Source organism: Gavia stellata, chromosome 2, assembly GCF_030936135.1.
Source record: "Gavia stellata isolate bGavSte3 chromosome 2, bGavSte3.hap2, whole genome shotgun sequence".
Lineage (NCBI taxonomy): Eukaryota > Metazoa > Chordata > Aves > Gaviiformes > Gaviidae > Gavia > Gavia stellata.
In genome coordinates this window covers 83,562,548-83,634,636 of record NC_082595.1, presented here as the reverse complement: position 1 = coordinate 83,634,636, position 72,089 = coordinate 83,562,548, and the positions used below count along the sequence as shown (strand labels likewise).

Here is a 72,089-nt window from a genome sequence, read left to right as displayed (position 1 = left end):
ACCATAGCTATGATACTGATCTGAACAGGACAGTGCCGCTTCAGCGTTGTCACACACTTCATTGGCTGGTACTAATAGGAGGCGACACTATTTAGTTTGCCTTCTTCAGTTCCCCAGTAAATCTGTGTGTCACAAGGTAGGGCATGCAAACCCTGAACTTACCTCTAACATTCCAATTCAACTCTACAACTTTGAATTCGTCCTGATGAAAGCATGTAAAGGCAATGGGGGCATAGTAGACCTGCAAAACCATGAAGGGGTTCCCTTATACTGCAAGTACAATAAGCTTGATAGACAAGATTTTCTACAGTAACACACACACCCCTATCCCAGGGAAGGGCTACCCTACTCTCCTCTCCACCATTTGGTATGGCAGGATTCTCACTTCTCCCTTCCTTCTAACAGGCAGTTCCTTGTAGGATGCTATGGAGGACGGGTACCTGGCAGGAGCTACATAGCCTTGATGCTCCTGTGTGCTGCCTTGGGTCTCCCCATGTGGAGTGTCTCTGCACCATGTCTTTATCCAGTCAGGATTAATTTGGCTAGTGGGCAGGCTTTTTTTCTAGGCAGACGCTTGGTGGCTGTTTCCCATTTTAATCTAATCAGCCAGACAATTTTATAATATCCAATCACTTTGTGTTGTTGATACAAGTTCTTGACTTTCTTATTTTGTTCCTATTTTCCCTGTTTCCCTGTTCCTATTTTCCCTTGGTCATTTCTATTTCACTTGTCTACTTGCCCTCAAAACTCCCTTCTGGACTTCCTTAATTGAAACCTAGTTTTCTTCACTGGAAAAAATTAAGAAGTACTATTCAATGGCACTTGAAGTTTACATTCCTGTCTCCATTGTCTTTCAGCACTACCAAGTATTTATGCTACTTTAAACTTGGGTCTCAGTAAGTTCTATTAAATAGTAAGCCCTTCCCCCTTGGAAATGTAAAAGGAGAAAATTGGGAGGTTCTGAGCCAAGTTCAGGAAGGGAATTAGAGAGAATTATCATATATTCTCTGTTTGAAGCAGTAGGATGTTTTTGAAGGAAATGCCCTAATTGTCTCATTTAGAGACACAGAGTAATTTAGATTGGACAAAACATTAGGAGGTGACCTAGTCCAACTCCATGCTCAAAGCAGGGCTAACTTCACAATTCGATCAAGTTATTCAGGAGCCTGTCTAGTCAAGTTTTGAGTATCTCCAAGGATGGAGATAACTCAGCTCCTCCAGACATCTGTTCTAGGGTTTGACTGCCCTTCCAGTGAATACTCTTCCCTTGGTAGCTAGTCAGAATTTTCCTGGATGCCATTTGCCTGTTTCTCCCATTTTTTCACTGTGACCTCCAAGAGAGTCTGTCTCTTCCTCTCTACAGCCTCCTGCTAGGTAGCTGAGACAGCAGTAAAATTCCCTCCTCAGGCTCATCTTAAGGGTCAAGAAACACAGATCTCTCAGTATGCCATATGCTTCAAGCCTCTAATCATCTCAGTGACCCTCCACTGGGGTTCACTCCAGTTTGTCAATATATTTTTCTTGTATTGGGGAGCTTAAAGCTGGACACAGTACTCCAGGTGTGGTCTATAATCACTTCCCTTGACCTGCTGCCTGCTCTCTTTCTGATGCAATCTTCCTATTCAATTTGTCCACCAGGTCCTTTCTGCAAAGCTGCTTTCTTTTTCTTTTTTTAGCCTGTACTGGTCCATGTGCTATTACATCCCAGATGCAGGACTTAACAACATAAATGACATCTGACACTCTCCCTTCATCCATTGAAGTAATCATCTCATCATACGCTGTCAGATTGGTCAGACATAACTTGTCCTTAGTAAATTCACGTTGCCTTGTACACAATCCCTTCTTTTTCATGTGCTTAGAAATGGCTTCCAGGAGGATTTGCTCCATAACCTTCCTGGGAAAGGAAGTGGATCCTCTTTCTTGCCTTTCTTGAAGGTGTGCATGAAGTTTTCCTTCCTCCAGTCATCAGAAACCTCCCCAATCACCATGACCTTTCGAAGATGAAAGCAGTCTTACAACAACTTCAGCCAGCTTCAGCAGTACCCTTGCATGCGTCCAGTTGGCCTAATTGCTCCTAAACTCCATCTTTCTCTAGTGTGCCTCAGTGTTGAATAAGAAGACAAAGGCTACAGAGTTTATGGAAATAAGGATGTAGAATGAGAATACTTCACATGGAAGAAATTCCAAAGGGCTTTATATTTTCTAGTTGGAGAGACTGGAAAATGTCAACTTCCAAATTCGGAAAGAACTGACTCTTCACATTTCAAATTCAGAGGCAAGAGGTGCTGATCTCTTTTCCCTGGTATCCCATGATAGCACGCATGGGAATGGTTCAAAGCTGCATCAGGGGAGGTTTAGACTGGACATTAGGAAGCATTTCTTTACTGAGAGGATGGTCAAACACTGGAACAGCCTTCCTAGAGAGGTGGTGGATGCCCCCAGCCTGTCAGTGTTTAAGAGACATTTGAACAATGCCCTTAACAACATGCTTTAACTTTTGGTCAGCCCTGAAGTGGTCAGGCAGTTGGACTAGATGATCATTGTAGGTCCCTTCCAACTGAACTATTCCATTCCATTCCATTCCATTCCATTCCATTCTATTCTAATTTGTGTACCATGACAAAATCAGAGGCAGGCACCCAGGAGCACATTTGTTTGCATCTATTGTAGCTAAGGCTGGGATTGAACCATGCAACTGCAGTTGTCTCCCTGTGTACCCAACCTCTCTCCCTGAGGAGCGCTGGGAACAGAGGCCTGTCTGTGTCGGCAGGATGCTGAAGCTAGGAACAGATTTACTGCAGAGCTGAGTGGTGCACAGCCAGCATCCCTACGAGCACTCCCACATCATATAACGTTTGCGATGCATAGCTATGTAGGTTCCCACTCATTCAGACTGCAAACATAGTACTCCATAGCTGAAGATTAGCAAGTTCAGTATCTATACCTAAGAATGGGGAAAAAATGAGTGGGGCAGCTTTGGGCCTGTGATAATAATTACAAATTCTAAGGGGAAAAAGGTGGATTAAAATGCAGAATGGATTTTCCAGAGGTCATTATGCCACATGAGAAATTATTACTTAAACTGGAGAAGGTGATTTAGTAGAACGGTTTTAAGGTAGAGAAAGCGGGAGACGATTACAGATAATAATGGAAGGCTGTAGAGAGGTTGAGTGGAATTTCTCAACAACTGATTTGGGAATTGCACTGTTTTGTATATGTATATATAATAATAAATATATAATACATAACACGTAAGCAGATATATAATATATAAAATATATGTAGATAAAATTAGTTAATAGTATTAGATAAAGTCTGGAATATGATCAAGAATTGTGCTGACTGAGGAAGATCAGAATGGCATGCATAGTCCTTGTTATGTTTGTCCAAGACAGATGAATTCAAATTAAAGCGTGTGTGCTTAGTAAGATTTCTTCTCCAACAGCCTGGAGGACTTCTAGCAATACCAAATTTAAACTTTCAATCTTTTAAGGTCTTTCATTTGATTTTGCTTTCCAGAGTGATGTATCTTATATCCTTCATTCATAAACAAATTTATTTTATTGCTTTTTTTTTAGTCTTTATTTACATTTTTCTTTATTTAGAATCATGTGATTAAGAAACAATTTCCTTATTTCTGTACAGTGGTCACCTTAAGGTCTCTTGGTTCTGTGCTCTGATATTCAACAGATCAGCCCTACAATTCAGCAGTCTCAGCAAAAAGGCATATTGCCAGTCTCTATTTCTAGCACCAGTAGTTTTGTGCTAGCTATCATAGTTTGTTTTCCTCTAGCACTCCAAAACTTCATTGAAAGATTTTTTTTGTAGTTTACACAAATCTCTGCAAATAAGTGCAACTCCGTCTTGTTTTCTGGGAGAAAATGTCTTTTTTCAGTCTTGAATCTGTGTATTCCATTGGATAATTCTTAATAAATAGCTTGTAGCTTCTGCATGTTTCATATCTCTACTAAAATCTACCCTTACTCATACAATCAAAGGCTAAACATCCTTTATCTTCAGAACCTCGCCTTTGTTCATCAAGCTGTATTGTTAATTTTAAAAGCCACAGTCCCTTTCACCTGTGGAACTGAATGGTTTTCTGCTGCTTTCCAGCATAGGACATGCAACTGCTGTTTGATCCAATGACTGGCAGCTGCTAACGAGTCTTTATGTGGGGAAAGAGAATTATCTTATTTTAAACTTGGTGGAAAGTGGGTAAAGTGGAACATGTTACAGTTCCTGTACTAACTAAAGCAAGGAAACGTGGGTAATGAAAGGAAAAGTAGTGTCAAAATCAGATATTCTTAATAAAAAGATGTGCATTTTCACTATGGGACTAGAAAATTTTAGATTATTGGCTGTTATTGTTCTGCATTTGAAAAAGTCAAAGAATTCTTATTACAACAAGAAATAGAAAAGATCTGAAGAACTAACAGTTTTAAATTTTGCTAAGGATACTAGCTCACAATAATTTACATCTAATAGGCTTCAAATGAACTAACTATGGAGCTTCCTGAACTACTGATATGGGCAAATCCTGGATATTGTGAACGGGCAGTCTGCTGTTCACCCTGGGAAAAATCATGGCAAATGTGCTATGAAAGGCAGTTATCTAATTATTAACAGGTGCAAATGTAATATTTATGACTTTTCAGAAAACGGACAGCAGAAAAAATTAAGCTTCTTCAGTGCTGTAAATTCGGCAGATAAATGCAACTGCTGCTGTAGTATATATACTTCAATTTCTTTCAGAAGTCTAATTCTGCTTTGTACGACATTCTAAGGAGTTACGCAATTTACAAAATAAATGCAGCACTTGGGGTTTAAAATCATTTAAATCAAGTATCTTGAGAAAATTCAAATAGACATACCCAGCCAAAAAAAAGATGTTCCTGTGAGACTTTGCTTGAATAGTTATTGGCCCAGTGCCATAACATAGCTTTTGACAGTGGCAAATAGTACCCTGCAGCACGGGAGAAAACCTGTTAGTCTGCTACCATATCCAATAACTTCTTTATCCAGTTAAGTGTATGGAGCAATCTAACTCATTTCTACATTTCGACAACTGGAGAACTAGTAATTAACACTCAAAAGCAAGCCATGTTTAAGACCAGTACGATATCTGACTGTGTATAGCATATTTTCAAAAGTACTGTTCAGAAAAAAACATGGAAGGGCAGGGGAGCGCTGTAAAGAAAATCATTCAGGAACCTCTTGGAAAGAGTTGTGGCTGAAGAGGCTTGGAACTATAAGCAAAGAAACTGCCTTATGCTGCTGCTGCTTTCTCTTGTGTTCAGGGCACTAGTAGACTGTTTCCTGAAAATAAATAGGTTGCTTTCCAATAGAAACAACTTGCAAGATTTGGACTATTACCAAGTAGCTCATGTGCAAAGGGATGACATGATAAAAACATTGTTAGGGAAGATAGCAGATGGTGCAGTTGTAATTGTGTATAGCTGATCTGTCATTGTATACAAAGATCTCTGTAATACCTATTAAATTGCCCATTGTGGTGTTTTCTTTTTCTTTTTTTTTGTTCTAAATGTTAAATTGAACCACAATATAGGTGCTACAGGTGGGCAAGTTCACTATGTATGTGACGGACAATTGTGATAATAAAGGGACTGGCACAAGCGTGGGTCATGGCAACAGAGAAGTATACAAACGCTCTTAAACTGAGATGGGTTGCTGGAGTTATGTGACTTTTGAAAGTGTAAAGAAAGAACTGAATAGGGCAATGAACAATGATCAGATTACTAGCAGTGTTTTGTCTGGTGCTTGTGTCAAAAGTAATGACATCAAAAGGGTTGAATGCCGGGAAATTTGTGCAATGCAGTGGGATGCAAATGTGTTTGACTGAATTTAACTTCAGACAGTAATTTCATCTCTTAGTATAATCTCGACAATGTATCACAAGTTTAGCGCCTTGTTAAAAGACTGTGCCTGAAAAGCCTTTGAAGGAATTAGTGCAGTCAACCCAGTAGCTCAGTTCTGTGCCATTGTAAGAAGGCAGTATTTTTTTAAAGATGCTTGCTTTGGAAAGGAGAGAGAATTTCTGAAACTGGGAAAGCACAGGAAGAAAATTGGAAAAAAAACCTTGTGGTGATCTGCATAAAGGTGATTTAAGAAGGACAGCGAAAAAAAAGTTTGAGTGGATTAAAAGCTGTGTTCTGCTTGTGTTGTTGCAACTACCCTGTGTAGTGGCTGAAAACATCACTGTGTTACTCTGCGTTCAGTTTAAAGCCTCCTTTCTTACCATGATAGCAAGAGAATATTTAATGTATTCCAGCCTTTATGGCACCACAGAGGGCCCTAGAGAACACGCATCTCAAAGACTCAAAACAGAACTGAAAAAAAGGAACAAAAGTAAGAACAATCCATTTTAACTTCCTCACCTTTTTGTTAATTCTTTTTGTCCTGACATCATACAATGTTTGCATTTCATTACAGAACATAAGGAGTATGTAAAGTCAGTGTTAATACACAGTCACTCAGAAGATTTGATTTCTTAGAATTTGATTGTTAATGTCCAAAATTTGTTTCTCTTTTGGGGGTGTATTTAATTTGAAATTTGGCATATGCAATAGAACCCCAGTACTGCACTTAATACTAGCCATCCAGCTGAAAGAAGAATAACATATGTTGCATTTAACTAAAGCTATAACACAAACTAGAGAGTCCTTTTCTTAGGTAACATTATGTAGACACTAAATTACTTCACATTCTGATGACTTGATAAACTCGTATCATAAAAGCCCCTTCGGTGGGGATTTGTGTAAATGTGTACTACAGGTACCTATAGTGCACATGGAGAAATTACCAGAAAAAAAAAGAGAAGGCCGAGGAGAAAATGCACATGCCAAGAGGCAGCACGACACACGTCTCCCCAGGACTGACAGACTCTGGAGACTGTTCCTTTTCAACCCGTAGGAACTGATGAACCTGGCACGTCGAGAGCTGAAGGAATCCGCCCAAGGCCGCCGGCGCACAGGAAGGACTGACAACAAGCAGGTTGTGTAACACGGACGGCACCGAGGAGGGTGGCAGCTGCTATTTGCAGACAAAGGCCACAGAATTACAAACGCACCCGTCGGAGCGCTGCGGGCCGGCCATCCTCAGCTGGGGCAGCGGCCGGCGCCCGCTGTCCCCTGTGCCATGGGGTTAAGGGGAAGAGCTGCCGGCCTTCCCGGCCGCCCGCCACCGACCCGCAGGCCGAATCCTGTCAGGCGCACGGCCCGGCCCGCGCAGCTGCGGCCGCTGGGGCCGCCACCCAGGTGCTTCTCGCTGTTTCAGCCGCCAAACCCCGCGAGGGTGCCCGGGACCCGCCCCGGCTGAGCCATGGAGGCCGGCTCCCCTGACAGCGCCTTGGCGGGGCCTGGCGCGGCAGGGGCCCGTAAGCGCAGTTATGTCCCGGGGCGGCAGGTCTCGCTGGGAAGAAGCCGCAGGCGCCGCAGGCACCGCGAAACACCCCGCTGCCCCCCGCAACGCCGGGGACGCAAACCCGGACGCCCTGGGCCCAGCGCCTGCGCAGGCCAGCGGCGCGCCCGCCCCCCCCGTAAACAGCGCCGTCACGTGAGCGGCCGGGCCCGGCGCGGTGCCGCTCGCCTGACGCCGCGGGGGCGCGCTTACGGGGCAGCGGGCACGCGGCCGGCACCGCGAGCCGAGCCAGGCCAGGCCAGGCCGGGCGGGACCACTGGGCCGGGGGAGGGGAAGCCCGCGCGCATCCCTGCTCCCACAGCCCGCGGGGCTGCGCGCGCCGCCCTCTCCCTTCGGCGCGGCCGCCGCGTCCTTCCTCCGCGGCTCCGGGGCAGCGCTGGGCGGCGGAGCAGGGTGAGTTACCGCTGCCGGGCCGCGGCAGGTCAAGGGGGAACGGGCATGGGGGGGGCGAAGGAGCACGCCGCGTTGCGCGGCCTCGCCCGGCCTTCGCCGGGGTGCGGTGGGCGGGCAGGGCTGGGCTGGCGCGGCGGCGGCGGGGCCGCGGCCTGCCTTGGCCTGGCCTGGCGGTGGGGCCCAACGCAGCGGGTCGGTCCGGGTGGGACGCGGCCTGCTTCCGCCGTGGCGCCGCCGGCACGGGCTGGGCGCGGAGACGGCGCCGCTGGCGGCCCTTGTACAGGGACGGCCCGTGGTCTGGCTGCGGGCCCGGGGGGAGCTCCCCGGCCGAGCCTCGGCTGCTCCGCTCCGCCCGGGCGCGGCCCCGCGGCGCCGGCGCTGACCTTGCGGAGGCTGAGCCCCGCGGGCCCCGGGCCGGCCGGGTCCCGGGCAGCTCGCGCTGCCACCTGACATGGCGCTCTGGCTCCGGCCTCGCTGCCTGCGGCGGCCTCTCCCGTCCCCGCCCGCCCCGGCGTCCGTGCGGGACCCTGCCGCAGGCTTCCTGCGCGGAGCCCTGCCGCTGCTGGCTTTCCAGCACCGCCTTCTCTGCCCCGCGTTTGCTAGGTCTTGCCCCTTCATGTCAGTGCTTGGCCCTTCCCACCTCTTGAGCCGCCGATGCCTTTTTGCCCCATACAAATCTGAGGAACAAACACCAATTTAGACCCTGCTGTTCTTCCTGCTATTGGTCTGACCTGTTCCGGGCTCCTCCTCCTGTCTCTCAAACTTAGCATCATCAACAATTTCTGTGTTTAACTCTTGTGTATAGCATCCACTGTAGGAAGTGTAGGAGAGAATGTGGTCATCGGTGGTACCTGGGGGATCGGTGGCCTGGTGGTATTTCCAGATCCTGTTCTTGGATGAGATGCTCTTTCTGAGGCAACGTGTCCATGCATCTTGCTTGCTACTGGAATGCAAATAATTAATATCTGTAAGGCTTTGGAAGAGCCATCGCTCATGTGATTGCGAGTGTGCTTTCTACATGGTCTGCACAATGGAGACCTGTTACAGCCTTGAGGGGAGGGATTGGAAAATGAGCACTTTGTGCAGAATAGGTTGAGTTTGTAGAAATAGCCTGCAGAATGAAGCATAAAAGTGAGGAAGGGAAGATAGGAACATGGGATGACAAGAGCTGTACCATACAATTTGTAGTTGTGGTGTTGTCTTTTATGTGGCTGTTAATTCATTATATCATTTCTATACATTTGCTTTTATAAAAATGGATGCTAACGTCATTAAAGAGTGGAAATATTGTAGGATTAAATGTAAGGATGGTAAACATACGGCATCGCTTTGACATCACTAATTCATGGTTTGTTTAGCTTAATAAATTAAGGTTTGGGACACACTCTAAGGGAGATCTTGAAAACCTGGATTTTATATTTCTTGGAATAATTTAACTTTGAGTGGTCTTTTCACTTAGTGTGTAGCCCACAGTGAAACTGCTACTCAGCTGTCTTTTTGCTTTACCAAGTAGCTTCTGCTTTTAATTTCTGTAGTTAGCTTTAAAGATTATACATATAAATACGGAGTTCTGAACACCTGGATTTTTTTCAGCTGTCATTGCCTGTTACTCAGTCATTCAGTTTTTATGTGCATTCTACATTTGCAAACCCTCAGGAATTTCAAGCAGCTGAAAGGGCACCTCACTACAAAGCACGTTGGCTAGATCTAATTCAATATAATTAACTGAATTAATTCAACACAGTGGTAATGTGTTTCTAAGAAAGTGAAAGCTCTAAAAAGTCTGTAATAATTATTGGCCATACTTCTGTGATCTTCTCTTTTTAGAAGGTTTAGTGCTACCTCATGGAGTAAATACTACTCACGTTGTGCAAAGAGCTGAGCTGATGTGTGCTGTATGAAATTTTTTTAGCTGTTTTTTTAATGGAAGTTTGCATTTTTGGAAAATTAATTTTCCCCGGTCAACTTAAATATTGTTAAATCCAAGTCTTAAAAATACTAAGAGGGGATAAATTATTTGTAGGAAGTTACAAACTTTCATTGTTTTATTATATCATTCTGGCATATTATGTCAGAAACTTTTTTTTATATCAAGGGAATATTTTTGAAAGGTAATATTATGAAGTAGCAGTGACAAAGTCCGTTGAATTGGGATATTAGTGTTGATTATATAGCAGCAAAAAGTGAAAAATACAGACAGCTTGTGACATCCGCTTGAGTGGTGTCAGTATAGCTACATGATGGATGATATATTTCTGTGGAAAACTTCCCGAGGCTTAGCCATTAAGCTTCTAACTATTTGTGAAAAATCTAATTTTAATGTGTGTTTCCAAATGAATCATTATCAGAGACACACTGACAAATTCACAAGGCATTACAAATGAAATTGTTCTGTCTGGGGTGGGGTGACTGACAAATAATCGGTGTAACCTGTTACACAGCTTAACATTTATACGATGTTCAAGCTGAACATATTTGAAACAATTCTTGAGGAACTTGAGGGTGGAAAAGAGTTGAAGAGCGTAGCAATAGTGATGGAAAAATAATCTGTCCTTTTCAGGGAAATGTTTATTGGTTAGTGAGCTTACAAATTCTAGAGCTATATGCAGTGATGGGGAGATTAATAAAATTATGTGTAATCGTTGATTATGCTTAATTTTTGTGGGATTCAAGAGTATTCATTGATGGGACAGTCCAGCAAAGGAAAACAGTCTACAAAACACATTTGAAAGATTTCACGATGTAAAGACTTTTTTTGTGATGGAACACTACTTCTAGTGCGGTACTTTGTGCTTCTTCTGGCTGTAAAGTGAGGATGAGGAATGTATTTTTTTTGAGGAGAGGTTACTCTGTTCAAAAGGTAACTGTTAAGTTGATTTTCTGTGATACAAAATTTGATCTTGTATGATTAAGAAAAGGTTTTTCTGTACTTTTTCTGCATTTCTTTGTTTTGTAATTAAATCCTTTGTATGAAATTTACTTTTTCTTCCTGTTCACTGAAATGAGGTACAGTTCTGGCTGGTGAATGTAATTCTTTTGGATAGTGAAGATTTAATAAAGAAAATATCTCTAAGTGTCTTCCCTTCTTTCACATACTGTGATAGGACGTAGTAAGGGATCTGCTGTGTCAGTGATGGGAGCAGCATATACCTTCAGATTATAAATAGGTTTTGGGATATGGTCATTATTTGATTTGTCAGACTATTGAGATTTCAGTAGCAGGGTGATAATATTTGGGTCAGTTTGTGTCTGAAGAATTTTAGGGTGAGGGGAACACAAAAATAATATAGAAGAGCTGGTTAAGATTGAATGAAATGCTCAGATTTACATTTCTTATTCTTTGCTCTGTGGCAGGGCTTTGGTTCTGGTGCCACTAAAAGCTAGTTCTTTAATTTTAAATGAGGTAATAAAAGATAGTAAATAGGGGATTTAAATAAGGGAATAGGTGGCATATGGATACTTACGGGTTGATGTTTCTGGCATACAGCTTCGTCAGTGTACCTGGGCCTCCTTTACAACAATATTGATATTTCAAATAAACCTGTTGAGTACATGTTGCTGTTAGGCAGGTCTTTGACAGTGTCCTGTTTGACTGGAGATGGGTGAATGGGAAAGATCAAATTTGACTGTGCTCAAAGGCCAAAGCTCAGCAAACTATATTCCATCCAAGTGTTGTATCTTTTCTTTGAGGAAAGGACACTGAAATTTTCTTTAACAGTTCTGAACACGTTTTTGTGGCTATATTGCAATTCATATGCTCATAAATCAAATTGCTCGTCCTGTCAAAAACATTTTGTCAGTTAATTTAGTTCTTGAAGACTGCCCTAGATGATGGGATTTGAGCCAATTTGAACCAGAGTAGAAAGCACGTTGGTGTGGGCGTTGTAAAGTTGAGGTTTTCTTACCGACTCTGCCACTGATGCACTGTCTGGTATTGATTTCTTTTTTTTTATCCCATGATGTGTTTAGACTGTGTGCTCTGTTGGCCAAAATCTCTTGCTACAGAAGACCTGGGTCTTGGTTCCGGCTTTTGGTGCTGTAATATCCATAAATGTTGTACCAATGAATGCAGGTTCTAATGCTGAAAACATGGACACATGGCAACCTAGCATTGATTTTCAGTTAGGTGCTTGTGACCTTAAACTTTAAGGTTTTGTATACGAGGAAGGGGGAAGATGGTAGTAAAACTTGCCTATGCTCAGCATCAGCGCTTTGAAGCGACATGGATTAGTAGATGGCTTGTAAGCGTCAAGGTATCAGTGAGCACATGGGGTGGTCTGACATCACAGCTCTGGTGAACGAAGATAGACATTTGATACCTTGAACGCTCTTTTTAGGTACAGTAATTACCAAAAGACTCAGGCAAGGGATTTTTTTTTTTTAACTGCCTTTGTTGTTTGCTAATTTCATGTCAACTAAGGTGCAGTTTCCCTCTTTTGCTGAAAAGTTTTTGTCAGTTATTGTTACTTATTATTTGATTCCTCTGTGATAGTGCTGAGTCAGCTTTACCTATTTGTTTTGACGTCTAAGGTGCTATTCATCCAAATAGCTCTGTTCCTTTTGTATACTTTTCTGGCCAGCGTTTATTACTACTACTTGAAGAAATACTTATTATATGGATTTTTTTAATGGAGTCTATTACTGTTGTTATGACTAGTTCTTGCTCTCGGTCATTTGGCATGCGTAAGCTGAAGGAACGTGTTTAGAGGACAACAGACCAAGTCTGTTGTATTTTGAGTGTTGCAATGTTTCCAACATTAGTCCAGTCAATAACTAGATTTACAAAAGTTTTTAAAAACACTAGCCAGATTCAGTGAATTGGAAGCAACAGACTCTATTCAGAAGGGTACATAAATGAAATGGAAGAAATTGTAAGGTTGCTATGCTGTCTTCAGCAGCTTCAGACTCACTGATTCAGGTAGTTCAATAAAGTAGACAATATCTTCGATATCTAGGATTTTGAGTATCCTAAATATGCAGTGTGAACTTTCTTGCTTTCTTTGGTTAGGTTCCTTCAGATTTTTTTTTTCTCCCTTGTTCCCAATATAGGCAATTTTTTAAAAATTTCTTCGTAGAAATATTTTATTTTTCTGAAGTCCTACTTCTGAGGACCAGATTCCATTGAAATTGACAATCATTAAAAATACACGAGCTTCTATTTTATATTCTTAAGTTTAAAATATAATCTAATATATGAAAATCAAGTTTAAAATGTGAACTAATATATGAAAGTCACTCCTGAGAGGCGAGGAGAGAAAGTTAATTACGGTGAGTGCTATTTAAAAGTGTGAAACCTAACTTTTGCTTAGTAGAATAAATGGTGTAGGAATACTATTAAAACTGAATAAAATGTATGTAAAGGAAAATAATAAAATACCAAGACAAATATATCTAATGAAAATCCAAATATGTAGTTGGAAAATTGAACACTTGAACATACCTGGTGTTTAAGGGAGACTTAATATAGAATGCAGTCGAAAACAGAGTATGCTTGGGCTGTATATCGGCTACGGAACACTGAGGATTTGTAATGGTATATATACAATTTGGCTGGTATATATACAATTTGTGATCACCTCTGCTTGAGGTGGATTTTAGATAAGATGGTAGAGACATGCTGACGCAGGTGGATATTGCTGCTAAACTGTTTTGCTCTGTTCTGATAAGAAAATAATACAACAACTGAAGTAATTTTTTGCCTCTTTTACAGACAAACTAAACAATGAGAAATCTTAAAGATGTACAGTATCTCTTGTCCAGATATTAGTCTTTTCTCCTCTCTAAGATTAGTTTGAAAGGATATCCTTGTTTGAGATCTCAATTTCTTTCCTTAGCACATGATCATTCTGGCTGTTTATCTTTTAATTCTGGAAGGTCATTTAGAGCTGCTAGAGATGTAATGAAAAAAGTAGTAAGTGGGGACAAGATAAAAATCTGCCATATCAGATCCGACAGCATGTTTACTTCATACCAGTATTTGTTGGGATTTGAGGCGATATTATGACATACCTAAAATTTAAACTAATCCAACAACTGAAGAAGTGAGTTTTATAAGCTGGAAGACTCAGACTGAAAAAGAAAATGATGTTGAGAGCATGAAGATATTTTATGGTAAACATAATGTGGGAGAAATTCTGGAAGTCATGTTTAACTGACATGCTTTTTGTCTTTAAAAGGATTGTTTTTAGTGTTGGATCACTTAATAATGAAACATTTTGGTTGGTGGGTTACTTCTATGAGTACCTATTGTTGCAGTGGGCAGGCTGATTGAAACAAATCAGTCTCAAAAGTATAAGAGAAAAGTACTTTATTTAAGGAATTGAGGAAAATGCTCTCTATGCCTTTAGCTTTTCTTGATGGTCAGATCTCATTGCACCCACACTCCTGCATCTTGCTATGCTGTGTGCTATGGCAGTTTGAGTACATGCCCTGATGCTCCAGGAGCCAGCAGGTGGGAGAAGTTTCATGTCTGTCCACACTGAAGCTGGCTGGGACTTCCTCCTCTGTCATTTGTTTCTCTGCCTCATTCATGAACGCTCCTCTTCTCACTGGTTCTCCATACATGAGACTTTTCATATTCTGTTGCCTCTGATTAACTACCCAGTGGCAAAACACTTTTGAATTATTGCGCGACGGGAGTACACTTGGTATGTGCACTTTTGCTGTGAGTGATGCCAAGCCACTGGCATTTAGGGTTCAAGTGGAGGACACAGCTGTGTTCGAGGGGAACAATACATTCCTCCTTGGAGCTGTTAGTTATCTTTGGAAATAAATGACCATGAAAAACTTAACTGTGTTTTTACCTATACCTCTGCTATTTTTCCTGGTGCTCAAAGTGTTTCAAGTGCAAAATAAGCCATTCAAAATTCATGCACTTTAGGCATTATGTAAGGGAAGAATTTTTCATTTTTTTGGTAGCAACAGTTTCTAACCGTTGGCTGTCTAGCAAGAAGTGTATCTTTCATTGTCAGTCATGCAGATTCTACACTTCATGTGATAGTTAATCTAGTAATGCTAGGAAAAATTTTCTAAACTTGGTACTGCACAAGTTACACAAAGAATTGAACAGTGGTTTCTTGAACCAGGTAAAGCAAGATTTTGACTTCATGTACTTTTCTGGGATGACTTCTCTAACTATTTTAAAAATTGTAGAACAAATTCTTTAATCTTAGATTTTGTGGTGGTAGGATTTTTATGCAAAACCACTTCTTTATATCCTTAAAATGACTTTTTGATGCAAAATTTAGATAGAACTTATACTTGATCATAGACTCATGCTCCAGAAATAAAACTTTCAATGAAATTCCTTCTGAATGTTCTCTAATAGCTAGTTAGGTGTTGTTGAAGGTGGCTGTGGTCATTGCATGTATAGCTGCTTTGACAGTTAGTTATTTTGCAGTGCTTTTAGTGTTCTGAATGGCTGTGTGGTAGTCTTGCAAAACTGTAGGTATTCTTTTTTCATCACATTGCTGAAGACAGAGGTTAATTTCTGTCAGCAGCGATTTTTGTAGCAAGAGCTAACATTCTGCTCGAGCTTTGCTATTTAACACTGCTCTTAATGAAGTGGTCAGCACTGCTTTGGTGACAGCAGTGTTTGAGTAACAATTATATAAATGTTCCCGTCCTATCCAGAAAAAAACTCGAGATATATTATTGTAAATCTATTAAAAGCCCCTGCCACTCTTTAATTTTGCGTACAGAGGGTTTCTTACAGTAATTCATGGGTGTTCTATTGCAGTGTCATTGGCACTTGTTAGTCAGGGTTCACCATTGTTTTATCCTGTGTCTGTTACTCTTGTGTTCGTGTGATGCTAATATGAAAAAACCTGTCATTACAGGAAGGTGTTTTAAAGTACTGGATTGGGGCATTTATAATTATTTTCTTAGTTTGAGCCATTGCAGCCCTTGCAGTTTATCCTGTATAGTATCAGATTGTTATAACTACATGGCATAAAAAAATAGATTATACAGTGCAGGATAGCACTTCCTCCGTTAATTTGCTGCTGTATTTGTTGCCAAGTTTGGAAATTACTTTGACAACTGCTAAAAGAATGTGGACTGCTATAGGTGCTAGTTGGCATGGTGTATATGTAGATGAATTGCATTGCTTGATAAAAATAGTTCATTTTTTGGTGATGGAGCTTTCAAATTGTAACATACTTGCTGCTGTAAGACTGTCACCTACTTACTAAATGCACCTGATTTGGCCTGACTTTCCTTCTTGCTGGCTGTTTGGTCAGTAGGACATTGTGCTTTAGACTGTGTTGTCATGGTTAGTGTGCAGAAGCTGTAAAGACACCATCATAGAATCGTAGAATGGTTTGGGTTGGAAAGGACCTTAAAATCATCTTGTTCCAGCCCCCCTGCCATGGGCAGGGACACCTTCCACTAGACCAGGTTGTTCAAAGCCCCATCCAACCTGGCCTTGAACACTTCCAGGGTTGGGGCATCCACAGCTTCTCTGGGCAACCTGTTCCAGTGCCTTGCCACCTTTCATGGTGAAGAATTTCTTCCTTATATCTAATCTAAATCTACTCTCTTTCAGTTTAAAGCCATTACCCCTTGTCCTATCACTACACACCCTTCTAAGAAGTCCTTCTCCAGCTTTCTTGTAGGCCCCCGTCAGGTACTGGAAGGCTGCTCTAAGGTCTCCCCGGAGCCTTCTCTTCTCCAGGCTGAACAACCCCAACTCTCTCAGCCTGTCCTCATAGGAGAGGTGCTTCAGCCCTCTCATCATCTTGGTGGCTCTCGTCTGGACTCGCTCCAACAGGTCCATGTCCTTATTATGTTGGGGGCCCCAGAGCTGGATGCAGTACTCCAGGTGGGGTCTCATGAGAGCAGAGTAGAGGGGGAGAATCACCTCCCTTGACCTGCTGGCCATGCTTCTTTTGATGCAGCCCAGGGTACGGTTGTCTTTCTGAGCTGCAAGTGTGCACATTGCCGGGTCATGTTGAGCTTCTCATTGACTAACTCACCAAGCTCTGCAAAGACGTAGCTCTATACTTGACCATTGTTTTCTTCTGAGCTGCCCTACAGGAGAAGGAAGAAAGACTGTCATGTTTTTAAAAAAAAAAGAAACATTTTTCATGGTCACCTGTAGTTTTTGTGAATTTGTGAAATTAAATAAATTGCATAAATAGGGTTGAAATTGTAGCCGAGTTCTTACATGTGTATGGCTAGGATTTTCCCTGTTGATTGCTAAAACAGAAATGTCCCATTAATGTGTATAAGGAAGCATACTTACTGTTCTAGTAAGCATGAGTAGGTGCTGGATTTATTTAGTGGCAGGTTGCTGGAATAGGGATCTAGAAAGTAATTCACTTTTTTCCCTTTAATTAATGCATTCATTAAAAAAAAAAAATCCAATCTAGTTTGTGAGAGGAGGATGGTGGAGGAAGGAGCGGAGAGAGTGTATGTCCTTTTTCTCTTTTCAAAAGCTTGAACAGCTTCATGTGTGCCAAAACTGGTCTCCCAGACTTTCCTGTATGCCAAATTAAGCCAGGCACTACTGCACTACTCTGTTTTCCTTGCCTCCCTGACCATATTTATTATCTCTCTCCACTCTAAGCATATGCTTATGCTAAACTTCTGAAGAAACATTTTGCTGACATTTTTTTCCATTCTATTTTGTAGTTACACATTCTTATTAGTTGAATCTGCTGCCATAGTTGCATTTCTGCTATATCACGAAGAAGTGATCTAGAAAACAGGAAATCCCTTCTTATAAAATGTAGGTGCCATCTTTGAATACAGTTCCTTAAGTTTAGATAAAACTTCTTCAAAATTGAGGTTTCTAAAAGGCTTCTGGCCCTTTTGAAGCCAGCTCAGAATTCTCATATACTTGATTGAGGTCAGATTTTCATATAAAATATCTGTAATTTTACTGAATGTAATGATAGGTGAAAAATAACAGAGATAAGGCCTTGCTGCTGAAAAATAGTTACTTGCTATGAAGTACTTGGTAGTTCCTCTATGAACGGAAATATAGTCCTTCTCAGTTTTGGGCCTAGTATGGCAGGCTCCTGAGCTTTCTTAGCTCCATTGATGTTAGTGGAAGCTGACCTCACGTTTTTACGTTTAAAGGTAAAGAAAGATGTGCGCTCACAGTGCTGCTAACCAGGTTCACTTATTCTTGATTTCCCCCTCCCTCTGGTGTCCCACCCCCTTGGGTTGGTTAAGGTTTAAACAAATTTTAGAAAGGAGGTGTTTTAGTTAACCCTTGTTATACACACTCTGTAGAAGTGGCAGCACTCTGATGCTGGTAGCAGAGTTTATATTAACTTAGTATGGGATTTATTTTAAAAATAATGTTAGAGAATTGATTTTTAGATATGTAGTGGGCCATACTAAGTCATAAGCAGATTTTTTTTTGTTACAATTCAAAATACCTTAAGCATTCTTTATAAAACACAACAGCCAAAACAATTTGCTGGTTTCTTAGGTGTTTTACAATTTGTAGCTTATTTTCTTATGGTATTTTTCTTGTCTTTCTATAGGGCTGAAAGACACACAGGAGTCTTCATGGATATAGTTGATACATTTAACCATTTAATTCCTACTGAACACTTAGATGATGCCCTATTTCTAGGATCCAACCTGGAGAATGAAGTCTGTGAGGATTTTAGTACAAGTCAAAATGTCTTAGAGGATTCGCTGAAGAACATGCTCAGCGATAAGGATCCTATGCTAGGATCTGCAAGTGCCCAGTTCTGTTTGCCTGTTTTGGATAGCAATGATCCCAATTTCCAGATGCCTTGTTCAACAGGTAAATGTTACAATTTTTTAAGATTACAATTTAAAATACAGTTATACTCTAGTACAAACCCTTTTTCGTAATGTAGAAATAATAATTTGGGATTTCTGTCTCCTTCCTGCCCATTTTGTTGCGCTGCTTACATGCCTGGCATGTAAACCATATGCAGTTCTTTTTAACTTTGTCGTGTAGCAATAGAGGAAGGCTCCTAATCTGGATCAGAAGTAGTTTAGGCTTTGTCTTGAGTACATGTAAATTATTCCCAATTCAAGTCATGATTCGTTAGTGTAAGTACTATGCCTGATCAGTGAAGTTGCTAGTTGTCTTCAAAAAATGTAATAATTCTGGATTAGCAGTAGGAGCGTGAGAGTTCTACAAATTACTTCTCTGATCTCAGGGTTATTCTGCTAGTGCTAGGCCTTCTAGTACTGGGCGGATACTGCATTCTGGGTGTTTTGCTTTGGTTGGCCTCAAACAAAACCCTGGAATGATAATACAGTTCTTTTTTACTGTTTGTTAACACCTGATTTGGAACCAATGTAGAGCAAAGTTTTAAATAAAAATAATCTTAGGAGTTTTGGAGTAGCTTTGGAAGATAAAAAAAAAAAAGGGTGATCCAGTCCCCAAATTTACTTATATTGAGGAACAGTTGGAATAATTACACTGAGTCTGGTGTAAGAGACAAAAGTATACTCTATGCTTAATAGTTTTTTTTATTTGACTGGAAGTTTAGAAAAAAATGAATTTATGTTCATTACTGAAAAATGTTATAGATTAATGCAGATAACTTTGATTATATCAACATTTAATTTTTTTCCTAGTAACTTTTATGAACTGTTTCTCGAAATCTTGATAATTTCTTGATGTAATACGTGTTTGTTTCTACTAAGAGACTAAATTCTCACCTTCACTAAATTAAGTGGTATTACAATATGGAAAACTGTAAATCAAAGATGATGTTGACTGAGGCAACGAAAAAGTGAACTACAAAGCCATAACAAGATATGCAATCTTTTTACTACTTTAGTAGAACACTATTTGAGGCCATTCTTAATGTTTTTGTTTGTTCTTGCCTGTCGTCATACACTTTTGTCTGTAACCCACCAAACAAAATTGTATCACTTGTAGTGTGCATAAGACTGTACAATGTACACAACTAAACCAAATTCCTCCTTTCTAAATTTTTTTATTTCCTTCCGGTAAAACAGTGATGCAGATTCTTGTTTCACGCTGCATCCTGTGCATCCTCCAGTAAACCTATACTGCATTTAAAATTTTTGAATTAACTAATAGGGCACAGCTGGATATTTTGGAAGTTTCAGGAAGACTTTTGGGGGCTTTTTGGCACATATTTCTCTTAAAAGTGATCAGCAGTGCAATAAGTAATACTATTGATACTTAAATAATCACAATTTTTTTGAGGTTGCTGTCCATTAAAATAAGTAAGCTAATTCATTTACTTCGGAGCTGCTACTTCAGGCTGTTTGCAGACTAAGGGAATCAAAACTGATCTGATTTATGCTGAGTTCATGAATTGATTTCCGCCCCCCCCCCAATCTGAAAGCAAGAGCAGAGCCACATCTCAGTAAGTAAATTAAAACATGCAATTTGGAATTAAAGTAGCAGGTATCCAAAAGGACATGAAGTGTTCTTGCTATTGCATGTTCTTTGTAGGTCTTGATAAGAACTGTCCTCATTCTGAGATGGTAGGACCACAGTATGTATTTACAGTTTTTTAGTTGAAAACGATTATCAGTTTGAAGCAAAGTTTCTTTGCTTGTCTGTCTTCCTTGAGTATTCATGACTTATTTGCTTTGTCTGAGGCTGTTGGTGATTTAACACAGCTTATGTAGTCTGCTGGTGAGAATGCAGTCATGCAAGATGATAGTACCCTTGGTAAGAATTACCCATAAAAAGGCTGTTTTTTCCAGACAGTATGCGTGAAAGCTCATCTCTACACCAACACTGATTTGTCTAAAAAAGAAAAAAGCATAACTCTGCCCACAAAACTTGCCTTACTTATATCCTTAGAGCTACAACACCATTGATGTGTCATACAGAATGATAGTTTGCTGTATTCTGATCCTTCCAGTTCTTTTTTTCCTCTCTTCTGTGCAGGATCTCACTATTAATTTATTCTGTAGTGCATTAAGCAGTATGGTAACAGAATGGTTGGTTGTTGGCTCTTCTCTTAACCTTCCACTAGGGTTAGAAGTGTACCTAGAAAAATGTATTTTCAGTAAGGTTTTACTAGGTTTAGGTACATTTGTTGTTACCTATTTATGTTAAGCAGGGCAAGACCTAGGAAATACTGAAAAGGTAGATGGTGGTTTTTCTTACACTCTTGATTTCATTCCTGAAGAGTTAATTTTTTCCAGAGGCACAAATTTATTTACCACAATTTATTTTAGACCTTCAGAAAGTATTTTGCATAACCCATGCCTAGACCATGGAACAATTTAAGAAGAGGAGCAAAATGCTCATGGAAATTAGTTCAGAGGGCCAGCAAAGGACAGATTTATCATGCTTGTTGCTCCATGAATAACTGGAACATACTCTGTTCTGTCCAGTTTTTGAAGTGGTGAAGATTTCTTGCTACAGCTTGTTTGATTGCTGTGAGCAAGCTGAAGAGATAAAGGTAAAAATAGTTGGACTGAGGAAGTGATTTGACTAAAATGGTATTAGGTCTCATAGATGAAATGGAAGAGCAGAAGACATGGCTCACTAATACATCTTTGAAAGCCTGGCTTGAGCAGAGTTCAAGAGTATTTGTAAACCTATGCATAAAGTAAGATACTATCGTTACATGCCTTCAACCCAAAGAACTTGTACCATGTTCTAAATATGAAATTTCTTGTGTGAACATGTGTATGTGTGAGTGGCAGAAGCTTTGAGAAAGGCTTGTTTCAGGCCTGCTTGCCCACATGCCAAATTTCTCAGGATTGTGACAACATTTTCTCTGCTTTACTTTGGGAGATCAGGTCTTTTTGTATAGAACCCCTTCTGTCTTGCTTTTAAGTTGGTTTTGAGTATGGGTTTGTTTTCTGCTGTGTTTCTTGCTGCTGCATTGACATTAGCTCTTGTTGGATGTTATTTACAGGCCTAATCCAAAGTTACTACTCATCAACATTGCATCTGTTTTGCTCAGCTTTAGGGTTTATATTGCACATCATTTATCATGAACTAAGCTTTTTTTTAATACTAAGCTCTTTTTATGGTGAGTTACCAGTTATCTTGACTGTATGTGATGGATACTGGTAGCCATTGGTTGTCCTTTAAACCGTTCAAGTGCTTGTCTGTAAGACAGAAACACATAGATTTTTGTGAGTTGAAGTCTGATTTCCAATCACTGCTTGTTAGAGGCATCTACCCCGAAAATGCGAGTTTTGTAAGTTGGATTATAAATGCTTCTCTTGGGGAGGATGGTAGCATAGAATCATAGAACCATAAAATGGTTTGGGTTGGAAGGGACCTTTAAAGGTCATCTAGTCCAGCCCCCCTGCAGTGAGCAGGGATATCTTCAACTAGATCAGGTTGCTCAGAGCCCCATCCAGCCTGACCTTGAATGTTTCCAGGGATGGGGCATCTATCACCTCTCTGGGCAACCTGTTCCAGTGTTTCACCACCCTCACTGTAAAAAATTTCTTCCTTATATCTAATCTGAATTCTCTCTCTTTTAATTTAAAACCACTACCCTTTGTCCTATCACTACATGCCCTACTGAAAAGTCTGTCCCCATCTTTCTTATAAGCTCCCTTTAAGTACTGAAAGGCCACGATAAGGTCTCCCTGGAGCCTTCTCTTCTCCAGGCTGAACAACCCCAACTCTCTCAGCCTTTCTCCATAGGAGAGGTGTTCCATCCCTCTGATCATTTTTGTGGCCCTCCTCTGGACCCACTCCAACAGGTCCATGTCTTTCCTGTACTGAACATCTCATAGTCAGCAGTACTGGTATATGACAAATAGCAAGGAGCATGAGAATGGATGTCTGTTGCCTGTCTGTTGATAGGAAGAACTATATCGGTATCAGTAAAGCAGTCTCATGTTCATGTCTCGGCCTGAATCCAGTTTGTGCTGGATCTAAATGGTTTCTTCAGTTAGATGACATTGTTGGTCTTTGTTTACTTGGGGAGCTTGCTCTGTAATTGCCACTGTATAATAGAATGGGGTTGTCTTGTTCAGCTTTGATTGAACAGTTACATGTTTGGAGAAGACGAGAAGATTCTTTCCAAGTGATCCTGGTAATGGCTTTGAGCAGAGGTAGAAATAACTCTTTATGACTCTCTCACAAGCTGGAAAGGGTATGGGTCAAACTAACACGTTATGCTGAAATACTTTCAGGATGTGTTTGTGGAGTGACTGCTGAACTGTAAAGATGTAGTTGGGTTGCTGTTTTGTGGGGTTAGACTGAGCAGATTGCTGCTCTTACAGCACAGTTAAGAAATTTTCTGTTATTTCAGTGAATCAAGGTACAAGTTATTCACAGATCTTATTATTTACTGCAGCTCCTAGGAGCTTAGCAGTAATGGAGGCCATTTGCTGTCCTGAAGTAGGTATTAGTAGAAAGATGTTGAGCCGATAGAGGAAGTTGATATAACTGCTGTCTTTGCCAGTTAAAGGACAGAATTTAGCAAAATGAGGCTTTTTAGAATGAAATGAAACCCAACTTCTTGAAACAATCAGAAGTATCCTGTATCATGTTTTAGGTGTCTGTGTGCTTCTGTTCATCGGTGTGGTCAGGTGGCTGTTCTTCCAAGAAATGAATGACCAACATGGGAGGGTAAATTATGTAGAGCAGCTCTTGGGTATCTTTAATGTTTGGGTGGTGTGCGTGGGTGTGGATGTGTGGTTTTGGGGTTGCTTTTTTTTCCCTCCCTTTCTGAGCAATTCCTTGGTCAGAAGTCGAAACTGTGAAGTTTAGGATATGACATAACTCCTGGGAGCAACACCTTTCTTCAACTTTGGATGGTACCCTAGTGATAGGTTTTCTGTTTTGTCCTGTTTCTTGCTGGAAGACATGCTGAAAGCTTATCCACTAATTTTATAAGCTTGCAAGCATAGCAGGTCAGGCTGATCACATGCCAGTGAACTAAATAACCAGCATTCATACTAAATTGGTATTTCTCAGCTATCATGAATTCTGTAGCTTTTCAGGATGTCATTTACTGGGGCAGTTTGATTTATTATACATGTAATAGAGGGAGTGGAGTTTGAACTGCATATCATCTGGAGATATTTCTGGATTTCATAAGAAAATCAAACTTCTAACCAGTTTATTCTATGTGTATGTTTATCAAATCAGGTATTTCTCATAAATGATGAGGAAGACTGACCCTATAAGAGTGTACAAAGACTGTGTTGGGGACATCTTTTTAATTGCCCTTTTTTTCCTTTCCCTCTGGATTGCTGCTGGGAAAGTGTTTCCCCCGAGTGCAGTCTGTTCTTCTTAGTTTTAGTCTGTGTTTTCCTGAGTACTGTTGAAAGGAGCATTACCTCTGCTAAAATCGTGATCACCTGCTGAATCCTTGGAGCCAAACCAGTTGTTCTGACTAGTGTCCTGTCTGGCTGTTTTAGCCCTTTAAGGCTCTTTTCACTAAAGCCAAATGTACATGTATTTTTCCTCCTGCATAGGAATTAATTTTGAATGTAACCTTCAGATTGCAACCCAAAATTCAGTCTACAGTTGTTTCTCTTGGCTTTCTTACCTCTTTATGCCTTCCTTCCTCCAAGCTGTCCATGTGAACAGTTGCACAGTGTCTTGTGACCAAGGTAGTAACTTTCCTGTATAAAATTTAAATTTACTATATTGGTATTATATTGAGAACTTGGAGAATGTTTATTTTGCATGTTTTTCTGTTTGTAGGTAACGAACTAGCAGTTTTCCCCATTTTAGGTCCTTCTGAAGACTTTAGTTATTTATTCCTTTGGATCAGTTTTATGGAGTTTTATGGATGGAGAGAGGTTGGATTTGTAATAGGATTTGCAAGGCAGTTTACGTATTTATGAATCACAGCTCATCTAAAGGCTCTCTTCTTAATAAAGTAACTTAATTTGGTTTAAAGTGCTTGGTTTGATGCTGTGTTCTTACTTTGTTGTTGGAATTTGTGCTTTACTACTCTTTTATTTCCAAAGTAACAGGCTCCTGTGGCTAAAGAACCATAAATCAGTAGCCCTGTGATGTAACTCCATCTTTTTTTAAAATGGGGATTCAGTCCTCTGTCAAGATACATGCTATATTTAGTTTACTAATCCTAATTGATTTTCATACGTTTTAATTCTAAAGACAGGAAAAATCCCTCTTTACAATTTAGAGATTAATGGAGAATGGGAGTAAAAGTTTATTTAGTATTTCACATGGTACTTACTGCGATTCTTTTCTTGCACTAAGCAGTGCGTAAAAGGTACTCGTAGGCAAATTTTCAGTTAAACAGGTTACAGACTTACAGAAAAACTTCTGTAAAACAGTTGGAATTTGGTGTTTTCTTATGCAAGTTATGTCATCAGTGACCTCGTTTCTCTTGAAAATACATTTTTTTCTAACAAAGAGCATTTATAATTCTGTTTCTTGAACATATGCATCGCAAATGTCCATAAGAAAAAGATTTTCATATATACCATCTTCAGTTACAGTTTTGAGACAGTGATTTTTTTTTTTTGCTATCAATATATAATTTTCATTGCTTTACTAGATTTTATTAGCTCTTCCTAAGGCTTACCTAGACATGTGTTAGTTACTGCTTTAGACTGTTACTCTTCTTTTCATTGAAGCATAATGTTATGTTTATGTTATGTTTTATGTTGTCATCCGCATATAACATAGTAGAAATTTTAAAACATTCAAGCATTTCCATATAATTTGTGATGCTTGTAGAATTAAAATATGGAATCCACCAGGGACTTGCTCAGTCCTGCTGTTAGCGTGATTCAGGTGGATGTAGCATTTACAACAACGCAAAGCAGCAGCAACAGAGTTTTGTTCCAGGGCTAACATCTACAGAAAAGAAATTTATTTCTACACTTGAGATATACCTTGACCAATGTGTCAAAAACCTGAATATTTCTGTCTAATTTTGGCTGAAGATAATAAAGGGAAGACTTATGTTAATAAAAACAAATACTTATAAATTTTAAAGATTTTGGTGACGTTTTTAGGGGTATTTTCTTGTCATTCCCTCCTCTTCTCCCAGCAAGTAAGGCTTGTTTTCCTCAGTTTTACATTGCTGAAGAACTAAGAAATGGTCATGCTTTTGTTTTAACACATGGAAAATTATACTTTAAATTTGCAAGTAAACTATTTTTGCTGTATGTTATTCTGTTATTGTATAATGTATGTAAAAATGAGTCAGTAGCACAGGACAGTAGTTTGGAAATTAGTGCCTCTTCCAGCATGAATATGTTGAATGTGATTCATATTTTCCTTATTTGCAGGTTGTTCAGTTGTATGCTAGTGTACAACTTTTCAGATGTTTTTTTCTTTATTTTTTCCTTTCTTCTGTCTTTTATCCTTCTGTCTTAATGTCTATATTTATTGCTGATATGGTCTTTAGATATTTATTACTAAGATCATCTATATCTTTCTTTTTAGTTCTGTCTGGTTTTGCTTTTGTTGGTTTAATTTTCCCAGTGCTGTTTGTCTACCTTCACTTCCCTTTCATAATTTAATTTCCTAATCTTCTCTGTATCTATTACTATTCTCTGTCACTTTTTCTCTTCCCAGCAGGGCTTGTGTCGAATGCTCCTCATCCGGGGGCCTCATGGGGCTGTACTAGCCAAGTTATAGCTCAGGTGGTTTGAAATTAGCAAGATTCTGTGCTTCAAATTCCTCTGTAAAATTAAAGCTACAGCACAGAGTCTTGTAAGTATGAAAATACTTTAATTCTAATATTTCAAACTGTCAATAGTGGACTGAATGTGTCCCTTCTGTTACTAATTCAATAACTTGAGCAAGAATATTGTAAAACCTGAGGCTTTAATGGCAGCCCTGAAATGGGCTCCAGAGCTGTTTCAGAAGTTGTCCAAGTAGTTTTTATTTGTCATGTTGTCTTCAGTAGCTTAGTAGTTTAGTTCTATGCTGGAGAAACAGAAGAAGACCTGAAAGGAGCCTCCTTTGTCACAGTCTGTTCCTGAATACCAGTTCCACCTTTTGTAGGAACACTCTTTAATGAGAATGCTAATACCAAAGTGCAGAGCTGTTGGGAGGACAGAGTCTTTGAGAACACGAGAATGGGCAGCTGGAGTTAGTGTGAGGGTCCATCTCGTTCAGTTTTCCATCTTGGACAATGGCCAGTATTAGATATTTAGGGGAAAATAACATCTAACAGGGCAGTTACAATGTCATCTTTTTGACAGTGTGCCCTTTTTCCCAGTATGTAGCTTACAGCAAATAAGTGATGAAGGAACATTTGGATGAGTGGAATAAGACCAGCATTATCAGTCCTTTGCAGCTTGCATGTGATATCTATGTATATATGTACACAAGCACAGGCATAAAGGTGGCTCTGTGGATTGGAAAGTGAAAGCTGCCAGTAATTTCCAGAGACACGCTTTTCCTGTAAACTGATGTATACGATGCAGTAACTGAAAATTATGGTTACAATAAAATGAGTAACAATAAGTTGTCAGCTCATGATGGCCATCTAATTACGGAGGTCGAGAGTGCCGATTACCTGGTGCCAAGGTCAGCCTTCCTTAAGAGGCTGTTTAAAATCTTTTTAATATTTGAACTTCAAAATTAACAGGTTGTTTGGTTTCTTTTAATTCTTTATGACAGGTGGTTGTGGATTGAATTACAGTCTTGGTAGACTTGATTATTCATCACTGTTTGACTTTAACAGTGTTCTACAACTTCCAATTTTTGTTATTTTAAAAGTATGCTTATTATTGTAGTGCCTTCACAAGAGCATCATTTTTTTTTAAGTTGCAGTAACATCAGACTTGAAAAGAAGCAGGAATTGACAAATTTTCTGAGACAGTCTAAAAATGCTGACAATTTTTAATTTATATTAACTTCTTGCTTATTTTGATTTCTAAGATAGATTTATTTATTTAAATCAGTTTGAAGTAAGCAATTGTTAGAGATTTTCAGGTATCTTACTTCTGTCACGTGAGTTACTTTTATCTTAAAAATGCTTCTGGGTAGGTGCCTGAATAGTGAAAAGTAGGCATACTTGGTTGTTTGGAGTCTGTGTGTATTTGTCAGACCCTCCTACATGTTTTGTAAAATCACTTGGGTGTTTGGCTTGATCTCACAAATTTCGCATCCCACAGGGACCAGGATTCATTAATCACACATAGGATCTTTGGGATAGGAGAGGCTACCATTGCAGAACCAAAATTAGAGAAAGTGAGGAGAATGGCTGGTACAGTGGCCTGACTGCCTCTTAGGAAACCTATTTTCAGGAGCAACCTCTGGGATCCTTCTCAGGTTAGTGGAGGATAGGAATTTGACAAAGACAATGTTCTCTGACTCTCCTGGGAGACTAGTGCATGCTGCACTCAATGCCCTTCCAAAAAGGGGTTGCAGATGCAGATATGTATGTGATGTGGGTGGGACTTAGAGTTTTAAAATTGTATCCTGTGAGAAAACTGTTATTTTAAACTCTGTGCACTTCTGGATCAGCTCTTTCTGCTGTTTACCTTTCTTCACTTTTTCTTAGGTGGGAAGGGACAGTGAGGGACAGCTGATCCTCTAAGACTGGGGACCTTCCTGTGGCAAAAAAACAATAAAAATGTGAGTCCACCAAAAAGCTATAAGGACTATTTACAGAAATTTTAAGCTTTGGGTGAGAGCTGCTTCTACACTGAAACTGCCTCATATGGGAATTTTCTGTCTTGCCTTTCTTCATTTTTTCCCCTTTTGTTTGTTTTTAGATGGCCAATTTATTTATTTTTCCCTGTCTCTTCCCCTGTCTTGCTCAGCATTACAGCTGCAACATTTTTTGATTATTTTAAGTTTTAGGCTCTTTCTTGTTTGTCTGTTTTTTCCAGTTATTGGTCTTGATGATATTATGGATGAAGGAGGAGTTAAAGAGAGTGGTAACGACACAGTTGATGAAGATGAGCTTGTTTTACCTAACAGGAATTTGAGGAGCCGTTGTGAAGAAACATCAGTCACATCACCAAGGAAGTCACCACGTTTAATGGCACAAGGTGATCATTTAATAGATTATGTGTTTTTGCACATTTAAAGTCAAGTGAATTTTTATAATGCCACACCCCCAACATTTATAAACTTAAAGTAAACCTTTGTTATTTGGTTTTGTGAATGCAAGTACAGACACTTCCTTTTTTATAAACTGGAGCTAGAAGTCAGCATCCATAGGGTATTACTCAATTTGAATTCTTCTTTGTTAAATATTTGATGTCTGTCTTATGGCCTGTGGTCCTTAAACTAATTTTTGAGATTTTGATCCTTTTACCTGCATCAGATTAGCATCATGGTTCTTCACCAACAAAAGCATGTTGTATTTGCAAACAGCATTGGAATATTAGGTTAGCATGGCTCTTTATTTACAATTAAAATTTTAATTCTGTTTATTTTTATTTGTGTATTTTCTTTTTATTTTAAATTAGGTTATAGTAATAGCAGTCATAAAGTCTTTCATCAAAATATCTCAGTGTGCTTAATAAGTATTTTAATCAAACTTTTAAATTGTGTGTAGTAGCTAATTGATTATGGTTAGGGTTTTCCTAACTTGTTGAACTGGTGGAGTTACTGACAGCTCTGCTTTTTTTCCTCTACAGAGTAGGCTGAGTTAAAAAGATAAAATTAATAGGGAAGTCAGAATTTAAGTAAGAGCCTGTGGTATAAAGCTGGTGAATATGCCTTTTTTTTTTTTTTTGAGTGGTGGAAAAATAGAGTGGGTTTTGATTATCTTTTTATCATCACCTCTGTCTTTCTGTCTTGTATATACTATTCATAACTTTCATAGCCATTAGAATAATGAGATTTTACATCCAAACTGTGGCAGTGTAAAATTGAAATGCAAGTAACTTAGAAGTTTTTTAAGTAGAGAGCTGGGGTTTTTGGTTTTTTGGTGGGTTTTTTTATTTTTTTTAGTTTAGTAAACAACTAAGTTTTAAGTTCTCTTTGTGTCCAGTAAGCTAAATCAGGCTAAATCAGTTCTATTCTAGGTTAGTCTTGTGTTTTCAAAGAGGATGCAGTATACCTTAGACGTTTTCTTTTTCCCTTCCTAGAACCAGTACGGAGTTTGCGACAGAGCACGCTAGCCAAGCGTTCGAATGTTGCACCTCTTGTTAGTACCAAGAAATCATCTGTAAAAAGTGGATCTGCTCCAAAAACGGGACAGAAACAAGAGAGAAGTCCAGCTAAAGAGACTGATGTCGCTGCACCCTTGAAAATAGAACAGCCTAAAGAAGTTAGGCGTAGTACGAGACGATCAGGACAGACAGAAGGAACAGCAGCAGCAGCAACAACAGCATCCCAAAGTAATACAAAATGTCTTCCTGGTCCCGAAGAGGTGCATGAAATAAAGTCTGAGACCCCTGAGCAGGACAAAGTTGAGGAGACATCCCAAGAATTAAGTTGTGCTAATTTAGAAGGAGCCTGTTCTTCTTCTACTGGAGAAACAAAGGAAATAACAGAGGTTGCAACAAAGACTGAATCTGGGAATGTTGAGTCAGTTTGTTCAGTATCTGCAGATACTGAAATCACTGCAGTTAAAAATGAGGCAAATGATGTGATTGATTCAGTGGGCTCTGAAACTTCATCAGAAGAGAAGGCTGAAAATAAAACAGAGGAATCGGAGAAGAAAACAGAAGAACATGATCAAAGTGGGGTAACTGGAAAAGCTAATGATCCATCTAGTGTTTGCGTGAATCCAAGTGAAATTTGTGAGACCTTTTCAAATTTGTCCAGCTCTGCAGAGGAAGGGGTTGATTGTAGTTTAGGTTCCCACAGTGTGGAAGTTCCTGATGAAAATACATTGTCAGTAAAGGAATGTGTAACAGAACCTGTAGATGATGACAAGGGAGTGGAGAAAACTGTAACTTCATCTGAGAAACTATTGGGCAGTGCAGAGTTTGATAATAAAGACTTGAGAAGTGAAGAGTTTACTTCTGCTGACCCAGGAAATAGCATTTTAGATAGCAGTGGTCTTGACCAAACAAACCAAAATGTACAGCAGCAGATCAGCAGTACTAAAGTAGAAGGCCCTGAGGCATCAAAATTTCAGGATGATGATAAACAAAGTAGCATTTCATCAAAATGTGAGAAGAACATTAGGCCCCGGCCTAGTAGATCTGTAACACAGAATAAGCAAAATCTGACTGCAGGTACTCGACAAAAATCAGGTACTGTGCAACAAGAAATAACGCGTTCAAGAACAAGAGCTGGTCTTACTGTTTCAGGTCTTCACAGTCCATCTTCAGCAAGTCTGAAGCGGAATGCGGATGAGCAAGAGAGTCATCAGCATCCAAGTAACCCAGTTAAAATTAGGAAGAAACAATCTGATCTGGGTTTGAAAGCAAAGAGCTGTGTTTCAGGGGTGACTGTAAAAAAGCAGACCAATGCAATGCTGAAGAAAATACCCCGAGTCCAGGCTTCTGGGCAAGTACAGAAGTCATCAGTTCAAAGAGCAAGTGAGAAATCTCCTACTCATCAAAGCTCTTCTAAAGACACCCACCACTCCGTGCATTCATTATCAGGGCACATTTCAAATCTTGGTCAGAAGCAAGTCCAGGGTCAGAAACACCAGCTTGCAACTGTGCTAAAAACAAATAGCTCCACAAAGGAAGAGGCAGAGACAAAAGATCTCCCTGTTGTAGAACATCTGAAGGAGGATGATAAAGAAAAAAACAAATCAAAAAGGATTGATAAGAATCTCCAACCTCGCCAGAGAAGAAGTAGCAAAAGTCTTTCACTTGATGAACCTCCATTGTTCATTCCAGATAACATTTCAACTGTTAAACGGGAAGGCTTAGAACATACCTCTGCTAGTGAAAGCAAATATGTTTGGGTGCCCAACAAGCAGTGTGGCTTTTGCAAAAAGCCACATGGCAACAGGTGTGTGTGGCTTTGTGTCTGAAGAATTTATTATAGGTCTTGGAAGATAATTTTTTTTCCTCTCTTAACGAAACATTTCATACTACTGGTGCCAAAACAAAAAGTCATAGCCTTATAATGGAAGCCTGTCTATTATACTGTCAATTAGTTTCCTTTGCATTCGTACACATTTTTTTTTTGTCTTTTAAGTAAAGCATTAGAAACTAGTTTGGCCAAAATTTTTTACTAGAAATGTTTTATTAGATGAATACATTTTTGAGTGAACGTGTAATTCTGCTATGCTCTTAAAATATGTACTTTAAACTTGACTTTTTTTTTCATAGAGAAGAAATAAGACTAAGATGTCTGTGTTCCGGATTGTCATTTCCTTCTTTCCAGAGATGTCTTAAGCTGAAGGATCACCATCAACCAAAAAAAAAAATCAAATAATTGTTTTGCATGTGACTTTTATCTGGTAGAAGTGTGATTCTAATACCTAGAGATTCAGAGGGTTTTTTTCAATTTGTATAATCATTGCTGTGAGGCTTTCATGTATGAAAAGTACTGAAGTAGTTGGGGGGGGGGGGGAATCAGTCTCAAAAACGCCCTATAAAACTTCTACGTGGGCATATCTGAAGTTGCCTTTGACTAAACCGAATAATGAGGTTGCATCTGAATTTGATAATGTCCCTCTGTGACAAAGTTATTCTTCTACACTGTAAGTGAACTGAAAAAGGCCATTGGGTTCCACTACTGAACTATCAATCCAAGAATAAGAATTCCTGTATTACAACTTCTTAATTTCTGGATTTAATATTGAAGAATTTTTTTCATAGTTGCAGTTTTACCTGCCAGTCTTTTGGTTTTCTTTATTTTTTTATTAATTTCAGATTGAAGATGTTTCTGATTAGGCCTTTGCTTATGTGAGAGAAACGTTTAATAGTAATTTTCAGTGAGTGTGCTTTAGAACTCTGTATCAGAATGAAATATGGAACAATTACCTTTGGTGCCTGAGGTTTTTATAGCATTCATTTATATCTAAGAAGAGCCCTTGTGAGTTTTATTGACTTATATCATATTTGAAAAAACAAATACGTAAAATTCATTTACTGTGCAGCTGTAGTAACTGCATCAGTGTGGCGTATTAAAAGAATTAACACTAGGTTTGCTCTGCCTGGTTGGTGAGAATTACCTGATTGAAGGGGCACTCAAACTTAGTTCCGTGTGGTTTTTTTTTTTTTTTAATCCTTTTATTGTTAGGACTGTCCCTTTACCATTTGTGCCTCTATAATAGCATTTAATTATATGCAGTTTGCATTTCCTTAGTTTTTGTCATGTCATGTGTTACCACAATGGTAGAAGTACATGGGTAGTCTATATTTCAGTGAATTGTTTAAATTCAGAAAGGCTGCTTCAGGATATGAAAATGCTTATGTGGATATTTTAAAACAAAATATGCATATTGGGGGTTTAAACTGCTTGATAATCTGTTAAAAATTCAGCTTTCAGTTGAACTCTTCCTCTTCTTTGTATTTTTGGTAACATTTTGAACATTCTATGGGTTTTCTTGTGCTGAATGTCTTGTTAGAGTTCAGAAAGTCTTGATTTTTAATACTAAATGGACCTAACCAATACTGGGAAGATACAGCAGTGAGGCAGAACTAAATCTGCTTATTTTAGTTTATGAAGTCAAAGCAATGCTACAGAAGATATACATACTATGCATTGATATAGAATTAAATGCAAAAAATTAATGATGCATTGCCAGCTCTTACTGCTGCTGGAAGAATAGTATAATGCATGGCTCACCAGCTGAGGTTGGGTTGAGAGAGCCCCATGAGTTGCCAAAGATTGTGATTACAGGTACCCTCAACTTTGTAATGTCAGTCTTGTTAAGATTAAGTGTTACAAAACTGTTGACAGAGCCAGCAGTTTCAGTGGGAAAAGATCAGATTTGCTAAATGTAGAAAGATATTTAGTACATAAACACAGATTTTTTTGTATATAGAATGTGACTGAGACACACTAGTAGAGTGGGGAGGCTTGCAGTATTAAGCCCCATGCTTAATAATAGAAGTCTTAAGATTGTCAGTCCAGCACTTTTTATCATCACTATTCTAAATAATGAAGTTTTAATTTGTTCAAATTTCTTTTATTTTGTAGTTATATGCTACAAATAAACTCTTAAGCCTTTCAGATTCACTTGATGTCATTAAGGTACAAGAGGAAGCAAAACTCCTATCTCGAGTGCCTTAGCATTTTTGTACTTGTTTAATTATTGGTGCAAGAACAAGAAAACATTTTCAGTATGGTGCAAAAGAAAAAAAAAAGCTTAACATGATAAATTTCACTTTTATCACTTGGAAAAAACATCAAAACTATCGAAATTGACTATAGTGGTAAGGTTTTTTCTATTCACTTTGTGGATTGCCTTTCAAGGAATTTTTGTTTCCCTTTTGTAATAGCCTAGCTGACCAGCCTGTTTCCTTTTTTCCCCTCTGTTAATTGTATAGGAGAAAAGGAGAAAATATGAGACACAAATATTGTCAAATGACAGTAAGTTCAACAAATGTCAAAGGCAGAGCTAAGATCTCAAACAATATTTGTGTTTATACCCTGCTCTATGGTTATTTAAACTTTGGAAATTTTTATCAATGCTGTGGTACAAATCACTTACAGAAAGAGAAGTTGAACTGCAGTTGCAGTCCTGGGTTGGGAAATAATGTGCATAAGAGCTTTGCAGTATGTCATATTAACAAAACACACTTAGAATTCAGACTGCAAAGTAGTAGTCCCTTGAACCTTTTTGTATTCCCTACAGTAAATGCAAAGCCACTAATTTGTTGATAATGTAATACTGAGCTTGGAAAATTGATTCAGGTTGAAGATAATGTGTGGGGATTGTTTCATCAGCCTTGTTTGTGTACAGAATCCCCAAGGAGGGATGCTTATGTAGGCTTTTCACGGCCCCAGAGTAATCTTGCTGTGCCTGCTAGAAGAACAGTAGAAGAAGGATGGTACTTGTATGTTGTTTTATTTCAGAATCGGCACCTGACAAATGGATTCAATTTATATCTTTAGGAATACATGCAATAATTTGCTGACCACATGCAAAGTCAAAGTATGCTCACTTTGCACTGCAGATACAATGCATTTGACTGGAAAAGGAGGAATCCTTTTTTACAAATATGTGACTTGCACGATCAAAAAAAGTTTACAAGTTATAACATGTCTTGCTTTATAAGAGGCATGTTTTCTTCTGTTAATAGATTGTCATTCTTTGGCACCTGAGCTTTGAACAGTGACTATTCATGCTCTATTTCCCACTTGTCTTGATGCTTATAAGCTGGAACCAACATAGCTGTTTTGTATTTTATATCTTCCGTACCCAGAGAGTGGGTGGTCAGTGTTTGGCTTTAGGACTAACTGTTTCAGTCTGTTTGTTTGATGTATTGTGTTGATTCCCATTCAGAGATTTACCTTTGCAACATAACTAAAAAATAGCTGTTCTTTCATATGAAAACTAAAACCTATGTTTCTGGGCAAGTCAGATAATCACAATATAACTTTTTACACTTAGTAATTTTCAGCACATCTGAAACAGGGTTTTTTTTTTCAGTGCAAAGTTTGAATTATTGTCGTTACTCAATTGTAGTATTGCTTTCAACTTGTTTAACTTTGCCATTGTGTTCCCATATTGCTGTCAGATGTTTTCTTACCAGCTAATAACATAAATCAAACACATAGGTTTTCATTCACCTATCTGTAGATGAAACGTATATATGTGTGGATATGCATATCACATAGAAAAATGTTACAGACTGAAGTTACTACCTCAACTTCTTGAATGAGTTCAAGTGACGTTGAAAATACTAAGCTTTGTCACAAACAATAGTTCTTTTTCCTGAATACAGATCAAAGATCTTTAAAGATAGTTGAAGAAAAAAATAATATTTAATTTCTTGTCATAGAGCTAGGTGAAGATGGTAGCTCTGCAGATGCAGACATTGAGAAATCTGCTAATGTAAGATTTCTTCTTGTATTTATCATATGCATCCTTCTGATGTAAGGGCTCATATTATAATTTCTCCAGTTTTCACTGTACATGTTCAAGTTCTTTGCATGCTGGAGGGCTGAACTTGTTCCTTTCTTGTACAGATAGGCAAAACCTAACTGATGTTTTGCAGATTGTCTCCCTTGTCTTCACTCTATTGTCTTTAATGAAAGAAGTTCCACCAATTTCTGATTAATAATTCATAGTACATAACTAGAGATATTCTGTTTCCAAGCAAATTTTTTAGAAAACATTATATCATGAGGGAAGTTTGTAGCTTTAATTTGTTGCTGGTGACTTCCTCTTTTGATTTCTACGATTCTAGTAAGGTGTTTTTAATAGGCTGTGCGAGTTTGGGTGTTCTCTTTTGTTGTTGTTTTGTGGGTTTTTTTCTGGTGTTTTTTTTTTTGTTGTTGCTTGCGATTTGATCATGCAGTTTGTGTGGTCAGACACTGGCCTTCTCAGAGCTCACCGAAAAATTAAATGATGCAGGACCAGAGTTTTACTTAGGGTCATCTTTTTCCCCACATTTCAACTCTGCTTTAATATAGAGGAAGAGTTAGTAATATTGTAAAAGGCAATTAACTGGGAAGTGCAGGAGTTGATTTAGTAAAGATATGGTATTCCTGATATTTTGCATACACATAGTCACTAAAAAGTATCTGCACAGCTGTAATACAGAAAACTACTTTAGCTGATGGATGAAGTTAAAAAAAAAATCTGAGAAATGTTTTTTAAAGGTTATTATTAGGACATTTATTTTTTTGAAATAGTGACAATACTTCAGTAAACTATTTTGGAACCAGGGGAATCGTATAATTCGCACAACCAATACAAAAGAGAATGGTTGAGGAAGGAGATCGAGACTCCAAAGTTACAACCACCCTTAAGTTACATGTGCATATTTTTTTAATGGTGGATGCATATATAGCGAATGAATCATTGTTGTGACAACATTCTTCACAAGAAACAGTAATTAGAATAATTATGATGCCTTAGTTCTATTACATGTTCATTGAATAATATCGAGTATGTTAAACTACAGATTGTGCAAGAAGTCATCAATTTACAGTCATGGATGATGCTTTTAAGTTTTCTGCCTCTGTTACTGCTTTCTTCCATTGAAAAGCCTGCAATGTTAAAAGCTATCATCCATGTCCACCCACAGCTGTAGAAAAACTGAATGACAGTATAAACAAAATAGCATTGTAATGTATAATTAAAGAATGGAAGGACGCCAGTGTATTGTATATTTACAGCTGTATCATTTTATTAGTAGGTTTTTTTATACGGATTATGTTACAAAGCTGCAGTATTGGTAGGATTATTATTAATACCAGTACCATTAGGGAATCAGGCACATAGATAGCATGAGTTGTCTAAAATACATAGTTTTATAAAGTGTGTGTATGTAGATGCAGTTCATAGAACATATGATCCTGATCCTGCAAGATGCAACATGTAGGTAGAATCCACTGGTAATGTAGCTTCCCTTAATGACTTTTTTTTTTCTAGAGATGTGTGATGAGTGTTAGGAAGTGTATTGTACCCAGTTTTTTTCAGGGTGTGGGGATTTCAGTGATTTTGGTTTTCCTATTGTTGGGCATGTTTCATGCATTCACCTTTAGTTCATAGAGCATAGGATTACTTGTCTCCCTGCTTGCTTCCGTTTTGGAGAGGTTCATGTAACATGACAACAAAAGAAAATTATGCCTTTAAAGAAAAAAGAAACTTGTATTACATAAAAGCTGGGTTATTGAAATTTAATACTTAGGAAATAAGTTTGCAGTGTCTTTATCCTGTGCTGCAAATTCCGTGTAGAGATGTGCTGACAGTGTTTCTTTGAAGATAGGTTATTCTTCTTTCTAGAAGATCAAAACCTGAAAAATCATGTCACTTGTGTTAGACTTGTACAAAAAACAAACAAGAGAAACTGCTCATGTGTATGTGGTCTGGTAAGGTAGTGCAATTTTTTTTTTTTTTTTTTTTTTTTTGACAAACACTTGTTTTACTTGAGCTTTGAATTGAGCCCATACTACTTCACCGATGTGGAACACAGATCTGCTAAAGCTGCCCTGAGTATCTTCTCTACTAGTAACATCTTTATTAGCTGAAGGAAAAACAGTTGCCTCCATGCAGTGTCTCTGCTTTAACCTTGACTGGACTGTAGTATCAATGTAGCTGAGACACAGTTGTAATGTTAATACAAATTTACAACAGATTTTATAGAAGATTGGTGAACAGTGCCATTAAGCGGGGGCGGGGGGGGGAATGCAGATGTGGGACCTGCTTTAAATACTTAAGTCCTTAAAAAGTGTGTGAACAGTGGTTTTATTCCTCGTAGGTGGGTTCGGGGTTAGGGTGTTGTTTTGAATAGTTTAAGTTTTGCTTTATTTTTTTAAGATTTGAGTCCTGTTGCAGTGTTTTCCCTGTGCTGTGTACCACAAATGCAAAGGACTAAAGAGAAGCAATTATTTCTGAAGGAAGTGATTTTCTGTGGCAATGCACCTCACGTTATTAATTAATCTCAAAATGCTGATTACTGACCCACACTGAACTATTCTGACAGTTCCCAATTTTTGTCTTTTTAGTCATAAGTATAGATTTACAACAAACAATTGTTTTATGAATAAGATTATTTCTGCCCATTTTACTGGTAAAATCTTATTTCACAGTAATAGATTTCTCTGAAAACTTGCTTTTGTTACATAAATTGAATGTTTGTAAATTAATTTTAAAACATGGCCTGTATATTTTGAAAATAGATGAACAACTCAGGCTTAGATAATTTAACAGATGAATTTAATTTACTACAAATAACACACCAAAGAAAATCTGGAAAGTTTGCATTAATTGTTTTCTCTCTCTTTTTATGTATCGTCTATTCCTTTCTGATTTTAAGGTGCAACTTTTCATGCCAACGTGTGGACTATGAAGAGGATTCTTTAAAAGGAATGAAACAATAACATACTCTATGCAAAAGTCCCAGTGAACTATACTATTGTCTGTTGTCACCTGTCAGCTCTTTTTAGATTTTTTTCTTAAACAAAATTTTGTTTTTATATTAAAGTCCAGTGAAAGCAATTCTTTTATTGAATGTGGCATGATTTAATATTTTAAAACACATTTTTCTTTCTCTTTCAGCTTTACATCTTCCAATCCAGCCTTACAACATGGGTAAAACTCCTGCACTTCAAACTTGAAGCAATCTACAGTCAGAAACTTTGGTGTTTTAGTAGTCCAAGATATCAGAACCTCTTCAGTCACAACTCTGACAGCTGTGCAAGAGGACATCCTTGATGCTTCAAGCCAGGCTTCAGTTTCCCTTGACTCCTCTTTTTAGTCTTTAACATTGCCCGTTACCCAATTACAATTGCTGTTACAAATCATAATTGTGTTTTGTGTGCAGATGAGTGAAACAGATAAAGATGTAAAAGTGGCCTTGTGGTAAAAAGGATTATTGACATTACTGGTATCAAAATCAGTATGTTCTCTCCCAGCCTCAGAAGTCAGTCTTGCAGTTGACTAGTGTGAAAATATTAGTAGAAATAGTGAATTTTTTAGGCAGGCAGCACCAGTGTTTTTATTACCATTTTGTATAACTAGGTTTAAGCAAGACAATTGTAAACACTGCATTCTGTTTTACAGTGCAGCCTTCATGGACATTTCCAGATTCTCTTTGTAGTCTTAGTTTCTGAATCCTGAATTCTGAAGTTTTGTTGTATGTGTTTAAATATAGTGGAATTGAAACCTTATTGTGAAGACTGCAATGAAGCAAAATAGATAATCCATTTTCAGTAATTTGCTTAAGGTGGCTTGAATAACATCTGTCTGTCTTGGTGTATATTCTTAGTGAAGAATGATCTGATTCTGAGCCGAATTCATTATATTTTTTTTTACCTTTTTTTTTTTTTTTTAATAGACCTGAAAATAAAGATTTAAGACTGGATGCCTATCTGGTGCTTTACTCATCATACACTATCCCTATTGCCCACTTAATATGTGTGAGCTAAGCTGAAAAATTCCATGTGCTGTCAATTTGAAGTTGAAGATGTGCAGCATTTTGTGTATTTTAGTCTCTGGAGTTCATCTCTGCTTTTTTGCAAATTTAGTCTGTTTTCTAAATAATCAAAATTTTGTTTTGGTTGCTAAAGGTTGCAATCTGCCTTGCTCATTTAACAGATTAGTCTCCAATGCCTGAATTTCCAAATGGAAAAAAATACATACATTTTTTTAATAAAAATTCAAGTAGTAGTTGTGGCTTCAAGATGGTGTATTTTTGGTTTCCTTCTGTTTTTAACCAAAAGGCATTCATTCATTACTACAGTAAAATATCCTTTAAGCAAGAAGCACTTGACTGTATACTTTGATCTTATTTCAGCTCTGTAGAAAATCTTACATTTGGAATTTTTGTAACCAGTTTCAGTATTCCCAAAGCTTTACTAATATTTTCTTGCCATGTTGTGAGATGTATCCTATATAAAGCATCCTCTTGTGGATCCTTGCAGTTGTGAAACAGGCACATGTGCTGTATTTCCTGCCATCATGTGTTTGGCTCTAGGTTCTGAGAAAGGAGCAGTCATCTTTGCGTTAAAGTCCCATCACTTCTCTTTTGTTTTCCTGTTGTGTTTATGAATGTTATGGTATTACTCTGGTAAGACCATCAGAAGCAGTTGTCCCCTAATGTTACCTTTCTTGTATCTTCATTTTGCTGGAACATAGATCTGAAAAGATCGAGGTACTGACAAAATGTGAAGGAACCTCTGCCTTCCTAATTGAAACTGCTAAATAGATGGGCAGGTACTGTTTGCTAGTCATGACTAATACCAAAAATGTACTTGCAGCTCAGAAAAAAGAAAAAAGATACAATAGTTTTCTTCACAAACTAGGTTAAAAACTGGTTTATTCAAATCTAGCAAACAGCATCATAGGCTAGTGAGGCTGGAAATGACCTTTTTCTCAAACTGCTGGAGCTTTAAAGCTTCTCACATTCATTTTGCATCAAAATGCTGTTTACTTCAGCAGAATTCAATCCTGATTTGTTTTGGGTAAGCAAGGACAGAACATAAAGCCAGTGTGTTCTTCTTTCTTTCTCTTTGTGTTTCTAAGATCTGCTGTTAAATAGCTATTTCATCTCTTGAGATACCTGTAGTTTCTCAAATATAGTACCTGCATCAAACCATCTGGAGTGTTCATCTACAGTTCTGGTGAATGAGTTCCTCTAAAAGCATCTTTTGTAACATTTGTATGGTTTTGCAAAGTAGGTAAGTCAGCAGATAGCAGATCCTAGCCTTAATAGGAACACACATACATTAGGAATAATATTCCTTAGAATCATGTTATGAAAGAGACTTACAGGATATTAGATTAAAGAAACAGGGTTTGCAGGTCAGAGTATTTAGCTTGTTGAATATATTGCTGAAACAATCAGCATTTCATTGAATTACTTCTTAAGTCAGGTCTGTCTTCTCTGGAATTTAAAAACTAGTCATTCAGTGAACAAAGCACTCACACTTTTCATAGTACACTTGCAGTCTTTCTGGATTTTCTTCATCCAGACAATATAGACCATAGTACATATATTTAATATATTTTATGTAAGTATAAACCAAAAAACAATAGAAAAGGGGAAAGAACATAAGTGGATAATGCAAGAGCTCTTCCTGTGTCATTTGAAAGCATGTCTTTAGTAATGATGCTAGATTCATTATTATAAGAAAGGATTGTAAAAAATAATTACTACCAAGTACGTCTCCTGAAATAGATTTATTGAAGTGTTTAAACTGTGTAACTTTGAAATTCTACATCCTTACAAAATAGTTCCACTGGAAATAGTACCTGTCAGTGCAATTAGGTACTAGTGATGCCTAACGAAATTTTCAAAATGCTTCTGCAAAATAGTGAGAAATCATGGTTTTATTTTAGACCGAGTGATCCTTATAATAATTGGAAAATACTATCTGTACCTAAAGTTACTTTTACTTTCAAAATAATGAAACAGTTTAAATGACTGTGAGATGAGAAGTGTCCTTTAAATGATTCTCATTTTAGTGTTTGAAACATTCTTTAAATAACTGCTAGCTCTGAATAAAATAGCTGAGCAACACAAAAGTGGCATGTACCTTATTTAAAACTAGCCACTCAGTCACTGCAGGCTAGCCAGATGTAGTTGGAAATCAAACTCCTGGCCCCATATTCACTAGTAAAGAGCCAACTTTCTGGAAGTAATACAGTAATAATGGTCTAAGGAATGTGATGTAAAATACCAACTCATTTGGAATATCTTGATGTTTCTGTGCTGATCATATTTGTCAAAATGCTCAGACATCTCTTAGAGCTATGCAAGACTGCAGTTGATAAGTTTCTGCTATAAGGATGATGATCATATTTGAAGGAAAGCAAGGATAATATGCTCTTGCAAGAAAACTTTCTTTTCAAACAGAAGTTTACTGGTTTAGAGAGCTGTGGATTTTTGGTCGTGTCCCCCGTCCCCTGTCCGTCGTCCCCCCCCTGCCCAGTTTTTTTTAACAGTAGTCTGAAAAAATCCTGTTGGTAGGATTTGGGGGCAGGTTGCAAAAAAACATAATGAGGTTATGATACTCTCTTGGACTATTGCAAAATGGCAAAAAGCCTGTTTCTCAGGAAGATCATACCATGTCGTAAGGCTGGAGATGGATGTAAAGCTACAAAGAAAATCACCAGGTAAGAAGGAATTGTTGAGATGCCCAAATCTAAACAAGTATGGTACATTCTGCTTAAGTTGCTGTATCTTCTTTCATAGCCTGTACACTGACTTATGTCTTACTTTGTTTCCAGATTTATGGTAGGCTGTGGTAGATGTGATGATTGGTTTCATGGTGATTGTGTTGGACTGAGTCTTTCTCAAGCGCAGCAGATGGGTGAAGAAGATAAAGAATATGTATGTGTGAAATGCTGTGCTGAAGAAGACAAAAAAATGGAGTGTTTTGATCAAAGTGTACCAGATACTCAAGTGAAACTTGAAATCCATAGAGAAGAAAAAGCAGTTGAGTGTGAAAAACCGGGGATGTCGAAGCAAACACCTACTTGTAATCTAAATGTAACAACTGAGAAAACAAAGCAAACAGAGGACACTGGGAAGCACAAAGTCAAAATCTTCAGACGGGTGAGTCTTATTTAATGCTTAAAGTTCTGTTAATTTTTGGGGGTAGAATGAGTTTCCTGCTAACCCCCTGCCGTTGAAAATACCATGTTTCAAACTTTTTTGTGAATCTTATTTAAAACTTCTCCATTATTATTTTCAGAGTTACATCGTTTTCTAACTGGCTTGACTCTTTTGAGATGATATTGCTAAACTTCTCTTATATTGAGCAGTTATGTGCATGTTGTGTGTGCGTGTGCATACACCTATACATATAGGTGTATATAGAAATGGTGAAGAACTTTGTGCATTTTTCTTTCAGATTTCTAAATACTTTTACAGCACATCTGTTAATTTGCAGCATGATATAAACCACAGATCTTTTCAATATCTGTAGAACAACATGAAAGCAGTATTTTAGTTTTGATTGTTTTAACTTCAGATTAAATTTCAGGTTTACCTAGACTGGACCTGGTACTGACAAACAAAGAGGGACTGGTGGAGGACATTAAGGTTGGGGGCAGCCTTGGCTGTAGTGGTCATGAGAAGACAGAATTTAGGATCTTGTGCAGCATGCACAAAATGAGAAGTAGGATTGCAGCCTCGGACTTCAGGAGGGCTAACTTTGATATCCTCAAGGAGCTGCTTGGAGAAATCCCATGGATTACGGGTCTAGAGGGTAGGGGGTGCTCAGGAGAGCTGGATGATACTCAAGCCCCACTTCCTCCAAGCTCAGGATCGGTGTATCCCTAAGAGCAAGAAATCAGGCAAGGGAAGCAGGAGACCTGCATGGTTAAGCAGGGAGCTTCTGAAAAAGCTCAAGTGGAAGAAGGAAGTTTACAGTACATGGAAGAAGGGACTGACCATTTAGGAAGATTACAAGAATGCTGTCAAGAGTATGCAGGGATGAAACGAGGGAAGCCAAGGTCTCCTTGGAATTGAACCTGGCAAGGGATGTCATGGATGCAAAAGGAAAACTACAGAAGATGTGTGCCCGCTGTTGAATGAGACACATGCCATGGTGACAGGTGATGCAGAGAAGGTGGAGTTCCTGAATGTCTTCTTTGCTTCAGTCTTTAATGCTCCAGCCAGCCCTTGGGAGTCCCAGACTTTGGAGGTAACAGAGAAAGTCTGGAGGAAGGAAGGCTTTCCCTTGGTTGAGGAGGATCAAGTTAAGAGACCAATTAAGAAAACTGGACATGCACAAGTTACAGAATCACTATGGTTGGAAAAGACCTGTAAAATCATCAAGTCCAGCCATCAACTAACACCACCATGCCCATTAAACCATGTCCCACAATGCCTTGTCCACATGTTCCTTGAACACCTCCAGTGATGGTGACTCCACCACCTCCCTGGGCAGCCTGTTCCGGTGTTTCACCGCTCTCTCAGTAAAGAAATTTTACCTAATATCCAGTCTGAACCTCCCCTGGCGCAACTTGAGGCCATTTCCTCTAGTCATGTCACTAGTCACTTGGGAGAAGAGACCAACACCCACCTCTCTGCAACCCCCTTTCAGGTAGTTGTAGAGAGTGATAAGGTCTCCCCTCAGCCTCCTCTTCTCCAGACTGAACAACCCCAGTTCCCTCAGCCGCTCCTCATAAGACTTGTGCTCCAGACCCCTCACCAGCTTTGTCGCCCTTCTCCGGACATGCTCCAGCACCTCAATGTCCTTCTTGTAGTGAGGGGCCCAAAACTGAACACAGTATTTGAGGTGCGGTCTCCTCAGCGCCGAGTACAGGGGCACGATCACCTCCCTGCTCCTGCTGGCCACACTGTTTCTGATACAGGCCAGGATGCCGTTGGCCTTCTTGGCCACCTGGGCACACTGCTGGCTCATATTCAGCCGGCTGTCAATCAACACCCCCAGGTCCTTTTCTGCAGGGCAGCTTTCCAGCCACTCATCCCCAAGCCTGTAGCGTTGCATGGGGTTGTTGTGACCAAAGTGCAGGACCCGGCACTTGGCCTTACTAAACCTCATACAATTGGCCTGGGCCCATCAATCCAGCCTGTCCAGATCCTTCTGCAGAGCCTTCCTACCCTCGAGCAGATCAACGCTACTGCCCAACTTGGTGTCTTCTGCAGACTTGCTGAGGGTGCACTCAATCCCCTCATCTGGATCATCAATAAAGATATTAAACAAGACCGGCCCCAAAACTGAGCCCTGGGGGACTCCGCTTGTGACCGGCCGCCAACTGGATTTCACTCCATTCACCACGAACGACTCTCTGGGCTCGGCCGTCCAGCCAGTTTTTTACCCAGCGAAGAGTGCACCTGTCTGAGCCATGATTCACCAGCTTCTCCAGGAGAATACTGTGGGAGACAGTATGGAAGGCTTTACTGAAGTCCAGGTAGACAACATCCACAGCCTTTCCCTCATCCAGTAGACGGGTCACCTGGTCGTAGAAGCAGATCAGGTTGGTCAAGCAGGACCTGCCTTTCATGAACCCGTGCTGGCTGGGCCTGATCCCTTGGTTATCCTGCATGTGCCCTGTGAGCGCCCTCAAGATGAACCTCTCCATAATCTTCCCTGGCCCCGAGGTCAGGCTGACAGGCCTGTAGTTCCCTGGATCCTCCTCCGGCCCTTCTTGTAGATGGGCGTCACGTTGGCAAGCCTCCAGTTGTTTGGGACCTCCCCTGTTAACCAAGTCCATGGGTCCTGATGGGATGCACCTGCGAGTGCCGAGGGAGCTGGCAGAAGTCATTGCTGGGCCACTCTCCATCATCTTTGAAAGGTCCCAGAGAACAGGCGAGGTGCCTGAGGACTGGAGGAAAGCCAGTGTCACTCCAGTCTTCAAAAAGGGCAAGAAGGAAGACCCAGGAAACTACAGGCCAGTCAGCCTCACCTCCATCCCTGGAAAGATGATGGAATAGCCCCTTCTGGGCATCATCTCAAAGCATCTGGAGGAAAAGAAGGTTATCAGAAGTAGTCAACATGGATTCACCAAGGGGAAGTCATGTCTGACCAATCTGATAGCCTTCTACGATGGCATGACTGGGTGGATAGATGAGGGGAGGGCAGCGGATGTTGTCTACCTTGACTTCAGCAAGGCTTTCGACACCGTCTCCCACATCATCCTCATAGGCAAGCTTAGGAAGTGTGGGTTAGATGAATGGCCAGTGGGGTGGATTGAAAAGTGGCTGATAGACAGAGCTCAGAGGGTTGTGATTAGTGGCACAGAGTCTAGTTGGAGTTCTGCAACAAGTGGTGTTCCCCAGGGGTCAGTACTGGGCCCAGTCCTGTTCAACATATTCATCAATGACCTGGATGAAGGGATAGAGTGTGCCCTCAGCAAGTTTGCTGATGACACAAAACTGGGAGGAGTGGCGGACACACCGGAAGGCTGCAGTGCCATTCTGGACAGGCTGGAGAGTTGGGCAGAGAGGAACCTTCTGAAATTCAACAAAGGCAAGTGTAGGGTACTGCACCTGGGGCGGAATAACCCCATGCATCAGTACAGGTTAGGGGCTGACCTGCCAGATAGCAGCTCTGTGGAAAGGGACGTGGGAGTCCTGGTGGACAGCAGAATGACCATGAGCCACCAATGTGCCCTTGTGGCCAAGAAGGCCAATGGCATCCTGGGGTGCATCAAGAAGAGTGTGGCAAGCCGGTTCAGGGAGGTTATCCTCCCCCTCTACTCTGCCCTGGTGAGGCCACATCTGGAGTACTGTGTCCAGTTCTGAGCTCCCCAGCTCAGGAAGGACAGGGAACTGCTGGAGAGGGTACAGCAAAGGGCTATGAAGATGATTAGGGGACTGGAACATCTTTCTCATGAGGAAAGGCTGAGGGACTTGGGTCTTTTTAGTCTGGAGAAGAGAAGGCTGAGGGGGGATCTTTTTAATGCTTATAAATACTTGAGGGGTGGGTGCCAGGTGGATGGGGCCAGTCTTTTTTCAGTGGTGCCCAGTGACAGGACAAGAGGTTATGGGCACAAACTTGATCATAGGAGGTTCCATCTAAACATGAGGAGGAACTTCTTCTCTTTGAGGCTGGTAAAGCGCTGGGACAAGCTGCCCAGAGAGGTTGTGGAGTCTCCTCCTCTGGAGATGTTAAAAACTCGCCTGGGCGCATTTCTGTGCAATCTGCTCTAAGTGAACCTGCTCTCACGGGAGGGTTGGATTAGATGATGTCCAGAGGTCCCTTCTAACCCCTATCATTCTGTGATTCTATGTAGAAGAAAGTGCCTAACATTTTAATTAGGGCCATTCTGCTTTTTTTGTCTCCTTTTACTAATCAAAGTATAATTTGCAAGAGCAGCAAGATGACTTTATTACAGTTCTTTAGTCTTTTAGTATCTAGCATCGTATTAATCATAACTTAATCATCAGTAATCCTTTTTGTCTTATTTCTGAATAGTAGTATTGTAATTCTGACATGTAAGCTATTCTGTTTATTCTTGGTTTATGTGTGCTTTCTAATAATAAGTGACTTCCTGTGGATACATGGCTAAAACTGGTTAAGGGGTGTTCATTGGTATCCCTGACGTTTTAAAATAGCTGAAAACATAGTGGTTTTCAACATAGAGCTTAACTGCAAATTGCCTGTGATGTGTCTTTGACCAATATTTTGAAGAGATTGTTAAGCAATATTTGGCAGTAATTTGGGATATTGTTCAGTAACTTCTTAGTAAATATCATACGATGGTGCATACATCCAAGGAATTCATTATGCAGTATACTTAAAAAGAAAAAAACATGGGAGAAATGTGTGGTAATTACATAATGGTTCACTGCAGCGTTCAGTAGCGTGCTAACATGCGTAAATGTTTATTTCAGGAATCTGGTGATGGGAAGAACTTGTCCGAGTCCAGAGACTCGGATACTAAAAAAGGGCAACATGTTCCTGCTCGAAAAGGATCACAAACTGCTGTAATTCCTCGGCGGTCCCCTGAAGATAAAAGTGAAAAAATCAGTAAAGAACCCCTTAGTGTGGTTGAAAGGTCCATGAAATCAGGTAAATCAGGTAGTGAGATTTAAGTATGCCACACTGTAATTGACATATATGTACAATGAAGGATGATAACTTTCTTTATAGAATTAGTTTTTCAAACCACATTTCATAGTGGAAGTGATGGTGATCTGAAGAGCTGTTTGTTCCCATAATGATTATGATCTTTATTTCTCATGTCTTTTAAAATTTTATTTAGCAGGTAAATGTTTCCTGTGTAGATGTGTGAATGTTTCCTGTCTGAATGGTAGAGGATGCTCACATAATCAAGAATTAGAGAAAAAGTATACAAACACATCTCTGCGTTAAACTTTATTTCATATTGCAAAAAACTTTGAAATACTCTTCCATAAAATAATATGAAATACCTAATGTACATAAAAGTTTTATTTGCTATATAAATTATACTTTTGACTTACTGATCTCTTTTGCACAAATTGACAGTTGCATCAGCTCATTTCAAAGAGGAACATTATCTTGCAAACTGAGCCATCAGATTTTCATCTAAATTTTATTCGAAAAGTTGAAGGGAAGTATTTCCCCTCCCAGCAACCTCTGTCCCCTCCCCAGTGCCCTTCCAAGAAGCATTTTTCTTCTAAGATCATAGTAATATAAAATAGTTGTCATTTGGGACTGAAATCTCAGCAGCAAAGGTAGTGAGATTTTGTGTGAGAACTGTGTCTTTAACTCCTAAACTCAAGCTTTGAATTCTTGTCTAAAAAAAAATAATCTGCTCTTCTGGTCTTTTGCCAATGCTGATACATTCTAGAAACTCTTTTCAGTGGAAGAAAACAATTGAAAATGTCAGGGTTAAATGTAAATCTAAATGTAAGTATTTTATAATGAATGGTATCTTTTAGACTTCAAATACCTTGTTGTTCAACTTCGAAATTCTGAGTCACAAAATAATTGACATCCTTTCTAACTGCAAACTGCATGGAGTGAAATGAGTCTTTTTCATCCATGAAATAATTGAATTGTTCAAAACATATTTATTGAACTAGGGGATGACAAAAAGATTTTTATGGTGATGATTTCAGAATAGAAGTTAATATAAAAATCATTTTTAAACAGAGGGGGGGCTTGGCAGTCTCATTTAGGGCAATCAGCATAAAATTACTAAGCAGCACATTAGTCTTAATCTCTTAACTACTTTAAATTATACTTATAGTTTTATTCTTTGTTGCTAATCTTGCTCATCACTTCCCTGTGACGGGACTGTGTTTTCAGATGGTTGAAACTTTGCCAAAATGCTACTGGCATGTGGAGGTTTTCCATTTTCCCCTGACCCCCTCACGCTACTTTTTTTGAAAGGTTTTAGTCCAGTTCTTCATCCTCCTTCTGAGGAGGAGATGAACAGAAGAATATATTGAGCAAATAAAAGCATTATTAGAGCTGCTTTACTTAACAAACCTAGCATATTCATACTTGAGATCACAGCGCAGAGTGGCAAACAACTGTCTCAGGTCTGTACCACTGTGCTGATGAGGAAGGGGAAATCAGTAATTTTGACAGGGATCATAGTTGTATTAATGAAAGGGTTGATGATCCAACCACACAGTCTGCCTGATGGAAAAGAAAATCTGTTTTTTTATAGCTACTTGAAAATGTAGTTAGTTTGTTCTGATATTAATGCATTTTAAGTTGCACTCAATAGGTAAAAATAATAATAAAGAAATACTTCTTTTTGCCATCAAACAGTCAAGTTGGATCTTTATCAGTCTTCAGTTTGTTTCTTTTTCGGGAGTAGAAAGTGAGTAAATTAATATTGTTTATTTTCCATTGCTTTCATAAATAGAAGGCTACTGCTCTAAATTAGTGACATGTTCATGTGCTGAGACAAATGAGCTTTCAGTTGATATCCTGAAAATTAAAGTTTGAAGGAATTTGGGTTTTTTGCTTTAATGATTTTAATTTGATTAGAAATTTCCATTACTTACTTTATTTATGACACAAACCTTATAGAAGTCTTGTTTAAGAGTGTCTGTTACCTGAATCAGAAGCTGCGATTATAATAGTAGAAATAATTTTGATGGCTAACAGATACAAAAATGCTAAGTTTAATGAAAAAAGCTGTTTTAAAGTAAAGTTTTATATGCTTAAAGTAAGTGGTTCCCAGTATATTATTTCTCAGTTTACACATTGAAAAATTAATCTATGCTTTTACAAAAATTCAGAGTCAAAAATCCTACTTAAAAAAATCCTACTTAATCCTAATAAGCACTGGTCATCTTGGTTCGGTGTAGAAGAAAATACCTTAAGTCAAAGAGCAAAAGTCCTGTTTGTTTCTGCTCAGTTTTTTCTGGATTAATCTATGTAATACAAAATCCAAACCAAATAAGAAAAAAAAAAAACCAAACCAACCACTCTGTGAGTCCATTCCTTCTCCTTGAAGGTCAATTCTTAGCAGTTTAAAAACAAAACTTCATGACATCCAGCAACAGTAAAAGTTTATAGTGGTGGCTTGAGTAGCTTACAATTTTTAACTCTGTGTGTTTTGATAGGTGTTCATGAGAAACAAGAAATTAAGAAAAAGAAAAATGAGAAAGGATCCATTAGCGCAACACACCTGCCAGCTGTGCCAGCTTCCAAACCTTCTGCTGATCAGATAAGACAAAGTGTCAAGCAGTCTCTTAAGGAAATTTTGATGAAAAGGTAAAGATATATTATTAAATAAAATTATTAATTTGTGTTTGTAATTAATTTCTTTCAGAAGGCAGAGGAAAAAAATATTACTTTTTTGGAAGTATTTGGTAATTTCCTTTGTGTTCTTTCACAGATTGACAGACTCCAGTTTAAAGATTCCTGAGGAGAGAGCAGCAAAAGTTGCCACAAGGATTGAAAGAGAGTTGTTTTCTTTTTTTCGGGACACTGACTCAAAGTATAAGAACAAATACAGAAGTTTAATATTCAATCTAAAAGATCCTAAAAATAATGTATGTATTATTTGTCTGTTGTGCTTTACAGAAATCCTTTGTTTGCCGTAGATGAAAGGAACAGTCTTCTGTGTAGATACATGATTAATCCTTTCACAATTGATCCTGTTTGTTATTTTTACCTGTAGGTTTCCCCATCTCTTTGATGTTGTTTGTCCTTTTGTGCACTCAGTGTTCTCTGTGCTCTTTTTTGCTTGTTCCCCATCATTAATTCTTCAACTCCTTGCTCCCAGTGTACTTTTTATAGTAGGGTTTCAAAGTGTAGTGGATATAGCTTGCTTAGTTTAAGTGTTTGTTTTTACCACTGATCTGTTGTTTGGGTGTCCCTGTCCCCCCCATAACTCTTTCCTGCTTACTGCACTTATTTTTGTTTCTGTCCAGTAGTTTGTCTCACTGTGCTTTTTCATACCCAGATCTCTCAAGCTTGGTCTTCACTCTCTTTTTTGCTTTCTATGAGCCCGTTATTCAACATCATACGCACCTCCTCAACTTTTGTCTTTTGTCCTTTTATCAGTTATTCTGATCAAGTTGCTTTGTCTATACTATTTTAACAGTTAACCAACTGTAAATTATATGAACAGGCTAACTTCTGTCATTGGCTTCTCTTTGCTCATATTGCTAAGCTATGTGGGTTTTTTTTACCCTAGGAATTCAGTTTAGTCAGTCAAGAAGCATAGACATCCTCTTTAATACTAGCTGTTTTCTGCTGTGTAATACAGGGGATTTGCACCTTTACAAAAAAAAAAAGTCGGAGTTACTGCTGCAGTGGGCATAAACTCACTATCTCCTTTGGAACAACAGTTAATTGTGCATCTGGGATTAATTGTACATTAAGGCTGTATGTAGATACATTCTGTTACGTAGAATAAATGGAGCTCTGGAATTAAGCTTTTTATGTTATAAAATCTAGTACCGCTTCCTACAGTGGGAGATAATTACAAAACCACACAATCCATATAGCTATACAGAGTATGTTGTATGTTGCTTCTCTGCTTTATTTCCTGCTGTGAGTTGTTTTTGTCTTGATAGCAGTAGTTAACTTTTCTTCTTTCTTCTAGATATTATTTAAGAAAGTACTGAAAGGAGAGGTTACTCCAGACCATCTAATAAAAATGAGCCCAGAAGAACTGGCTTCCAAAGAACTGGCTGCTTGGAGACAGAGAGAAAACAGACACGTGAGATTTGTCAACTTTATGTTGTTTAGTTGACTGCCTAAGCATATTTAAGTTATGTTTTCAGGTTAAGTGAATGTAGAAAGAACAGAATGCATGTTGCACAAAGCAACTGTGACCAATCAGGAGGATCTCTATAATTTATTTAGTATTCAAAACCCAAAGGGGTTGTTAGGACAGAAGTGAAAGTAGTGTAGTAAATTCCTGAATGGGGGAAACCATGCATTTTCCTTTGCTGTGCAACTTTGTTGCTGCTTGCTCTTTCTTTCTTCTGTCTCAAGAGTGAAGGCTTCTTTGCCCTTATTTCCAACAAGATTTTAAAGCTCTAGCTGGAGCTTTGTAAGACACCAGTTTCTTAGAAAGGGAGAGAGATCTCTTTGGACAAACCAAACTGAACTGGTGTTGTTTATAACTTGCATACTGATGGGGCATGACAATTCACCCACCAAGAAGTAAACCTGAAGCTGAAAACTTTATCTGTCACTCTGAAAAGCAATCTAAAGAAAAAAAAACAAAAAACCCCCAAAAACCCCAACAAAATGTAGGAAGTTTATGAAGTTAGTTGGAGCATTACTTTTCTTGAAACAGAAAGTTACACTATATTTATAGCTATGTTGACAGTTTAGAAGGAGAAGCAGGAAGATAAGGACCTGTATTATTTTTATACAAAATGCCTTTTTCTTAGATATTACCCTGTTCATTGGGCAGTTAGTCCAATGATAGTTAACTGCAGCTGCTTAGAAATATCTGGTTTACAGCATCAAGTTTCCTAGTTTACAACATCTGGATTTGTGTTGGCAAAATCTTTGGTATTTATATGCCACTTCATAGAACTGGAAAGCACAACGTTTGGGTAGTGTTAACTGGTATGCATTTTGTGTTTGGGTTTTATGATACTAGGAATTGGGGGTTATATCAGATGACTTCCAATAAAATATTAACGAGTAGGTAGTGTAACACAGAATAGATAGAAATTCATCCTCTTGAATTCTGTGTGCTCAGAATGAAAGAACGTTCAGTGATAACTGATTCAGTACAGTGGGATGCTGTTTCAGAGACTGCGATTTGCATTGCAACATTATTATTCCTGGTTTTTCCTTTTCATTGCATATTGCAACTAAGCCTGTTTATGACTCATGACAACTTTTTGCTAGTTCCTGTGCAAAAACAGTTGTTGAATTATTCTGTTATCTCAAAGTTGTTTTGAGGGCCTAGAAGGGCATGAGAAGTTTATTTATGCTGCAGGTATCTAAAGCCCATCTTCTGTAGTACATCTTCATTACATTTTTATAAACATCAATAAAATACTGAAAACAGACCATACAAAACAGTATTCCAATGCTGTGAGGAAGAGCTTCAAAACAAAAGCATGTGCTGCTCAAAAATTACTGAAGGGTCCTAAATATTTCAGAGGTATACTTCAAAATTTCTAGAATTTGAAATGGAATACAACATGTAAAATAAATAGCAATGTATCATTTGACTGTATTTTCCATTTTGCTATTTAAGCAAGACTTTGAGACTGGTACTGACTAATTTTTTTTGAAGTTTTCCCCAGTGTGTTCAAAAGTAACTGTAAGTATTTGGCAGACAGATAAAGCAATCATGGAATCCTTGTTTTCTTATGAAACCAGGGTTAAAATATTTGGGACAGCCAACACAAACTGGTTTTGGTTTAAGAAGTAAAAATGTGATTTAAGAAGCAATTTTAGAAATAATGGTTTATGGTTTATTTTTTGTGACAGAGCCTAACAGCAGCACTGATCAGAATTAGCACATCCAGTACTTTAAGAATACATTTAAATGTTTTTATTGAGGTAGAGTGTTAGGTTTATGTACTCAAAAACAAGCTCTTGAAAAATGATACAAATCTATATATATTTATAGCATATGTTGTCCATATTATTATGGCAAAAGAGGTGATGCTTTTTTTTTTTTAATTTATCTCCTGGAAAATCAGAATTACCTATCTTTAAATTTAGTGTTGAAGGTCTGCTTTATAACTTGTTTAAATACATGCCTGATAAGTACTCGCTGCACTGTAGGTGAAGTTAGACCTTCTGCTTGTGTGTTTGCTTTATGAAACTGTTTGACATGTGCAAAATAAGAATGTATTCTTTTTTTCCCCAGAGGGTTTCCCAATTGCAGTCCTATTTTCTGTTGTTATATTTGTGGATTTCCAAATTTTATTATATGGAAGCAAATAACTAAATAAATAACTTCCTGGTTTTTACAGACAATTGAAATGATCGAGAAAGAGCAGAGGGAAGTTGAAAGAAGACCTATCACAAAAATTACTCACAAAGGAGAAATAGAAATTGAAAGTGAAACACCAATAAAAGAACAAGAGGAAGTTATGGAAATTCAGGTAGAAAAGAAAACATGGCAACACAGTGTATTTAGTTCATGGATAAACAAACTACTTTATAACTGTATTATGATTTTGTTGTTCAGATCTTTAATTTTATGTTAGTTCTGTTTTGAGTTTAATTTTTCTTTTATCCTCATTGACTTTCACTTCTGGGCCTGGTGTTTTTTTGTTTTTTCCATGTTCTGTCCGTGACTGTATGATGAATTCTGTCAATAGTAGAAAATATTCTAAATCTTACCTAAAATATGTTTAGGTATACCAATTCATTCTTTTAATGCATTTGTAGATTTTTGTGATAGCCTTTTAGGCTATCCAACTGAAGGGAGAGTATGATGTCTAAAGGGAAGAAAATACCATAAAATATTTGAACAATATGGATAGTAATATTAGGAATATTAACAGAGGAAATAAAGGCTAACTGAAATGTGTTTGACTTTTCTTAGGAACTTAACATGAAGTTGTTTGAGAAGTCAGAGGAAGCTGAAAAAGATAAAGAAATAAATGAATCTGCATCTCCAGACACCACAAGTCAACACAAAAATCATCTCTTTGATCTTAACTGCAAAATCTGCATAGGTAATTTTGAAAAGCATATCAAAATAAATACATCATGCTTGTATAATGCTTTTCAGTCATAAATATCAGTATACCTCAAGAATGTAAATAAATGGGTTTTTTTCCCTGGTTTGCTGACAAAGATGTGGAAACAGTGTTTTACTTAATAATTTATATAAGAGACAACATTAAAATGATAGGCTATTGGCATAAAGTTGTCGTCCATTTAAAATAAAAAAAGACTGCAGACTAAGAAATCCCTTTAATGGGTGTACATGCTGTTGTTGATTCCTCATTTCTTTATACCATTACAGTGGCAGTATTTATGTATAATAATGTATAAATATATACAATGTATAAATATATGCATTGTATAAATATGTACAAAATGTATAATTTCTTTATCCTATCCCACTTCAATGGCAATATGTAGTATTTTTGGTGCGTTTTTCATGTCTTCAGAGGAAGTCCTCTTTTGTTTCTTTAATAAAAAATAAAAAACATTGCAATTCATTCTCTGCAGGCCGAATGGCACCACCTACTGATGATCTTTCTGCAAAAAAAGTGAAAGTGTCTGTTGGAGTTGCACGGAAGCAGTCAGACAATGAAGCAGAGAGCATTGCAGATGCGCTTTCTTCAACATCAAGTATTTTAGCTTCAGAATTACTGGAAGATGATAAACACGACTCATCAAAATCATCATTCACACCTCTCCCAAAGTAATATAAACTGTAGAAGCAGTATTTTTAAATAAAAGATGTTATTAATCTTGTTAAGCTATTATGACTAAAGTTAATTTTTTTAATGGCATTTCATTAATCCATTTGTGTACTTGAAGTTGTACACCTCTTCTTAGGAATGGGGTTATCTGCTGGAGTAAATGATGCCGTGCATTTATATAAATAATACTACATATATTGTTATGATTACAAACATCTAATTACCACATTTTCTTTTGGGGAAAAGTAAACTACCTTACATTTTCTGGTGCAACAAGGCCTAAAAAGGCAGCTGAGTTGATACTAAAGAAGTCAGAGTATAGGTTTCATATTTGCTATTAAGGAACGTAGTACACACAGTGCTGCAATTGAATGTGTGTTTGTGTATGTGTATATATACAGCTAGAGAGTTTGAGATTGCTCTAAACAGAGCATTTACGCTGATAAATCAGGCTGGTTTCAGATCTCAAAGCAACACTTTTCTAGAAATGACAGTTAACAGCAGCACGCTCGTTGTTTTGCCATATTTGCTGTCAGCTCTCTCTTCATTTTCTTCCACACTCTACTCTGCTACCCACTAAAGAGGGAATTGCAATTTTTGAGGCTGGGGTTTTTTTCTGGTTTGAGGAAGGTGTTGCTAGAAAAACATCGACTCCCAGTTATTTAGAATTGACTGGAGTTCGTGCTGGAATTCAGCCTTTATCAGGACAGTGGGATCCTTTACCGAGGACATGGACTTTGTTTTTTGAATAGCTTGCTAAAGATTCAAAGAAATAATTTCTAGTGTAGACAGAAAGAAACATAGGTTACTGTGTTACTGTAGCAGCACATCTGGTACTACTGGTGGCTAACTTAAAACTGCTAATAGCATGCCTAGAATATGTTGATTTCAGCATTTCCCAACATGTTGTTGCGTGGCTGTAACCTTTTCCATGAGGAAACCCCCAGGCTGAGAAGCACTCTCCTGTGAAATTATTTAAGTCTTTCAGCTTATTCCTTGCAGCTGCTTTATTGACAGAACTGAGGCTTTTTTTTTGAACGGGGAAAACCTGCTGTTTTGTACAGGTGATAATACTGGAATTGGGAGGAAGCGTTCACAGAGGCTGTGGAAGTGATGCATGGGTGAGAAGAGATGAGGAGCCAGCTTGTAGGGCAAGGGAGAGGAAGGAGGATGCAGGTATTTAGGTGGTGGACAGGCAGTGTTGCAACAAAACGTAGGAGCTAGGAAAGCAGGGTGAAGATAGGCCAGCAGGCAGTATGTTGTCTTCTACCCTCCTCCCTGTGGCAGGGGAAGATGGTACTGCGTATGTAGCACCTATATGTGTTTGTGTGTCCTTTTCAGTAGCATTTAATAATTCTTGGACTAAAATTCTCCATTCTCAAACGATACAGTACTGAACTAATGTGCTGCTTGTCTGACAGTCCTTCATGTAACATATATGTACTCCACTGGAAGATGAGAAACATGGCTGTCTGCCTGTCTCTTTTCATTGACCCTCAAGTATACTTAACTGAAAAAGAAAATTCTTAATGACACGTCATTTCTCTTACAAAGAAAAATTATGATTTACATTATCTTGCATGATATATCATGTTCTAAACAAAATGTTTTTTTGTTTTTTAGGTCAGAAACACCTGGTACTGTGGAATGTGAAAGTCTGTTTCTGGCACGCCTGAATTTCATCTGGAAGGGTTTTATCAATATGCCTTCAGTGGCAAAGTTTGTTATTAAGGCTTATCCAGTTTCTGGCTCTTTTGAGTATTTAACGGAGGTATTTATATTTACTGTGAAGAATGAACAATTAATTTATTAACTTCAGCAACTTGTTTACCTTGTAGGCTAATAATAGTATAATGATGAAAGGCAGTGAAGCATGAGCATTGTACTGAGTAAAGTGTTTGTGGGAGGTTGTGGGTTAGGGTATGTATTTGTAAGTAAAGTATTTTTTGGTTTGTCCTACATGGACCCGTGGTTCATCAGGACTCAAGATCTTTGATATATTTTAAGATGTTTTGTTCTCATCTCACTGTAAAATGTTTCTTGAGGAGAGCAGCCGTGTTTCCCAAGCTGGTTTTATAAAAGCTGAACTTTTTTTTTGTTTATAATGGAGCCTCTTCTATAATATAAAGTAGCAGGGAAAGGTAGGAAAAAAATTGCTACTGAAATAACCGCCTCGGTGGTATCCATCTTCTGAATTAGATGTGAGAAAATTGTAGCTCGGTTTTGAATTCAAAGCATTAAACAAGTCGATACCAATTTTCGGAAGAGAAGTGTCTACTGGTGGTTTCTGTTGACAGTGCAAGAAGTCTCCTCATCTTCTGCCTAACAGGGTTGTTTATATTTCTTTTTGCCTATCTGGTGGCAATTCTGGTCCTGACCTTCCATTGTAAGACTAAATTGTCCCTAGGAAAAAAATTTATGTAGTGTTCTCTTCAGTGTCTGAGAGGCAGGAAAAGGATGCAACTGCTTATAGTAGCTATCTTCATGTCATAAAATAAAGATCAGAGAGCTCAAAAGGCTCAGTTTTACTTCTCGCCAGTGATGCAGGATGCATCAGCTTTCTGATTAAACGGACTTCTATTAATGTGATTGTCTTTGCTTTGCTGTAAATCTTCAGGGAAGTGCAGGACATGCAGTACCCTTTAATACTAAAGGATTATTTTACCAATATGATGTGCTTTTCAAAACTCTCCTGCTTTGTTTCAAAAAACTGGTTTTCCTTAGGTGTTCCTAAATGATTCTGAAAGTCTGTTTTTGTTGCTTGTGAATAGTGAACTCGATAGTATTCAAGAACAACTTTATGTCTATATATATATATGCATGTGTAGGTTATGTTTTCCCCTCATGATTAAGATTTTGAAAGTTTATTATATACATAGTTGTGGGGCTCTCATAGCAGTTTGATCTTACAGATAACAAGTATTTGTAGAGCACAGTACAATTACGTTTGCAGTTAATGTTACTGAAATAAATATTTTGGGGAAGGTATAGATGAACACTATTGAGTGATAACTAATTTAGTACAGATCATTGACTTTGCACTGAAAAATCTTGATTTCAATATCCAAAATTTAAATTAATTTGTTTCTACTGTTTTAACTTCTACTGATATTTAAAAAAATATAATTTCAGAACGAAAAGAATTAAATATGTTTTGAGTATATGAAACATATACTGGATGAAGGATTTACCACAATTTTTATGTTGGATTCAGATTTCTGTTGTCCTTTCTCATAGGATTTACCCGATAGTATTCAAGTAGGTGGCAGGATCTCACCTCACACTGTCTGGGAGTATGTAGAAAAAATCAAAGCTTCGGGGACCAAGGTAAGAATTTTACATATTGAAGGCTTGCTGTTTAGCATATATCCTGTTCACCCTAAAGATCTCCTCCCCAGTAATGTTAAGGGTGGGGAGGGGAATAATTACTTGGAAGCTGGCATGCTTCCCTAAAACTTGTTATTTAGCTGGCTGATAAAATGTTGGCTTTTCGGTCATGCAAGGTAATTATTATTTTTTTTTTTATACAAAATGCTTTTTATTTGTTTTCTCCAGTTTTCCTTAATTATTTTTGGCCCAGTTACTGCTCCTTGTCTCTCCTGTGTTTTAGTCTGCATTCTTGGGGAGGCTTTTTCTCCTCCTCTGAACTGTGCTTTTAAATAAAGAGCAGTCACTAAAACAATTGAAATTTCATAGGAGAATGTATCTGACCCTCTTTTTCTCTCTCTTTTTGTAAACAGGAGATCTGTGTAGTTCGCTTTACCCCTGTAACTGAAGAGGATCAGATATCCTATGCGTTGTTGTTTGCATATTTCAGCAGTAGAAAACGTTATGGTGTAGCAGCCAATAACATGAAGCAAGTGAAAGATTTGTACCTCATCCCTTTAGGTTCCTCAGATAAAGTCCCACATCATCTTGTGCCTTTTGATGGGCCTGGTAAGTACAGCTTGGAATTTGGAACTTTATTATCATAAAGCTACTTAAAGAAGTTTACAACAGAAATATAAGAGAAAATTAAATTTAAAAATGCCAGCTATTCTGTTCAAACATGTCATGAGTTTTCTGTAGTATTATATTAGCTTCCTTGAAAAGATGTTAATTTCCCATTGCAAGATTATTCTGATACTTTAAAGTATTGCTGAAAAAATTACTGTCTGTGACTTTGTTTCATGTTTACTACATTCTTCATCTAACCCAGGTGCCTTTGTAAGTTACAATCTCAGTAAATTCAGTGATGCAAGTGATCTGTGATAGCAGTCATACTGAGTTCCAAATTGATACTGTAACTTTAAAATAGTATTTCTCATTATTTGAAATGTACTAATTCCTTTTTTGTCAAGTGTTCCAAACTTCCTTAAAAAAAAAAGAGACATGAAAAGTTTAAAAAACATGTGGGCAAGGAAGATCCTGAAATGGCTCTCAATAAGAACCTAAATTATGCAGAACAAAATACAGTGAAGAGCTAGCTAATAGTACACCTTGAAACACAGTGGCTTCCTGGAATGAGGGAAGCATTTTGGAAAGTCACTCTTGGTAAATCTTTGAAGAAGTATGTCTAACACAAATTGATTGGGAGACTTTGTGGTTGCAAGTGTGCTATTTACTCTTTTTTTTTTTTCCCCTCTTGTGCTTTGCTACCACTGACTGTGTTAGACTAACATGATGTTTAACTTCTGTGCTTTTTCTTATGTGACTAGATGTCCTATATAACTGCCTCCTATTCTGTATTTGGAAGTTATACTGGGCGATATAGTACCTAAAGCAATTTTAATCTGCAACGTTTGAAGTCATAATTTTTATGTTGGAAATACATTTTTTGATTATTTTAAGTATTGTTTATGTTTAATGATGGAAATTTCAAATGTCATAAAATGAATACTTTCTATAATATATTGTAGGAGTATGGGGGTTATTTTTGTTAAAATGATTGCCTTAACCAAGACATAAGGAGATGATAAATTGCTGTTACAATTTTGTACAGGGATTGAAATACATCGACCAAATTTATTATTGGGATTGATAATTCGGCAGAAAATGAAGAGGCAGATTACTTCTGTTGCAAGTGTTGCTAGTAGTTTTGTGGATGAAGCTTCTGAAAGTACCTTGAGTAACTTGCCACCAGAGAAGAAAAGCAAGCCAAACAAACCTGAAGTCTCTCATCATGAGTTGGCACTAGAAGAAGAAGAGGAAAATGATTTTTTTAATTCCTTCACAACTGTGCTGCACAAGCAGAGAAATAAACCTCAGCAATCTAATATAGAAGATGTTCCAGCAGTTATTGAACCGTTGGTGGAAAGTACCAAACATGAACCACCAAAGCCTCTCAGATTTCTTCCTGGAGTCCTGGTTGGATGGGAAAATCAGCCTTCTACTCTGGAGCTAGCAAATAAACCGTTGCCAGTGGATGATATTCTCCAAAGCCTGTTGGGTACGACAGGGCAGGTATATGAACACAGCAAGTCAGAAGCGAGTCCCAGTGAAGACATAACATTATTAAATGAACAAGCAACCTTAAAAGAAGACAACATGGATGTTGCTGAGGTAACTACTGAAGTTAGTGAAGCAAAGACTGGTTTGGATGATCTACAAGAATCCACTAACACTACTGTCACTGTGGATGCAGCAGCCGTAGGGAGCTCAAGTTCTGCAAGAAGTGCTGGATCTTTGATAGGGCTGAGTCTTAAGGGAAAACCTCCAGATGTCTCCACAGAAGCATTTCTAGCAAATTTATCTGCTCAGTCACAGAATAAAGAAACTGAAGAAAGTAAAGAAAATGACCCAAAGCGGCAGTTATCCGACAAGGATAACGTTGCACAGGAAGTTAGAAGGACCACAAACTCCAGCTTTTCTTCTTCCTCATCAAATGCAGGGAAAAAAAACAATGAAAATAATGTTAATGTAGGCTCTGCTGAAGGTACCACTGCTAATACCTCTAAATCACCGCCATTTATTAATCTTAAGAGAGACCCACGACAGGCAGCTGGACGAAGCCAGCAGACTAATGCTTCAGAAAGCAAGGAAGGAGACGTTAGCAGAAATGATGACCGACAGAATGCTTCAGGAAATGATCAAATGGAACCAGACAATAAACAGTCTTCTGGAGAAGTGGGCTTAAACCTGTATCAGAGTGATGTGCAAACCAATGAGACGCAGTACAGTTCAACTGCAGCAAAAGGAGATAACGCAGGTGCATCACAAGCGGAAGATACCAGACACTCACAGGAAGATGCACTCATGCAAAACATTGAAACAGTGAACTCATTTAGAAGAGGACCAGCAGCAACTTCATCTCATTTTGAAACCGAAAACTCTTCTCGTTCTGAATTTATTTCCAAAGTCCCAAGCCCTATTACAAGTGGCAGCTTCTCATCTGTTAGACCTCCACAGCAGAATTTTCAGCATCCTAAATCTAATCCACCTGGATTTCAGTTTCAGGCTCCTGCACCTCATAACTTCCCTCCACAAAACAACCCTATGTTTGGGTTTCCTCCTCACTTACCACCTCCACTTCTTCCTCCTCCAGGCTTTGGCTTTCCTCAAAATCCAATGATGCCATGGCCACCAGTAGCTCATTTATCAGGTCAGCCACCACACTATGCCGGACCCATTGCACAAGGGCTACCAGTGGCTCACAAACAATCAAGATTTTTGGGGCCGGAAAATTTTTTTCAGGGTAAAGACAGTAGGAGACCAGAAAGACGACACAGCGATCCTTGGGGCAGACAAGAACAGCATTTGGAGAGAGGGTTCAGTAGAGGAAAAAATGATCAACATAGACAAAGATTTTACAGTGAATCCCATCACCAAAAGAAAGACAGACATGAAAAAGAATGGAACAACGAAAAATACTGGGAGCAAGATTCTGAAAGAAATAGACGCAGAGACAGAAACCAGGAAAAAGAGAGAGAGAGGAAGAGTAGAGAGGAAGGACAGAGAGAAAAAGAAAGATTGCGATCTCCACACAGTGATAGGGCTGCTGATGGAAAAAGCCCCCGAGAGACTAGAAATTCAGAAAAAAAGATGGAGAAGCCTAAAAGTGAAGAACAGGCTCATGAAAAAGATAAGGAGAGGGAGAAAAGCAAAGAGAAGCATAGAGAACGAGAAAGTGAAAAGAACAGAGAGAGACATAGGGACCACAGTGACAGAACTAAAAGCAAAAGGTAAAAAGATGCAGGCAGTCTTTTTAAAATCCTATTTAAATAAACTGTTAGAGTAATGTCGTAAAACTTTGTATAAAAAAGCAAAAACGCCTGCTAGGATTGTGCCATCTTTTTTATTCAGTGTTGGTGTTTTGCAGAAACAAGTCTGTGTTTTGGTACCACTCGATGTACCAATACTCATCCTTTTTTTCATTATACCAACTATCGCTAGAAGTAGGAATTTAATATTTTTAAAAATTTTACATTGCTGTATATTCAAAATTTTAAAGATTTCTTTATTAATATGCAATAAAGGCTTAGAAATTTTCTTAGCTGATGAAGTTGGCTTTAGTCAAGTCTGCAATATAGTTGCTGCCTTTGGTAATTTGTGCTCTCTTCTGTTTTAAGATGCTCTGATAATTTTAAAGGTGAATTTCATACAGTAACCTTCTTTTTAAATTGCACTGTTTTTAAAGACTGTAGCAAAGCCTCAGAATCCACACACATGTTACAACAAAATATAATATGCTCGGTGGTGTGAAGAGTTTTTTTTTAAGTTATTCAGTAGTACAATAAAATAATTCAAGTGTATTTCATTAGTTTTTCAAGTATTTCCTAAGCATCTGAAGCAGTTTGTGACCAGAAATTGGAAGGCTGAGCTGCTCGAATGTTATTGCTTTAAACTGCACTTGTTTTAATAAGAAAGCATTTTTAACCTAAATTCTTGGAAAATATGATTTGTAGTAGAAAATTCATTTCTTCCACCATTTTCCATGCTTCAAAAACTTGAATACCTAAGCTTGTACATTACTTTGTGTTTTGCTATCCTTTTTACTGTAAAATGTAAATATTTTAAGGGATATTTTGATTCTAAAATGATAAAACTTTCTCACATACTGTGTGTGTTTGATTTCATAGGTGTGAAACTGTAGGCTAAATGAATATATCAGGCTGAGTTACAGAATGCCACATTCGTTGTACACTTCATGGCTCAGTTGTTTCGAGTTTTGGGGGGCAAAGAGCGGGGAGATGGGCAGAAGGGTATTTGTACCATTGGGACTTTAGTAAATTGATATTTTGTAGTGACTACCATCTACTGATGCAAAACAAAAAGCCAAAAAAAAAAAAAAAAGGCAAACCTGAAAACAAACTAAAATCTCCTGCTCTTATACTTCTTAAAATACACTGGTCATTTTGTTGAATCTGTCAGAAACAACAAAACTATTCCACTAGATAAAGAAAAACTTAGTCTATTGTTCTGTTTTTCAGTGTTTTGTGTTTCACTTTGAGAACATGACCTTAGGTACTGATGTAGCATTTTGCACTTTGCTGTAGAAAAGCCTCTTCTTTCCAGAAAGGTCTTTCCAGTTTAACAACACAGTAGTTGTTAGTTTTGATTATGAACATATTTTAAGGTAAAATTTCATTTGGATACCTTGCAGGTAGTTTCACGGTCAAATTGACTAAAATTAAAAATCGTGCAACGAATAAAGGGAGCAGTAGACTTTTATTAAGTAATGTTTCTTAGACTCAGGGTTGAGAAGATTCATAGAGAAAAAAATCCTGTTTGTTAGAAACCTAGAAGTAATATATAAACTTCTGTAGCATGATAACATCATGTGACTGAATTAGTCTTTTCCAAATTAATTCCGTGGTCTGTATAGCAGTAGTGCCATTGAATATATCTGGTAGTATTATGCATGTGTTGTGTTGTTTAAATATTTACATCAGGGTTCTTTATACATAAAAGTGCACCAAAGCATTGTTCTGGTTTTTGGAGTAAGTTTTAAGTTGGCAGCTCTGCTTGTGAAGATTTTCTTTTGACCTGTTCAAAAGTAGTCTACTCCCGGTCCGCTGGCAATCCATCTCTCACATTCACATTCCATTTGTGCTCTCAAAAAAAAACCTAGGAGCAATGAAAATTGCAACTGTCTGTACAGAAGGGACGGGAGTGCTTTCTGCCAGAACTACCAGAAATAATTTGTTTGGAAGGAATATGGCAAACTTGGATAATGTTTACAAGTGCTTTACTACCTGCGTCTTGTGTGTAGAACCTGGAGAGAGCTATAGTAAAACAGCTCTTCAGGGAGAGTTTTGTTAAGAGTTTAAATTAACAAGCAGCAATAGTTTCCAGGATTTGGTCCTAGAATCTGAGTTAGTGTAATGGGAATAAATCCTGCCGCTACAGGAATAAAGGATGTTGTCTTCTCCATTGCCTTCAGTCACTCTCCTTCCAACACTCGTGTTAGCTGGAAGTGCTCTGATTACTTGTTACTTGTTTTACACTGAATCACTGCTCAGGCCACAAAAAGCAGTGTGTACTGATGAGGAACTGGCATTACACCAGGAGCCCCAGAGAGAACAGGATAAACCCTAAATAGGCTCCCTTCCCCAGCATCACATGGCCATAACAAGGCCCTCCTAAGAGAAACTGGAAGAGGAGAAGAATCTGGAGCCAGCTCAGATGCCAAGTGGGCTTCGTGAGCTGCCTGTTGGGAAGAGGGGAAGAAGCTCCATTGCATCAGGCTGATTGCTTGAGGGCTCAGAGCAGCTTAAGAGGATAGAAAGAACCTCACAAAGATGTTTACAGATCCTTATTAAAACATCTCTGGGTAGTTCCATCATACACACCCTCCCCGACCGCCCCCCCCCCCCCCCCCCCTTAGTTTAGTAATCTTCAAGTCATCTGTAACTGACTTGGCAGTGCATTCATTGCTACATACTAATTATGGTCACGTAGAAAGTAATGTGTGTCACCTAGTTTTACTGTGCTTATTGTCTCTGCTCCTTATCTGCTTTATGGAAAGACAAAAAACCCCACCAAAACCAGAAATAGTTATTTGTTTCTGATAGGTACCCACTGAAGACTTGTATTCAGAGAATTTCCGTGCAAGGTGGTGATGGCTTATTATATGCTTTTGAGCAATAGTAAAGTAAAAGAGGAGAAGATGGGAATTAATCACTATTATTGTTATTTACTTTTTTTACTTATACAGCAAGCTGTCGGTCAAATGAGAAATGTAGATACCATCACAAATCATTTGCTTAAGCACATTAAAATATAACTTGATTTATTTTGGTTTTATTGCTCACTAAACTAGAATATAACAGAGCTTTTTCAGAAGGAATGGAGTTTTTGCATCTATATATGAAAAGCTCTATTTATTTTGAGATTATAAATTAATGAAAAATACAGTAATGGAAATTCAATTTAGTGTGCCTAAAACATTTATCTAGTAAAATTTCAAAATCTCATTTAGGGGCATATAAACCAGAAAGGCATAGTTAAAGCAAAACAGGTCTTAGACTTTCTAGTTTTTAAGCTGTTAGGAAGAGAAGTTATTTGTAGGCAGACTGCCACATTCCACATTCCAGTTGTGAAGGGTTAAACCAAAAAGTTTTCATGTAATCAAACAGGGGTGACCGCTGCTGGAGAAAAACAGCGGGCGTATCTTATATCTGTTCAGTAATTAAGTAAAATAACCTTTTTTGCTCTTAAAAACATTCTTTAAGCGTGATATTTTTAGTGCGAAGACAAGGCTTAAGTTCTACCCTTTTACATAAATGCATACGTGATGGATAGAGACTCGGAAGGGAGGGAGAGCAACTTCATTTCCTTTGTGGCTTTAACAAGTAATTACAGATATTATGGTTTTAAAAGTTCTCATTGTGATAAACAAGCACTTTTTGCCCCAACTACCCCTTTTCCCCCACCCCCAATTTAAGTTTTTACACTTGACCTTAATATTACAAAATTATAAAGGAGAAACTCTGCATTATTATAGAATTTGAGAGGTTTGGAGAAACAGGTAAGTTGTCTGTTCTCATAAAGCACCAAACAATTAATACTGGAGTGACAGTCGGCTTTATAAGCTAATTACTACCTGTTTGCCTACAAAACTATTTCCAGCACAATAAAGAAGAAAATTGCAGACTTGCCCATTATTTTAAAGTAAATACTAAAGAGTATGTATAAGCAATTTTACAAGTAAAACATCTGATCACATTTTATGTATGCTATTAATACTCAAATTAAATTAGGGACAATTTTATGAATTGCCTGCTTATGTTGGTTCCTGAGTCTTACGCTGCCAGCTAACACAAGAAACAGGAGGAAGAAGAAATTCATCACTTTTTAAAGAGTCTTAAACAGTTTTTTCAATTAATTTCCATAATTTCCATTGTAAACATTATACCCTTCTGCCTTCATTAGCTGAATCTTCCTAGAATCTTGGAAGAGCACAACATCTTTAATTTTACCAATGAATTCCTTCTGAAAAAGCCCTGTAGTGACTATATTAACTTCCCTGCCAATTCCAAACCCACCAAAATAACAAATGCCACCATAGTTTAATGCAGTGTATTTTCTCTGTGGATCAATATCTTCAAAAAGAAGTAGCTCTTCGTCAAGGTATACCTTAATACAAGTTTGGTTTTGTACTACAGTAACAAAATGCCATCTTTCATCACAACAGGTAGAATATTTGCTATGAATTAGAGGAACAGCGATTCTTTCTCCAAGATTAATCACAACTTTTAATGTTCCATTGGCAAGACCAATGGCAAGGAAGTCATTATCTTCATCTTCACCTTTTCCCATCCATACTATTAAGCCTTCAGTTTGATTGGTAGTAAAATTTAAAGAAATGCGGCTATACTGGAGGTCTCTCTTTCCATAATAAGGATCTGTGTATTTGATGTAGGAGTTACCGACAAACTTTGCTATAAAAAAATTGATTTTGCGATCGCAGTACTTACCTGACCAGCCTAGTGCGCATACACAGATATACGAAAACAAAGTGGGTTGAGGAATACAGAGAGCTTGAGACCCACACCTGTTTTGTGAACAGTGAATAGATTGTTCACATGTGCTCCCTATCCACTCTTGTGGGCAAGAACAAGAAAAGCCTGAGTTTTCAACTCGACATGTTCCATTATTTTTGCACACTGTGTACCCACAAACTGTTCCATCACAGTCACCAACGTTGGCTCCACCTTTGGGGTCGGTCACGGTAAGCTTCAGTTCCCTGTTGTTTATAACAATTTCTCGTATGCAACCAGTGAAACTCATGGGTTCATTTTCTACTGCCATTGAATTAACAAGGCTTAAGGAGGACACCCCTCCAACAAAAAAATCCGTGTGCGTGTCTAGCGCATTCATTCCAGGACTAGCTTTTTGAGTGATGTTGATACCATCCAGGTCCAGGTAGCCTTCGTTACCAGCTCTTCCTGCTTTGAGTGAATGCCATGTATTTCCATTTGCATGGACCTTCTGAAAGGTTTGTAGGATGACTGTCTTGTCTCCAAGATTGTAGCGTAACTGTATAAATCCATTTACTAATGATATACATAGAAAGTCACCTGTAAAAAATAGTATAAAGTGGTTTTACTTTTTAGAGGTAGCACACTGAAGAACAGCATAGTCATAATCCTGATGCTTTCATGCCTGCACTTCCCCAGTTCAGTAACTTACTTTCAGTAGCCTTGTATCATTGTCATATCTAAATCAGACAAAGCTGATCTAAATCAGCTCCCTGGTGAGCTCATGGTCTTTTTTTGTGTGTTTTTTTGTTACTGGAAACTGAGCTCGTGTTTGCTTCAAAGTAAAAAGCCCAACCTTCTGAAAAGGTCTGCTTGGTGGAGAGATTAGATAGCTGTGAAGTGGGAGGAAACAGGGTCGCTTTGGCATCCTGAGAAAGTGAGTTGGTGTTCCTGCAAAAAGAATCACGTTTTGGCCGAGTTACAAATGCCAGAATACTCTCAATTTCCATATGCTGAATAAAGACTTGATGGATTTGTCAGTTTAATGCACTGAAGGTTTGTCTGCACCAAACATACTCTGCTTTCCCTGCAGCTGCTTTTTGCAACAGGGATGTTTTGGGTTTAATAATCTGACAGCTGTAGGAACAGATAAGCTTTTTATTGAATCGTTCTTCTCGAGGCCTCCATGACAGGAAGTATTAGGAGGGAGTTATCTTTTCTTGTACTATCAGTGTTTCTGGCCTTACAGGCAATATAAAAGCAGACAGAGTATCGCTTCGAACTACACTTATAAACATGAAGAAGAAAAGCTGGGAGAGGTTAGGAAGCGGGAGCTGGAAGGAAAATACTTAAGGGCAGAGATAGAGTCTAATAGGGGAAGGTGACAGGGAGGCCGAAGAGGACAGCACAAGAGTCTGCAGATGAAAGTCACATTTTCAAACTTTTTGATACTTGCCTGTGCAAATTAACTTTTTTTTATATTGCTTTTGGAAATAGTAGGATTAAGGTGGTTCATTTTTTTAAAGTAAGTTTATCAATTAAATGGATAAATGTTTGTTAAATTTGAATGTAAGTTTTCTCTCCTAATCGTTACCAGTAAAACTTAAGTTTCATGTAGTATTTTACTAATGAAGAAATACTTTTAAATTTGGAAAATACAATTTCCTTAAAGATTCAGCATTTTAAGGGTGGACCTGTTAGTAGAATTATGAAGTTTGCTTTCTTGGGGGCTTAATTTTTGAGTATTTCTAACCCTTGAATTACTTTGCCTTTAGTGAAGTTAAAAATGAACGGCTTAATTTACTGGAGGCTTGTGAAAGTTACTGAAATTACACCTCTCTTTTCAGCAATTGTTCAGGTTCCCATTCAGGCAAGGTGGAGATGTTTCAGTTGTATTAGTGGCTGTAGAGCACAGGCTTCATGCTTCACCTTCCCTGCCCCAGACACCCATTTGAAGAACAAGGAGGTGGCTCTTCCTTCTTTCAACTCCAGTCCAGTGATGACAGAGCACTTCCTTCTAGCTTGCTAGTTCCAGTTGTGATGATCTGTTTTATATCCCTGTGTTTAGTGTTCTTTTTGAGTACCTTGTTTGTTTCTACTTTTTTCAGAAAATGAATATAATTCTCTTCACTTGTGGTTTCTCGTGCTCAGTGATGTGGCTTTAAGCTTGCTTAATTTTTCAGTGCATAGTTTGAATGCACTCATCTCACTTGTTTGTTTGAGCAACATACATAACCTGCTTGTCTATTTCTTTTATCAGGACCTCAATCCTAGGGTAAGAAAGGAGCATCAGAAAAAGTTTCTGAACTACCTCTGTGGCAGCCTTCAATCCTTTCTCCTACCCAGACATGCAGACTTGCATAAGGACATGAGTACTCATTCTTTGCTGTCTAGGAAGGAGGAGAACATCTGACCAGGGTTGCTTGTTCATCTGTCTTGTAATCAAGAGCTGGAGAAGCTGAAAGTTCTCCAAGACTTCCTGGCGTGCAGGGAAGTTTTTTGGTAGCTTTGCACATTTGACAATGATCTGTCTGAGATGACATTAGAGAATACTGCTTCAGTTATGTCCAGGAAGAAGTGGTTACAGTTTCAGCAGTTTGTCATAGTGCTTCTGACTCAAGCCTAATGATGTCTGTTGCTAATGTATTTAACAGTGAGTTTTGGAGTCTTATTTAGTCTTACTACAAGAGAAAATCTATGTTACTGCATCTGCTATCTACAGTGTAAACAGAGGTTATGGCTGAGTACTCTGCATTATGTTCTAGCACAGATTTGAGGCCTCCAAATTGGTGTAACTTTCTTTTCTGCTAGTTGTGAACAAAAAACCTAAACTTTCAAATTTCAACTCTCCCTGAGGCTCTCAAGGCACTTTCTTGCTCCCCTGGTTAGATCCTCGCTTTTCACAGATGACTTGCCATTTTAGTCTTTGGCAAGAACAGCAGAGTGTTGAGATAAATTTTGATGTAGACATTGATCCCAGGGTTCAGCTCAGTATTTCTCCGTGAAGTTTTATCATGCCATAGGTACTACTCAGGGACAACTGCCTGAAAACATTTTAAGACTCTAATGTAAGGTGCTGTATGCTTATTGTCCATGAAACTTCCCCTCAAAGTGAAGGCGGATTATGGGCTTGTCTTTGTTCCTCTTCACTTTAGCAACCAGTGATGTTTTCAACAAGGGACCTCAACCTGCCCTGTCTCTGAGGGACGAGTTGCACAGCTGAAGCCTATGCAGACCTATGCCATCACAGGAATTGCATCACCATTTTAAACAAACAGCATTCTAATCACTGAATTTCTCCTGTCAGCAGTCTCAGTATAGGAGACCATGAAGCAAGGTGGTTTGCACTGTTTCAGTTTGAGCATTACTCAAACCTGTCCCATATGACCCTAACTGGGGCCAAAGACTTTTCTGGGGAAGTTTGCTTCTGTTAAGCATGAAGGAGATATCCTCAGTTTTTCCAGGGCTAGACTTTATAGCTGGTCCCTGCTTTCTAGAAAATACAACCTACACACAGGACACACAACTTTGCTTCCAGCTTTTCAGATTAGCGTCTGATCCAATATGGATTATTTATCCCCATCAGTAGTGTCACAAAAAAGCAGAGAGACTCCTGAGGTAGGCACTCACAGTTGTTTTGTTGTGCACACAAGCCTTTGCCCAGCCTGCTGGATGGTGTGCGGGGAACTGTAAGGCAATCTGTCTCAATAAGGTTGTATCTTCATTGGAAATAGGCTATTGTAGCTTAGCTGTGGCTTGACACGGCAACATGTCAAGACTGCAGGTGTTGGAACAAAATCTTCAATGCTTACAGCATTCAGTTCTGTTCTGATGCACCTTCCTGCCCCTGTCATCTTCCCTGTTTCAATAAAATAAAAAGATTTTTTTTTTTATAGCTCAAGTGCTAAAAGATTGTTTCCTTGTCTTCTCAGGGGAAGGGGATTTTGTAGCAGGTGTTGTCTTAAGGAAGGAACTGTTCGTTCTGGATTTAAAATAGCACTTCTTGCAAACCCTAGTTCAGGGTTTTCACCAAATGACTGAAGGTCAAAGTTGCTCCACCTCAGGGTGGATTGTCTCTATTCCATCGTAGAAGCCAGCGCTCTGAAACAGGTATCAATTTTCCTTCATCGCTTTAATTTTCAGGTTTTCATAATGAATGTGCACAAGTCTCACCTGCTTCCTTATCAGATGCCCGCATTCCCAGAAGCCAAGCCCACTCTGTGTACTGAGCAGTCAGTTCCTAAAACTGGGAGTTAATGAAAAGTCTCCTAGAGGTACATCTGACTGCTACTGTGAGATCTGGATTATCCATGATGATATCTGCTTATATGACTTCTTATGATGGATTCTGAATGCATCACAAAATTTTTCAGCTTGCTACTACTTGAGTAAGTCAGTCTGTAAGCAAGTTGGTTACAGTCACACAGTCAAGTTTTACATTCTCCCAAATGGTGGCAATGCCCTTTCATGTTCAGGCTTTATGTAGACATGCAGGTGTATCTTTATATCCCTGTCCTGAAAGAGGATCATGCTTAAGCAGTATCAGATTACCACAGGAAACCCATCTACAGCGTAGTGTGTCAAAGCTTTGTATAGTTGGAAGTGCATGCTAGGAATGCTGCCTCTATTTTGATATGTGCTATTCATGCCAGAAGCATTACCATGTGTAACAAATGCAATAGTGTTAAATTTGCACAGCTGTGTTGGGCAAAGATCTCTCCAGTT

The 72,089-nt window shown here is 38.4% G+C and overlaps 2 protein-coding genes across 2 annotated transcripts in view; one reads left to right on the top strand and one right to left on the bottom strand.

The window, feature by feature from the left end:
- Positions 1-18,354: 18,354 nt before the first annotated feature.
- Positions 18,355-63,459, top strand: PHF3 (PHD finger protein 3). Its single transcript, XM_059832246.1, has 15 exons — positions 18,355-18,598; positions 28,573-28,734; positions 29,782-31,609; positions 42,459-42,786; positions 47,539-47,716; positions 50,215-50,365; positions 50,490-50,646; positions 51,705-51,821; positions 54,055-54,186; positions 54,633-54,765; positions 55,268-55,463; positions 57,088-57,235; positions 58,702-58,791; positions 59,205-59,400; positions 60,446-63,459. The coding sequence occupies exons 1-15, from the start codon at positions 18,355-18,357 to the stop codon at positions 62,626-62,628; spliced, it is 6,243 nt and encodes a 2,080-aa protein (XP_059688229.1). The 3' UTR covers positions 62,629-63,459.
- Positions 63,460-66,765: 3,306 nt separating this feature from the next.
- EYS (eyes shut homolog) overlaps positions 66,766-72,089 on the bottom strand; it is a 939,662-nt gene continuing 934,338 nt past the window's right edge. Inside the window, exon 48 of the mRNA XM_059831070.1 lies at positions 66,766-67,964. Coding sequence (XP_059687053.1) covers positions 66,766-67,964 — 1,199 coding nt within the window. The remainder of the gene's footprint in view (positions 67,965-72,089) is intronic.

What these genes read in the sequence shown, in the direction of transcription:
- PHF3 (XM_059832246.1), top strand. Translation starts at nt 18,355, where the DNA reads ATGGATATAGTTGATACATTTAACCATTTAATTCCTACTGAACACTTA. An exon ending in CCAGATGCCTTGTTCAACAG is followed by an intron (nt 18,599 to 28,572) that starts GTAAATGTTACA and finishes TGTTTTTTCCAG; the next exon opens with TTATTGGTCTTGATGATATT. An exon ending in CTTTTGAGTATTTAACGGAG is followed by an intron (nt 57,236 to 58,701) that starts GTATTTATATTT and finishes CCTTTCTCATAG; the next exon opens with GATTTACCCGATAGTATTCA.